Here is a 72089-nt window from a genome sequence, read left to right as displayed (position 1 = left end):
GGCTGAAGTACTCAAAAATACAACCTGCAGGAATATTTAAAAAAAAAAAGCCAAAAATGAACATGGTAACCCAGACTATTGGAAGAATGTTTTAAAAGAGAGCAGCTTATCTCTAATGACATTTCATTAGATTCTCTACAAGTGAAGGGAATAAGCACAGAACTCACTCTCGTATATCACAAGGACATAATAGGGTGGATTTACACGTATATCGATCCTTAATTCTAGTCCGTATCCATGAATGATTTACACTTAGAAGTCCATAACATTATTAGCAAATACAAATGTTCAATCAGGGTTTGAATATAATTGAATGAATTCGACAAAGAAGTTAATAATAAGTTATTAATAGTTAGTCATAATGACAACTGCTAAGGAGAGAGGGGAAATTATTCTTTGTACTGCCAGTTAATAATTAACAGCCCAGCTAAAAATCCCAACGGATTTCCATAATTGGTTATAAGTAATGATGAAAGTCCTGTCTACAAGTAGTATATTAAAAAAAGGTTATCAACATGGTAACCTTGACTGATTGAAGTATGTTTTGAATGAGAGGTAATAATAATGATCATACCGTTTCATTAGATGGGCTTGAATAAAGTGTGATGAGTGAGGAAGGAGAAAATAAAATGAACTAGGTCCTTAGCTAGATTTACTTATAACCTTGCATGAAATCCTCAGGAATTAAATAATAATGGCAACTCCATTGGAAAAGAAAATTCAGTATGCAGATTACCAATTCCAAACAAATGATTGGCCCTGATATAAAATATAAACGAGTTAGATCCCTTTTTATAACTATCAAGGAGCACATCCTCAGGTTTACTCCCGACTTTCATGAGCAGACAAGTCCAACAAGGCCTTAAACATACAAAGTAGGATTGTAAATCGTAAGCTTTTTGGTATATACAAAAAAAAAAAACTGAAAATCAACTTGGTAATCCTGATAATTTGAAAAATGTTTGAGAGGAGAGGTCCTAAGCTCTCATGACATTTTATTAGAACAGCTGGAAGCATCCGTGAGTGAAAGTAAATAGACACTCATCCCACTCCGTATATTGCAAGGAAATGTAGGCTGGAATTACTTCAATATCCATCTTCAATATATCTGCAATTTTAGAAATGGGGAAACCGAAAATGAAATTGGTAATAACGACAATCCGAATAATGTTTGGGAGAAGATCAGCTTAGCTATCATGACGTTTCATTAGATATGAGTAAGAGGAAGGAAATAAACACATGTCCCACCCCATGTATAACAAAGCCATACAGGCAAAAATTATAGCAATGTGAATTCGTAATTCTACTCCAAGTCCAATAGAGACTAATATTTAAAACTAGGGATGTAACCTGTAAGCTTTTTTAGTATTTACATCCAACAGAAACAGAAAATTGAATTGTCTATCCCGACAATTTGAAGAATATTTGGAAAGATAAGCAGCTTAGTTGGCATGAAGTTTTATTAAATCAGCTGCCAGGAGCTATGAGATGAAAGAATAATCATAGTTAGCGATGATATAGGCCGGAACTACTACGATGTATATCCTTAATTCTACTCGTTGTTAGTCCAACAACGACTAAAACTTACCAAAGTTGGCCCATTAACAATTTGAATTTTAAACAATTTCAACAAGATATAATTGAATAATTAACAGTATAATTTGAACAAAATTAATATTATAAGTAGATGTGTGTCTGAGCTCTCTGAATCATTAATGTAGCCACCCTTATCGGTAATGATGGCTTACAGGTGGCAGCGGAAGGCCTGGAAGTCGCTGCGGATGTAATCTTCTGTCATGGTGTCCCAGTAATGGCTGTCAATGGCTTTGACGGCATCGTTGTTTGGCTAAAAGACACTGGAGGCCTTTTGCTCGACATATAGCCATGAAGTATTGGCATCAAGGCTGTAGGGAACCATAATTGTCAAAAAAAGAGTGCAAAAGACTCATTCAAAATAGTCTAGCAACGGAGGAGATGGGGTTTCTTTCATTGGGTTTCAAAAGTGGACTCTCCATGCCTTACAAGGCTCTTTCTAACCACTTTTGAAATAGTTCTCAGGACATTCTGTTGTAAAATCTTGCATGGGTCATCATGAACTTCAGAGGATTTGCCTGGGCTGTTTACTTTAGCTCCTTTGGGTCCATTTTGGCCTTTTTCTAGACATGTATTACGCTAAAGAGGTTAGGTTTGTTTAGTTATGTAACTAATTGTTTATGCTTTAATATATCAACATATGAATTAGTTTTAATGTTTTGACCTTCAATAATTAGTAAGTGTTCAGATTTCATGGGCCATCCCGTATAACTCCCGAGCAACCCCTTGTTGTTACTCTTCATTTTTCATCAGCAGACGTACTTTATAATCCGATGTTTTCAACTTTTAAATTATAAAATAGGGATAACAGTTTTAGACAATAAAAAAACAACCTTCAAATTGCCGACAACAAGCTTTTTTACACGCCAGTAAGGACATACGTATTCATATCAGTTATATTGATATCTATATCTTGTACAAATTGCAATTTTGGTACAAGGTGTACCTGGTAGTGCCATTTGTATAGTTTAAAATTATTTATACGTCACATTATGCTTCAATTAATTTCCATAACATCAGTCATTTTAATTTGTGTCCGTTTATTTGAGTAACGTTCACTTCAGCAAGGCTTGTCTTAGCAATATTCATTTGAGCAATTGTTTATTTGAAACAGCTTTTTTCAGGGCCGTTCATTCATCGACATTTTTATATAGTAAACAATGAAAGACGTTATTTTTAATCGTGATCATTCATCAAACCAGTGTTTCAAATCCAATGGAAGAATTCTTGTAGGAGCAACCAGGTTGTCTGAAGGTTGTGCCCTGGAGGGGTTTAGCCCTCCCTTAAAATCGGGATCCCCCCCCTTTTTTACAGCTTTGGAAAATAAATAAGCCTGTTCCAGTTGACACAATGCTCGTCAAAATTTATGCTTTTTACAACTATGTATAGAAATGGGATATCTACTGGAGTTGTTCATTTGCTGAAAAAAATATCATTCAGCGGGGGGATCCCGGGAAATTCAGAGATCAGATTGTAAATTAAAAATTGTGTTATATTCCACTAATTGTTTTTTTTTTTTTTTTTAAATACAGAGTGTAGGACAAAAATGACCGGTCAAACAATAACATGATAAACCTTTAAATACTTTTTGAGGAATCAATTTATATCTATAAAACTTTGCACCATAATAATTTCACATTTTTAAAGTTTCTATAATAGAGCATTCTGGATCAGTTAAACATTCACGAGGGTGTCAGAAACTTTGGCAGGTCCCAAGAATGTTTTTGGCAGGATATAAGTGTCATTCTTTTGTGATGGCTGGATTAAAGGAGTCAATGCCTCATTTTTTAGCAAATATACAGAGTGGGGCATTCAAATCCAGAACAAGTTTAGAACTCAGTATCTTGCCAACCCTAAGAGCTCTGTTTATACAAGTATGGCCATAAAATTAAGCTGACAAAACTGCATAAGAAAAGATACTAAATATTTGAGATTCGGCCATTATTGTATGAAATGGTGCCGGGTGCACACCTAAGGACTCAAATAACTCCATAGAATATTGTGCTAGGGAGCTGAAATTGATGTAAACCGATCACGTGTTATATTAGAATTTTAAATTGCTGCGGTTTTTAAGACCTATATGTTTTTGGAAATGAAAATGTAGTCTCCTAGCTTCTCAAGATATCAACCCCTTGTACGAATATAACAATGTAAACTCCTTGGAAAGTTTCATTCTCAAGGCAGAGCCCAACATGAGCAAGGAGTTATTCATCTAGGCCTGCCCCTGGTTCAGGGCAAAAGGTTTTTGAATAAATTATAGTATACATTTTCTGGATTTAAAATCTCCACACTGTATGTCCCCTTACAAATAAAAACTATCCATTTTTTATTCCTCTACTGAGATTTGAAACTCAATTTTGTTTACTATAAATATAGTTTGTGGCAAATATACAGGTTAAATAAAAGTAATTTTTAAATAGAAAATGACGACAATTTATTGAAAATGAGTGATGCTAATTTTTTATTTATGATATGGATTGCATCACATTTAAGCAATGTTGCATTTTATTGAGAACACATTTTGTCCATAGATATGGCATTATGAACATTAATTTTATTTCTACTTTATGGAAGATGACGTCAATGTCCCATTAAATGTATATTTAGATCTATTTAATTAAATAGGGGTGACTGAGCAAGAGTATAACTTGGAGATATCTTGATTTTGACTACCCTAAATTTAACACAACTTATTTGTACTAACCGTGTACGGACTATTGCCATCATGGCTGCAATGATTACGTGCCACCTCTTAATCAGTTTTTGTCTATACTGGCCAAGAAAAGTAAACAAAAACTATCATTTTTTTGCCAAAATAATTTACCATACAGGGCCCTTCAAGTAAGTTCAGAATGTCCTTTGCTACATCGTGACGAATAAGGAAATCATCTAACTTGGTTATTTTAATTTTACAGTGATTCAGTTTCACAATTTTTAATTCAAAGCACAATATTAACGCCATAACCAAAAAGCGCACAAAAAGACGTACAACAGTCTCCAGGGCCATAACCCCGACTTGAGGACGAAGTCACACAACCTCCATAATAGACATACAGACAAAATAAAAGTCACCAGGACTACACATGTAAGAAAATTGCTGAACGATTTGAAGCCCCTTGGTGACCAAATCATGAGAAACAATGGACTGTCCACAGATCTCACAATATACAGAACGGCAGATGGTGACCCACAGAGGTAGTTAATACCCCCACGTCTTTCAAACCAAGTTTTTCGACCAGTATCATGACCCTTAAAGACCCCCATCATCAAGTACTAGATCAAAGTCTCCCGCAGATATGTTCAATGCCAGCAAGTACTTTAGGCTTCATATTGTGCGAATGATTGGTTAAGTTGGCAAACATATTAAATGACTTTTTTTCTTTGATATTATTAGAGATTGCAAATAAAATTTCAAAATTCTACTTGCTTTCCTTATTGATCAAGATGTAGTTGAAGGTGGTTTGGATTTACCTGAACGACTCTATACAATTGTTATCTAATTTTTGTACAAGGAGTTTATATATATGCATATTTGAGAAAAAGAGAGAACTGCAACTCTCTTGTCGTCTTCCCTTGCTAATTCTAGATGAATATAGCATAAAATTGACCTTCTCCTCTTCTTGATATCAGCCTATGTAATACCTCGGTCCATGACCTTTGACATGGCCATCATTAATTAAAACATTTTACATTCTACTATCAAAATTCAACTATTACAAGGTTGACATAACGGAATTTTAGAAAATACAGTGTGATTTTTTGGGATTCCATAAGGCACCAGAAAATTTAACAGAAGTTTTTCTTGAACTGGAATGAGTTTTTCTTAATGTGGAAGGGGGGGGGGGCTTTAATACCTTATTGACAACAATTTTCTTCAATTTGCTTGCAATGCAAAGGGGAAAAAGCCTTAAAATTCGGCAAATACATTGGATTGTGGAGAACCAATTCATGGAGAAAACTTATGAATAATAGTTTTGTCTTCTGGAACTAGATATGATGCATTTTCTTTGATAATACAAAGGATGAGTGATGATTCCTGGAATAGACGTGCAGACGTCTGTCATAAAGTGGTGCCAGTCTAATTTTTAAAATGAAAAAAAAGGGAACAAAGAAAAACACATGAAAAAAATAAAAAAAGGAGAGAACATATACAGGGTCGATGCCATATTTTTTGATATATTTCAAAAAAATAAAATAACAATGCTTAACATCTTCAATAACTTTTTAAATCAAAAATTCATAAACTATTTGAAAGGTGTTGCTTCTGGCCTTTGATTTCTACTCAAAGTAGACACCCCTGGGGCGATCACCTTCTCCAGCATTGAAGCATCCCTGGGAGAAGTATGTTAAATTACTGACGACGGACTATGCTGGAAAATAAAATTGAGGGAAAAGGTTTTCTATCTTTGTTTGGTGGGAAACTTTTCAAACCTCCCACATCAATCATCAGCAATACTTTCCGTCTTTTATGATCACACACACTCGTGACTATACGCAACATTTTGATGTCCTCTCTGAATCGTTGTAAATCGTATGCATTTTCGTTATGTAAAAAAATAAATACACACGGAAATTAACCTGGAAATTTCTGACAATTTTATGAATGTTGTAGAGGAGAGGAGGCAAGTTATCATGGCGTTTTGTTACATTGGCGTCAAAAAAACGGAAACAACTATAAATTCCTCTCCGCATCAAGTAAGAACATTGTCAGGTGTTACTCTGTCGTGGATCTTCAATTCTACTCCAAGTCTAACAAGGACTTACATTTAAAACTCCCCAACAAATCCTCATCTTTTATGAGCACACAATCGTGTTTAAAGTTTAAACTTCGATGTTCTCTCCTGAATAATGCAAGAATAAGGATTACAGCTTTAGTAAATTAAAAAAAAAAACTCCAGGTTGACAGCAACAACAACAAACTCGTCTTAAGATTTACAACACTATGCACAAAGGTGTAAATCAAGTGAGGAATGGGCATGGTAAAAAAAGAAACCGAAAATCAACATGGTAACCATGACTGGTTGAAGAATGGTTTGGAAGAGATAAAGTATAATGCTCATGACATTTAATTAGATCAGCTACAATCAGCTGTCACAAGAGAGGAAGGAGAAAAGGATATAAACAAGGACATTTGCTAGAATTACTCCAATGTCTATCCCAAAATCTACTCTGAGCCCAAAAGTACTTACAATTATATATCTCCGTAACAAACCTTCATGGTTTACTCTACGTCTATTATGAGCGTTCGTGTGTGCTCATACGAACGCTCATTCATGTTTTGAATATAATTGAATATATTTAAGGAAGGATGTTAAATAATAATGACAACTGCTAAGGAAAATAAAATTCATTCTTTATAATAACAATTACAAATTAACAGGCCAGCTAGAGAACACACCGGATTTACATGTATTCCTATTGCCTATGCATGTCCCATTTCATTTAATCAGAGCGGTCCTAAGAATTATGCTAAATTTTTTTGAGGGAAAGTAGGAGCGCGCTCATTGTTTTAAATAACGTGACAGAGGGGGAGCGTGCTCAACATTTAAGAATAGCCACAAAAGTTGTTAGAATTTTTACACATTTGTATAAGTTTTTCTATTTCTTCATCTTATGAGATAACATACAAAAAATTGAGACATACATAACAATTGTAAAGATTACAAGATAAGCTACAACCTTCTTCTTTTTTTTTTTTTTTCATACTCAAGTGTTGGTTTCCCCCCAGAAATATCTTCCTGTGTGGAAATACCAAGATACCCTAGATAAATATGTTTATTTTTGTAAACGAATTTTCCTACCGAAATACAATTATATTATATATTTTATGTAGTAAATTGACATTAGATCTCAAAGTCTCGAGCAAGCTCGAAAACTTGAGAAATCTTTATACAAGCTAATTATTTGGCTTAACAGGATAATGGTGCACGAAACATCGTAAATCAGCAGACCCCCCATCCCTTAAGAAAGGGGTTCCCAACATTTATGTGCCCAAAGCCTACCTAAAAACAAATATATCATTTCTTGACAGACCTATTTTAATTAAAATTTAATCATTTGGATTATTATCAGCTATTCCAAATAATGTATGGCTGTCATACATCGTTTGTCACATTTAAATTTTGCAAAATATTGAATTTAATTGCAATCGTAAGTAGTTGTCATATTTAAATACACCTTACGCACGAAAAAATGAGCACCGCTCATTTATATTTGAGTGGGAGCACACTCATTGTGTTGAAAGACGAGGGGAAGGCGTAGTAAGGATGTTTTGAGTGGACTAATGCGCGGTTTTTAATCATTTAATGTTTTTTTACAGCCAAGGTTGTTCATTCCCAGTTTTATTTAATTTGTATAGACCATACAACGGATTTCGAGTTCACTTTTGTTTTCATTCCTCTCCCCCCTTCGTTTTGACGATATAAAAAGCTCTTCGAAAAAATATCAAACTCTCCTTATAACTTATGAAATATTTAACTCATTTTTTACCCTTATAAACAATGTGTGAGTGGTCAGGATAAATCGTAGCAAAAAAATTACTATTTCAAATGTTGTCAATAACATTCTAGAAATATTCATTTCTTAAGTTATTGATTTTCCTGTTGTTTTTCTCTTAGTCATAGAAATAATATTAATAAATATGTGGTCCATCAACACAAAACTAATCTACAGAAATTATATTTATACTAAATAGCCATTGATAATGTAATGCTTAAAAAATGGGCCTGTGGTAGGCTTCACATTAGAATTAAATAATTTCATAAAAACTGTAATTTACTTGTTTTATCGGCCATATATTTTTTTTTTCATAAAGGTATATGTTTGACTATTTAAATCTAATGAGTACTTTTCCCCCCACAAAAATATGACAAATGGTCGAGAAATTGCCCTTTGAACTAAAGTGATGTCAATATAGTAATTTCTCAGTTATTTTACTACATTTTTAGTAGACGGGATTGAGCCTTCCCTTACAGGCTCTGAGTATTTTATGCCTGAAATACCTTTCTTTATTTAATTATGTTTAGAGATTCGAACAGGAAACCCGGTTGATACGTATGTTCTTTCTTCTTGTTTATTTATTATTTTGAATAAGTTGTGGGTGTGCTAAAATTGCACTCTAAAAGAATAATTATCACCCATCTTTGGTTTAAATGGTTTAAAAAATGCATTATAAAATAAATATTTAGGAATTTAAATATGATTTCAATATTTTTCTTTTCCACTTATGATATTTTAAATGTAAAGTACTCTCCTCTTTAGAGGCAGCTGATAACGACATACAAAGATGCAGGTTACGTAAATAAAATACAACCAACAGAATTAAAAAGATATACACCCATCTATGAGAAAAATTAAGTTGAAGTTTCGGTCACAAAACTCATGGTTCTCCCTGTATGGACTATATTTAAGTACTCAAATGAAAATTTTATAATTTTTGAAAGTGAAAAGGTATGATCTGGAAACTAAAATAGACCCATTTGACCACACGCCTCATTTGATCTCATCCTATCCTAGTAAGTTTGATTATGTTTTAGGTTACACAATCCTTTTCTAGGTGTTTGGTTTTTTTTGAATGCAAATATTTTTAACAATATTATTAAATACCTTTAACACTAGTTGAACAGTTAAGTGTGTACCTATTTTTTAAATAAGAAGAGATCATTTTGATATAAAATTAAACTTTGCAACAAATTGCAGGTCTTGAGATTCATTTTATTATATTTTTCTTTGATTAAACAAATTTTGTACGAACTGTATTCAATATAACTTAATAAAGAATTGATCTTTTTAATGTTGAAATGTTTTTATCATTTGTAATTACCTTTAAGTGTTTTTTACTTCGAAATATGGCTCTGAATCGAAGCGATACAAAAAGAAATAGATTAAAAATGGTTTCAAAAGCTAAACTGATGCAATTGAGAACTTGAATGGTCATTTTCGGATATATGGCATAAATAACAATATTAAATGGAGAGTTCAGCCAATAAGCAAATTGTAGTGGCATAATAAAATTTATCACCGTCAAATCAACTACATTATAAAACGCTTGGAAGTAAGCTTAGGTGTAAGCCGTGTCGTACATTGAAATTTGAACACTAACTCATTCAATAATTAATGAAGTTTGAGTAATGGAAATTGATTAATATTTCGATATATTAGTGCATAAACAATTAATCAAAAAAAAGAAGAAAAAAAAGACCTGAGCTCTATATCTTACGTACAAGTCGAGAAAATGACACTTGAACGTGGTATAAGAATTTCCATTCACACTCCGAGCAGTTGAGCGTCTCTGGGAGTACCGTTTACACCGTCAGCAAGTTCAAAATGTTGGAGAGGACGAAGGGCTCTGTCGAAAAGGCCTAACTAAATCTGGAGGGTTGAAGAAAAAAACCAAGATCAATTCCCCATGGTCCATGCAAGATATCTCGATGTTTCACACCAGAATTGCAGAGAGCTAGCAAAAAAGTGATTGAAAAGATCCTTCTGAGGGTGGAACGGTCGCTTTTAACATCTGCAAAACTCCTTTAAATGAGTTTTGAATGAGACTTTTGAGTTCTTTTGAACACTTTTTTGACAATTCTGGGCCCCGAGAGTCCTGATGGCAATCCCCTTGAGTACACCTTTTGGGTACATGTCAAGAGGAAGTACTTCAGTGTCATTCATCCAAAAACTAGTACCTAAAAGCCATTGTCAGCCAGCTCTGGGGCTCCATAAAAGAGGACTACATCCTAAGAGATGGCTAGGACTTCTGCCTTCTCCCGGAAGCCATCATTGCCACTAAAAGTGTCTCCTTTAATGATTCAGAGATCCCGGACACATATTTATTTATAGTAATATAATTTTGTTGAAATTATATTACTAATTAATAGATGATATCTTGTTGAAGTTTAATTCAAGGTGTTTAGATTTTTATGGACCACTCGGTAATTAAAGAAAATGACTTTACCGAGTTGATAATTTGGGATAATCCCCCAAATGATAAAAGCTAGAATTGGCCATTATCCAATCTACAATATAAACTATGCTTTTTTCAAAATACGTTCACAAATTAAAAGTGTCTAAAAGTAAAAAAAAAGAGTTATGTACAAGTCTCTTTGTAGACTATTTAATAGTATAGATAAAAGAGTTTCAGGATTTCTGTATATTTCAATTAGGCTATACAAAAAATTACTTTTTCTAAAGTGGGAGTAAAATAATTTTGGAGACAAATTGACTATTTTGCATTGCATTGCATTTTAGATATCAGCAGTCTGCGATGGGAGGTGAACATTAACTTAGAGATAGAATGGGTCTGGGTAAGGTATTATTAAAATTTATTCTCCGAAAAGTTCCAAGCTTCAGGTAACCAAACATTTAGGGATAAAAAAGAAAATCTGATGGATTTCTGGGTCGTCAAAACCTATAGTGTTACCCAATACACAAAACTAATTATAAAAAAAGATATTATCTATATCCATCTTACACTATTTTTTAATGTTTGAAATTAAAAATGTGGATTCCGAGCGTCATGTAAGCACTGTTTCGATTGCCAAAGAGATAAAAAAAACAGACATTTAAAATAATGGATTGTTTTTACTAGATACTTATGAGTCACCCTGACCCATAAGTCTTAGAACAATTCCAACAGCTAAGAAAGTATAAAATATTTATTCCTCGAAATATCTTTTTAAAACATTGCATTCAGTGTAAAATGTATTTAAAATGAGTGCCAGTATATTATTCTTGACACTGCGTTAGGAAGTCGCACAAACCTCTCTCTCCATAATGGATTTTATGGAGATGTCCATGACCTTCAGATCTAGGGAAGAAGTGACTCCATCACCTTCCTCCCAAAAGACGCACAAGGATCATGAGCTATCTTTCTCATGGAGTGCTTCTTTTTGCGGTTCATTTTCGACCTCGTTGCTTCGGTCAATCTGGAGATCTTCATAGACCTTGGGCGAACACTCATGGGCTTTCATCGACACTACCGGTCGCCTTGTACCACTTGATAGTGTCGCAGACCAATGATTGGACACATTGAGGTCTTTGAGGGCCTTGGTTATATTCCTACACTCTTTTCATCGTAATGAAGTGAAATTATTCCGTGCTATGCGGAAGTGATGTCCTCGTTAGAGAATCAAGAACACGTTTTCGAACAAAGTTTACTTAACCATAAGGAAGCTCGGAGATCGCATAAACCATATTCAACAAAGAGAAATAAAAATATTGACAAGTCTAGAAGAAATTTCCAGTTGAAATTGTTGCCTAAGGCTTTAAGGATTACCCTGTATATTATTAATAAAAGTCCAAAATACTCTGTAGAGCAAAGTTTTACACTGAAGGGAGCAAAATGTAAGGTTAAATCAACATTGATTTGCAATGGCCACCCTAATGAGGGGTTAAATAAAAGTATGAATGGATTTCTCCTCCCCTCTTCTTGCGTTGAGTTTCTTCATCTCATACATAGATTGGAATTTTTATGATGATTTTTTGAATCTATTTCTTTTTTTCTCGGCACATGGTGTTCCTCTGAATTGCCCTGATTATTTCTACGGCCTATACAGTCATTCATAACTATTAAAATGGGGGGATTGGAAGGGGGGTGATAATACCCTGTTGTGGAATGTGAGAGTATCTCGTTTTTCTTCACTAATGAATTGTAAAGGAAGGAAGTTTAAGAAAAATATAAAATAATAAAAATTGGGACAGATGCGAGGATTTCCACCGTTAGAAAATACCATCATATACAATAGGTGTACACATGTACGTATATAGGGGTAAGTGATGTGTCAGAAGATTTGCAGATTAAAAAAATGGCAAGAAGAAAAGTGACAATGAGGATAAAAATGTTCAACTCTTTAATAGCATTATTTTGTATGTAAACTTGTTAAATAAAGTTTTTTCTGACAATCAATCAAACAGACAGACAGACAGACATATAAACTTTTTTTTATATATATAAAGGTTTTAGGAAAATTGCTTTTGAGAAAATTTCCTTTGCGAAAAAAATTGCCCAACCGAAAATTTCCTATCATTTAATAGCCAAAACAAACTACCTCGGCCCAAAGATTGTTTTGTGAATGGTAGGGCCACCAATCATATTACAAATCCCACCACCACTTCATACAATATTTAGACCCATGAACCCATCAACTCCATGTCCATGGATCGTTTAACATTCCGGCAGGGACACCATAAGATTAAAGACCACCGCCGTAAGTTCACAAACAATTTAATTCCCCATCAAATACTTTAAAATAAACCCTGTTAATGTTAATTAAGGCAAAGCTACGGCAAAGACATTAAGCATGTTAAAAGCCACGACTAGTGCATCACAAGTTTTGTTGGGCCCTTTCCAACTGCTCCAAAATAAACCTTAACCCAAGAGTTGATTAAGACTACGGCAGTGCCACGCAGCAGGTTAAAAATAACAGCCAATGCTTTACAAAGTATGTATATTTGAAGCCCTCATATATTGTTCATATGTTAATTTTTATATAGTTTATAGTAGGTTGATCAGACGTTCCGATTTTATCTTGTCTGTACCATTTCAAAATAGGGTACTACATAGATTATTGTGTTTCTTTGTTAGCTGCGTCGTTAATGTATTTTTGAAGACATGGGCTCAGGGTTCATTTTGAAGCATTCAAATGGGCCTGAAATGTTTTGTGAAATGACGGCGGTGGCCTGCTTGATGGCCCTCCCATTCACAAAACAAGTTTTGAGGTGAGGTTTTCTGATTTCGCTTTTAAATGAAGGGAAAGTTACCAAATGATAACTTTTCATTCTAGCAATTATCTCCAACGACAATTTTCTTTATGGTAATTTTCCACTGTCAATTTCCTCTTGAGTAATTTTCAGGCCACGAGATATAACTGCATTTCAGATCAAACATGTATTTTAGCCAGGGCAAAGCCCTGAAGAGGATTGTGTTGATAAATTTCTGCGATCTACACTACTCATCAGTGATTCATAATGTATATCTTATTTCATCATAATCAGCTAGAATTGAATACATATAAAGTTATTAATTCAACACACAAGTTAAATGTACACGAGTATTTAAACACCAAAAAAAAAAAGTACTAAAGTAGTTAAGATCAAATTGGGGATTTTGTTATGATACAGCTGTTTGATGGCGTCTTTTTATTTTCTTTTTTTTTCCGTGAGAAAGTTTGTTAAACTTTAGTGAAATTTTGACCATTACGCCGACAGACACGTAAATATAAGAAAAAAGATTGAATTTAAAATGGATGACGATTATTTTTGTACACAACACCATGGAATTTCAAATCAGGAGTTCTCAAATGTGACTGGCGTCCTAATATGGATAGTACAATAGATTCATAAGTGTCTTTTGGAGACTGACGATCCCTGATCCATCATCATCCGTATAAAAGTCGACCATAAAAGTGGAAGGAAAATTAGGATTTTGGGATTTTAATCTGATGGATTATTTTATTCAGTACTGCGTTAAATGTAAAATAAATCGAACATATCATGTTAACTCTCTGATTGTATTCATCAAGAAGACAATGATCAACAAGTCAAATAACTACATTATCAAGACCTGACGTTCTCATAGCGGATCTGGATCTATCCTGTGATTTATGATGGAGGAAAATCATTCTAATGAGTTCTTTTTCAACACTCTTTATATAATTTCCAACTGGTTTGATCCAGGCTGTGATTGATGCCAAAGGCATTTGAGCTCTTTTTCAACACTTATATGTACATTTTCACCTGGTTTTCAAATCTTTTACTCCGAAAAAGATGAACACAATGACAGCTTAAAGATTTTTGAAAGATGCAATCATTTAATTTTCATAATTTATAACACAAATTTGCATATTTCTTTTCCTTCTGCACCATTAGGGAATTGTATTCAAATACAATTTTTAGAAAAAGTACTATCCCTATATAATTTATAATAAGTATATTTAGACAATAACGGACATAGGTATTTAATTTATAAGGAAGCGCTAGTTATTTACAGCTTTATATAGGAAAATTGCCGAAGGAATTGCACGTGAAATACAAATTAATTTAAATATTTAAAAAAGCCAAAAGATGATTAACTCAAATCAAAATATTTAGCTCAAAACATATCTAAAAAGAAGGAAGATTCATTTCTTCTTTTTTTCTTTTCATTTCTACGAACTCAGGTCTAAAGTATATGGACGTGTGTGAAGAGCAAAACTAAGTATAATGATGAGAAAAGCAAAAACGATTGTTGCGTGTACTCTATCCTATTTTCTGATCATTATTTGATAAGTAGTGGATGTCATTAATGTTTTGTGCCTTGGCAATAAGTACTCCACGATTTCCATTATTTTATCCACATTTTCGATAGTTGGCCTTTCATTTTTGACATAAAAATTACCGGAACATAATCCCAGATTGTGCATAATTTGTTGTTATAATTAGCCGCTTAACATGGATTTTGGCCTTGTTCGAAGAAAAACTGTAAATATGCCGTATTTCCGCTTTGTTAGTGTTCAGTATTATATGCTTCGTCAAACAATCACACAACTGTTTTATAAGTTATTTAAGTTCAGAATCTTATCTTTCTAACGTCATCCAGCATAGACCAATTCCATTTATACAATGCAAGAAACACATTAATGAAGCCATCCACTGGGGAAAAAATGGACTTATTTTTAAAATACCTTAGACTTGATTGTGAAATTACGTATAAATAAAATGATAGAATAATCTGGTTTATCTTTAGTAAATTCTTTATAAATGTGCTTTCTCATTTTTAAAAATGTAGGCCTGAGCTTGAATACTCTGTATTTAGAAGCGCTCTCCTTTTTTTTAGTACTCCTTGACTACTCAAATTACTTTTATACTAGCTAAAATTGATCCTCACATAAAATAATTAGAAGTTGATAGATTTTTACTATTTAAAGAATCATATCGACGTGAGTATAGGTCTCATATATCAAATAAAGGTTATATATTGAAAATATAATTCTTAAGTATTTTAGCTGATCCCAGTAATTTGAATAATAAGCCTATGATTGGCTCAAATATGTATGTCTATAAAATATTGGGATGTATATATATATGAAGTAAAAAAAAACATATATTGAGATTTTCTCCTTTTCTTGATTTTGTTTAAGATTTTTTTTTTTTTCGTCGTGCAACATTTGGATACTTTGACGAATTATCGTCAATTTCCATCAAGAAACATTTCTTATTAACCTGTTGGATGTGTCGTTGGATGTGTCGCAAATAGCACAACCTTAAGTAGTCGAAACTGGGTGTTACAATACTATAATATAAAAAAAAGTAGAAATTAAAGGATTTTATTGGGAAGGCGACATGTTTGGGCCGATATAGGTATCTTAAGTAATATTGAGTCCAAACTAATGCTAAAATTCTTAGGTATCATTCCACAATTTTGAATACAGAGCATCTGATTGACTTCAATAATCATTTTATTAAAAAGGTCGTTTGAAAAGTCCGTGCAAAGTCCGAGACGTGGCACAATTGTCTCCTATCGAAATTATGTTTAGCTAGTAGCATTTTTTGGATGAACATACACCAATTTTTAGACAGATCAATCAATTTCTTTTTATTTGGCATTCATTTGAATAGAGGAATTGGAGGGATTTTCAAAAAATGGACAAACAAGATTATCCTGTGTTGATTAAACATTATGAGTCGTTTCAGAATTTCTGGAGTGGGCATATTGGCACAAATGACGCAGAATGTTCTGAAACCCTTGTTGAAGTTACTACTCCAGAAATAATTGATGGAATCAATGACATGGTGATGGATGACATAAGAGTAAATGTGTGTGAGATTTCAAGTGGGCTTCTCGAAATGGAACACTGATTCCATTAATTTTGCAGTCACAGCTGCTGAGGTGTGACCTCGTGCATTGTCTTTTTAAAGGGAAATCACGGGTTTTTTTTCTTCCAAATCCGTTTTTAAACAGTCCAATAACGATGAAAATATACATCTGTAATAGTTTTTACTTTTTCCAGATAGTCATTTAGGATTATTCAAAGACACTTGTCATAATCTTCCCGAGAGAAACCCCTATTCAAACGAATGCCGGACAGAAAAAAATAGACAGATCTTGCTCAAAATTGGTGTGTGCTCTTCCATGATATGCTACAAACTAAACATAACCATGATACACAAGAGCAGTGCCATCTCTTGGACCTTGCACGAAATTTTCAAGCGACCCTAGTATTCTGCTATATGTAAATATATACAAATTTGGATTTTATGCGTATTAATTTTTTTGTGCAAGTTATTTTAATGTTGACGGACAGATTTGTATACTTTGGCAATTTATCGTCCCTTTCTATCAATAAAGTAATCATATGAACCCTTTGCAATCGCTGCAAAGTGCATTTAAAGTAACAAAAATTGATCGTTACAATAAAAGAATCAAATCAATTGATTTTATTTGAAAGCGGTCATATCGGGGTCAATATTTGTTTCTTAAATCATATAAAAGTTTTAAACTATGTCCACAATTATTGAGGTTCTACACTCATCCCATAAATTTGAATAATAACTCTATAACAACTCAAATATGTCTATGAATCATTGGGTTGTATGTTTATGTGAAGGCAAATAGACATAAATTGGGATTTTCTCATTTTGTTGAAGATTGTTTTTTTATGTTGACGCACCATATATGGCAGATTCCCATTACCACTAGATGTCCTATATGGTATACTAAACAACACTATTGCGTTTTAAAAAATAGATCTAGAAAAGTTACTCCGAAAGGGTGGGCGGTTATTGTCATTAGTTTTGAGTATGTATTGAATTTAAGAAAGTTGTTTGTTTCATGACTATGTTTTAATCTTTTCAATTCTTTATATATTATTATTTATCTATCTATTTGTTTGTTCAATTATGTATTTCTTTCGCCCTTCTCTCTTCACAGGAACTTTTCTGTTTCTCTTTCTTGAGAATGCAACGACATAGTTTATGGAGAGTGTAGAAAAATACAGGCTTTTATTGTATTAGTATTTTATTGTACATACCAGGTGTGACATGAAAATTGGAACACTCCAGTTAAGTTTTACAACACGAGGTTCTGGAAATAAATTACAAACCTTCAAATTGCGTCAGAAACCGCTGTTTTATGTTTCTTTTCATTCATCGTATCAAGTTCAAACTGTTCAAGAATACAATTTAGTGACTATAAAGTTAGTTTCCAGCTGGAATCCGCTCCTGCCCATACGACAAACGCCACACCAACGTTCCTATGTGTAAACAGCAAAGGATTGAACTCCTGGGCCAAGTTAATATGGTCCTTCCTATACCCCTGACTTGAGTCTGATTGACTGTGCGATCTGGCCGCACGAAGAGATAAGCAACATCCGCATCTTTTCTGGCGGTGAATAACTACCAGAAGGATTTCTAACAAGCTGGACGGCATTCCTGTGCATGAGGCTGTGCATGAGTGCATGAGGCATGAGGTGCATGTGCATGCACCGCACAGAAGCTTGTCTTTGAAAACAGCAAAAGACTGGAATTATGTCCATATTTGAGGTGGTACTTCTACAACATTGACCTTACGTTCTGGCTGTACGCAGAGTTTAAGACCTTTTCCACCCTTCACTTGTACTGGTCAAAATCTCTGTGATATTTGTTCCCCACAGGATAAGTGAAAGGTGGAAAAGGTATTAAACTCTGTGTGTGCCAGGAGATGGAGATTGTACTGGTCAAAATCTCTGTGATATTGATTCCCCACAGGATAAGGTCTCCAAGGATGTTCTGGCTGTACGCAGTGTTTAAGACCTTTTCCACCCTCCACTTATCCGGTGGAGAATAAAACTTACAGAGATTTTGACCAGTACAAGGTCTCCAAGGATCTCGCAAAGATCTGGTATACCAGTATTGAGAATGAAGATGAAGCTCTCAGGTGCGAAATCGGCACTTATAATACTTCTGACTTCAAGTCGATGTGACTCATCTATAGCCCGACTTTAACCATCTTGACTTTCCGTAATGGGCACACGTACATTCATGTGCCTACATCCTCTACCACTTCTCCGGGTGGAAATAACTCTCACAGATATTTCTGACCAGCTCAAGATTTATAACAACACAGTCTACCAGGTAGATGTTTGACAGCTCTGAAAATTAGAAAGAAACTCTCAGACACAAAACCGGTATGTACAGTACGTTTAACTGTGGTTCTAAGTCAATATGCATCTCTGACTTGAACCCAGTTCACTCTACGCTCTGTCCATACGTGGATTCGTGAATCTTGCTCCATCTGCCTTTTGAATATTACCACCCTGAAGGTATCCGTTTATGAGAACTGACAGAACAGTAGCAAGAAACTATCTCTAACAGCCAGAAGTTAGACACCACCTGAAGGTCATTTTTGCCGCTAAGGTGGTAATTGTTCTCAAGGTAATGTAAAGATAATTGGAAAAAAATGAAGTTATACCTCTACCTAATTTTTTTATAAATATATGTTCTTGAAATTATGATTGAAAAGTGCTCTAATTCCCTGGAACACATGCTACATAAATTTGTATACAAGAGAAGGCAGAGAGTTGGCAAAAATTAAAATGATTGCAAGAATCCACTGAATACAACTACTACCCGTTATTGAGAGGGAATCTTCCATATGTAGCTTACCATCCAACATACTATAGGATTGGGATTTGATGAGATTTTTGTAGAGAAAAAATACAGCTTAGTGTTTAAAAAAGCGAAAAAAATTATTTTGTTTTGTTCATACGTGAAAAGGTCGTCATTGTCTTCACATTTCTATATTTGTATTAAATATGACCTAGAATCTGTGAAAGCCTTGTGTACTTGCAATTTGAAAGGGATTTTTATTTACAAAATCCATTATTATCATTAAGCTCTTGAAAAGGAAACATCGAACTATAAAGTAATAATTGGAGCGATTGCTCATGAAAGACGGAAGGTACTTTGGGAGTTATGAGCCTTTTTTATTCGGAGCAGAATTAAAGATTGACCTACAAATAATTAAAGCCACTAGGGTGTGCACGCTATCTGTACCGAATAAATGATTTTTCTTTTCTTTTCAAGCGCAATTTTCCCTCCAACCAGTTATCAAATTTTAAAAAATCTAATTAAATTCTGAAAGCTTTATGGATTCTGATATATTTATATCCAATAGAATAACCTCCAGCCGCAATTACCTTTAGCAAATCCTGGAGTTCCTTCTTGCTCTGATGGATAAATTCGTCTTTGGTGTCACATGGGGTCCAGTTGGTATGTCATTCGATCGCACACAACACAAATAAAATAAAATGAAACGAGTTTGGAAGCCAAAAGTGTTACCAGATTAAGTCGTCGCAATTGTTTTGGAGTCAATTGTGACTGATCCCACATGGTTTTGTCTCAAAATCACCTATAGAGACCTCAAAATTCCTCCTAATCTTGCAAACGAACGTCTCACGGAGTCCTACACATTGAGCACTTGTTATATTTGAGTAACTAATTCAAAAATTAATAAAGTTTGAGTGATTGAAATTATTTCATATTTCGATCTATTAAAAGATAAATAATTATTGTCAAAACAAAATAAACCTAAGCTTTCTAGCTTACGTACAAGTTGAGAAAATGACACTTGGACGTGATCGACAAATTTTCTTTCGTACACTCTAAGGAGAGTGGCTGCTCATGGACCACGGTTGACACATTCAGCAAGTCCAAAACGTTAGACAAGGATAATTACTCAGTCAAAAAGCCAAGCTTGACTCGGAGAAGTTAAAGAATACGGCCCAGGCCAATCCCCTCAAGTCCATGCATGAAATCTAGTGAGGGGGGAGAGGCTACTTTTGACACCGGCAATGAAAGAAGCCCATGTCCTTTGTTGAAAGACTCTTTTGAATCACCGAGTCCATCAAGCTTCAGGTCAACCAGAACTGGAAAGCCATGACATAAAACTACATTCGTAGCGGATGCCAGACCTTCTACCATCGCCTGGAAGCCAACATTGCCGCTAAGGGTGACTACATTATGATTAAGAGATCTCCGGCACAATTAAATTTATTAGAATAAATTGGTTGAATTTCAATTGTTTCATTTTATTAGTTTTAATCCATTTTTTTTCTGTATTTTTTCGAATCAGTTATTCAATGTTGAAGCAGAATGATGAGAATGATCTTCTTTTACATCCCTCAAACTCAGGACAAGTGGAAGGGTTGAATAGATAGACTGTTCTTTAATATTCTTAATAAGTCTATATTTAAAAAAAATTCAAAGTATTTATATATATTTTTTTAATGAATACTTACAAAAGAAATCTACTGTGGCAATTTGCTTTTTTCTGTGGCGTAGACATTCCACCTTGGATAGCAGCCATATCCAGAGGTGGACAAACAGAAGCAAAAAAATATTTTTAGTCAAATAAAAATTTGAGAAAATATTTGAAATCTTTCATGGGTTCGAAATATCGCATCAACTGTGAGTTATTGAATAAATTGTCTTTATTCTATAAATTTCTGCTCCAGATTCCCCCAACAGTTAAGAAAAAAAAAACATTCATAATTTCAAGAACATTTATTATATTCAAAATACCAAATGTTACTTTCAATGTTTAAAAAAACAAAGAAATTAGTAGAAGGTTAAAGAAATTGTCTCATAATATTTAAATATATCATTATTGTAACAAAACAAAAAATCATACTATTAGTTAATCAATAAGTAAAATTCATTTATATAAGAATAAAATATTTTGTATTTCTTCATAGCGAGGAGTTTAAATTTATTATTTTATAATACTGACAGTACAATCCAAAGAATATTTATGTTTGAATTCTTCATAAAAAAGGATCTAGAGCAACAAAGGAAGAACATGTCATCAGCCCCCATATCACCTTTGGCAGCAAAAGATTTATAAGCAATAAATAAATAGATCCTCTACCACAAGATGTCAGCTTCCCCGGGGGAGATTGAAATGATTCCATCCGTTCTTCATAGCATGACGGTGACCTCATTAGATGATGAAGGACTCCATTCATTCTCGGAGAAGAGAGATAAAGTGAACAAAATTTGAGCCGTCCTACATAACCTGATAGCGACTACATCCGAGGATAACGAACTAGGAGTCCACCTCTCTGAGTGAAGTCATTATGTCGTGTGAAAAGAGGTGTTCACTCGGTGTCATTAGAGGGAGAGTTTAAGACAGAAAGAGGTTAGAGACGCAGAGGGTCTCCAGGAGAGTAGAGATGTAGTCACATAAATATTTGACTACCGACGAGAGTGACAAACATCTCTCCGCATCAGAAGAATTGAGTCCTCAACGACACATAAAAATATTTGACTACCGACGAGAGTGACAAACATCTCTCTGCATTCGAAAAATTGAGTCCTCAACGACACATAAAACAATTACTCTCTTCATCCTAGACATTCTATGATGATGATTGCTCAGTTATACTACCCATAACCCAGGATAATTGGGCCCCAACCATCCTATCTTTGTTGCCAGATGTTGAAACTTTGAATAAGATTCCAAAGTTTCTGGAGATCTGGTATTCGGGGGAATGAAGGAGGTGCACAACAATTATAATTCATAAAGTACATGATGAGACAAAATTATAGATATCTCCGTAATGCCCAATGTCAAAATTCAGATGACGTCACAAACCCTGCCGGCTCCAAACATGGTTGAAATAGTTGAAGAGTTAAGAAAAGCATTTCTTCGCTTCTATATATCTTCCTCCTATATTTATGTCTTGGTTCATAATGTTTTTATCTGTCCAACCATTTCCCTTGAGTCCTTTAGAAACGACCAAGTCTACCCACATCGAAATTAAAAGAATATTATCTCCAATACTACAACTGAGCTAGGTCGTTCCATGAACAGATTTTTGTTTGAGATGTTTCCAAAACGAATTAGGTTTTGGTCCATAATAATAAAAATGGTCCTAAAGGATCTTTTATTTTCAGGGAGTGACTTGTCTCCAGTAAACACTAGTTCTATCCGAATTCATAAGCTCAATAACTCAGTTCGAAAAAAAAGTTCGAAACTCATCCCTTGTAGTTTGAGTAGTTACGAGTTTTGAAGAGATACATCAATCTTAAGGATATATCGTATCTAATAAATTTGTAAGTGAATTGAATTAATATTTGTATTCTTAATATCCATGCACCACCTACAAGTAGTATAAGAGACGGATGGAGTGTGTTTCTGGGTTGGGGAGGGGGGGAAGAAGAAGTTAAAGAAGATAAATTATGTATGTTATAATCTTTATAAATTTTTTTTTTTACATCATCTTCATCAGTGCTTTTAAATGTATATGGGTACACGTCATTTTCTATGTAATAACATTACCCTTAAATATGAGAGAAAGTCAAAATATCAACTTGTCATATACGCATATGTATACTCCTTAAATAATATTAATAATTAGCATAGTAATAAGAAGTTGAATGTTGGGAGAAAAATACTTAAGTTGAAGATATATCAAATAAATAATATATGTAGTAATAAAAAATCCATTATTTTCCAATAGATGTCTTTAATAATTTGTATTTCGCGTTGTACAGGGCTGATCTTATCTGGACGTACATCTTTTATTATTTTCAATCCCAAATGACATTGGTGGCAGATCCCAGAGGAGGACAACAAGACATCGTACGTCTGAACAGAGCAAAGAGGACAGTTTACGAGAGGAAGGTGCCGCTCAATGCAGGGGCTTACATCAAACTTCTAAATAAGAAAGTGCTACTTTTGGTCAAGAGAAAAGTTCAGGGACAACTTTGTTTTCACCCAAGACGGGGTCCATGTCATCGCGCTACTAAGACCCAGGTCTTCCTGAAGGATAACTATACGGACTTTTGGGATCTCAATATTTGGCCGCTCTCCTTTTCAGATGCTAAACCCTTGGACTACTCTATGTAGGTGCGTCTGGAGGAGTAGGCGTATGCTATTTCTCACAGGAAGGTCCAGTCCCTAGTGGTTTACTTCAAGAAGGAGTAGAATAAGCTCTAATTTGACTACATTGTAAAGGTCTGCAAGAGATGTAGGCCTCGTATTTAGGCAATAATTAGATGTGAGGGCTCAAATGTTTAATATAAAGTTGTGCCAAAGACTATTTTTTGATGATTTTTCTGAAATAAATCCTCACAAAACCTCTTGTTTAAATTTTACTCTTGGAAAAATGAAATTAATTCGTTGTTAAGATATAATCAACGTTGTATTGTGATCACTGATCAACATTATATATCGAATAAACTCACTCTCACAAGTATTTTCAGATAAATATGATTGAAATAAAGCTTAAAAATGAAAAAAAATCATAAAGAAAAATGAGAAGAAAATTAAAGCACTTTTTACTAAGATTGTAATATCTCAAACTTATCATCTTACTAATAGTAACAGCCCCTACATCATAACCGAACATCCATACAATATCTCACATTCAGTGAGAATGTCATCAGAACAAAAAACCAGCGGGAAGCATGGTCTTGGGCAATGGAGTCTCCCCCTCCCGTTTTTGTGGATAGGAAGGAGTGGCTCAATCCAGATCGAATTTTGGGGACAACTTTGTTTTCACTCAAGAGCTCCGTGTCATTGTGCTGCTGAGACACAGGCCTTCCTCAGATACAACTTTCTGGACTCTGGAGACCTTAAGCGTGTGGCTGCCTTCATCTGCAGATGCAAAACCTATTGAATTAATCTATCTATGCACATCTGAAAGAGAGGTGGGTGCTACTCATCACAGGAGCTTCCAGTCTGTAGAGGCTTCCATTAAGGAATGGACGTAGATCGATTCTGGCTACATAGTCAAAGACTGCGATGGATTTAGGCCTCGTATTGAGAAAATTATTAGAGGTGAGGCCCACATATTGAAGACGTGTTGTGCGAAGCACTATTTGTAAATGACTTTGTAAATAAATGTACTAACAGAAACTTTGGTCTTAAATTTTAACCTTTAAAAGTTGAAAGTCAAAAAATGTCACCCACTGAATAAGATTTACCCTTAATTTGGTAAAAATCAATCTATTATTGTTTATTTAGACGTATTTAATATTGTGTGTATTTTGCGTTCTATATGTACAATTGGCTTTGGTTTAACACTGTCCCGGTTATCAGGAACAGTTCCAATATTTTAACTGTGTGTTAAGCATAAAGAAGGATAAAGAACACGAGGTCAGTTGCTACAAGTGTTGCAACTGACCCCTTAATATATACTTTCATTGTTACAGCCTCCTTTAACTCCTTAACCTAATTATATTATGTGATAATCCATTTTGTATCAAGGATATTCTACCTTAATAAATCAGGTGTAGTAAAAATAGATTAAATATTTTTCTAATAGATGGCTATATTAATGTGTGTCTCGCATTGTATAAGTGCGATAAGATTACACCACTAGGGGGTTGTAGAAACATAACATTGTGTACTAAAAAAACTTTCATTTATGTAATTGTTTGAACGTGATAAGATTATTTACTGCACTAGAGAGATGAACGTTTTATGTTTAAATTATCATTATTGCAGAGACAGAGAGAGAGAGCAGTCGGTACGATACATTAAATAGAGAATTCTAGCAATAGTGACGTCATAGACTATCCTCCTGACATGGTTTTGAGAATATAACTACGGAATAATTATATCTAAATTCATATATATTTATTTCATTTTGGATTTTTAATACAATTTATACACCAAACATAGGCGAGAATTTGACGTCAAAGACACACATAAAAAACCACCATGATCTATTGAATAATTGAAAAAAGAGCAGACGCATAAACCAATTATTTTTTCTTTTCTAATTGCCTCTCTACAAAAGTTATACCCCTATATTAAAAATTATATAAAGCTTGCACATGGGGTGGAGCACTTCCTGCCTTTTGTTTTTTCTTACAAAAATAAGAAAATGATGATATCTTTTTTGACAGATATAAAATACAAATTTATAATATATTGCTCAAATTTAGTAAATTGTTGCATAGTAAAATTTTCTCTCCTTCTCTTTGACGTTCTCAAATATGTGGATAAACTACGTTTTCCACATATTTATGACGTCTTATTACAAAGTTATACGTGTGTACATAAATACTTTAGATTGCGAAAGACTAGGTTAGTAAGTAACTTGGTTGTTGAAGAGTAGGTGATAGCGGTGACGACTTTCCAAGACGGAACAATCAATATGGGTTCTTTTAGGAAAATGGAAGATTGTGCTCTTTTAGAAATTACAGCCTTTTTTTTTTTTTTTTTTTTTTTAAAGCTGTTGTCATAATTATTTTTATTCATGAAGAGTTAACATGTAAATAGTAAGTTGTGGAACCTTTAGTTCAATGCAGTAATACAATCGTCCGATTAATGTCCAGTACGCCAAGTTTTGCTCAATTATTAATTGCCAAAAATAATCCAATCGATAGTATAAAGTAATCCCCCAGTTCGTGAATGACAAAGTGTAAAGTTATACGTGCAAGTCTTTGTTTGACTTAGAGTAGAATTGAGTATCGACATCGTTGTAATTTTTACTTATTTGATTGTTACAAGATACAAATAATATTTAGATTAACTTTAAGGGATATACATCTTCAGAAAGCATCGAAAGAAGATGAGAATAGTGGAAAATGTATCATGTAGATTGTATGAGTATACACCCGAGGCTCCAATTCATTTATGGGTAGAGTGCGATACCCTTGACAGTATATGGACGTAAATATGGAAAACTGGGCTGTATAAAAAATAAATATAACTCTTCTTGGATGCTGTTAAATAGACTGGCTATTTTTATTGACCATTTGGGGTATTGTTTGGGTTCAGTGGATGTAGATGTTTTAAATTAAAGGTGACAGTTATTATTCACACTTTATAGTCCGATCAACTCATCATTTTATAGATGAAAAAGTTTAAAACTTATGGCCACCGACGTCCAGATAGGGCAGCAAAACGTGGACGTAAGAGGTTGTATTAGAAACAGTTTGATATTTTTTATAAATTTTCAATAATTCTCGAGTATGAAGAGAATCCCAAATCGTCCATCAGGGCCTCCTGATGTTTTTATACGCAACAGAGAAGTCGTTGACGAGGTGATTCACCGATTCTTCCTTAATCATCTTCTCCAACCTAGAAAAAAATAATATTAATAGTCCACATTTTCTGACAACCCCTGTGTATCATATATCTCAAAACTACTATAACCTAATAATAAAAATGAGATTAATAATTTTGAATGCAAAATTAATAGTTTTTACATTGAAGATCATGCAATAGTTAAGTAATAATTCCTTGTATCTTTGATATATTAATGCTGTCATTTTTTACTACACTGATGAAAATTATTATTAGATCATAAAGTTCTTATATTATAATGTGTGACTCGTTAATCAATATTAATCAAGCAAAGTTTCTTTGTATGTCTGTCTGTTTAGGCTTCATTTACGAGTGTGCGCTTAATTTTTAAAACTCCATTAGTACTTTATCGAGAGAAAAAAACAACTACGGAGAAGCAACTGTGTATAGCTATAGCCTAGCACTAGCGTGCGAGTTTTGTTGTCGTTGTTGAGTCTTCTTTATTTTATATGGAAGTTAGCATGATACTTTCAAGCTTGAGGGGATAACTACGAGTGTGTGTGAGCTCATGAAAGACGAAGACTGGAAAGTAGCCCTAATTATTTGTTAGGAACTAATTCTTTTTTATGTCTTTGACTGATACGGAATGGGCCTTGTAATTATTTCCTTCATCTCACAGCAGCTTCCAGCTAATTTAATTAGCAAAAGCGATCAAGCAGTTAGAAGTCAACCACCATTCCATGCACCACGTTTGCAAGCACCCAGAAGATAGATCCGGCCTCAAGGATCGTGCTTAAAGAGATGGCTAGCCGTTTTTATTTGCCCATTTTAACAAAACAAGTCCATGGCAAGATCCTGGGTGAATTAGGAAACAAAGTTATTAACAATTAATTATTAATATAAATCCTAAAAACATGTTTCAGTCAATATATCCAGCCTTTGAAGTGATGGTGAACTGCAGACCCTCTGGATGTACATGGCAAGGCACAGGTTTTGTTGGCGGAGGTCTTTAGGACGCAGGTGCTATTGTGACGTCTCCTGCAGGCCTTTGACTATAAAAATACCCCAATGAAATAGTGTAAAGGGTTACGGTTTGGGATCTGCAGTGGACATGAGTGCAGTGGAACCACTCTTGGGGATTTTTTGCGGTATGGGTAAGTACTCCATCTCGTTGAGCACATCGAAGGATTTAATCTATTGGAAAATTTTAGCGCCCAGAATTTTAACATAATCATCAGCCTTCAGCCAGTATCCTAAAGGGAAGCACACTGGAGATATGTCCTTCCTGTTGGATGCAACCAGGACTACAATCATCACTAAAGCTCCCCTGCTACATACCATCTTATCATCAAAAAAGATCAAAATGAGCTCACAGACTCTCTATCTCCTCCTCTCCTTTAAAGAACCCTGGACACGGCTGAAAAGGACTTGTTTGTGGATATGTCAGCAATTGAAGAGCTCAGGTTTTTCTTGAAGGCATACTTCAAGCAATTGACAAAGAGAGGGCTTTCATCCTTTTCCTGAAGAGTGTTTGAAGTCTCCCTGACTTTCAATCGCCTACAGGGTGTCCACATTAAATTGGAACTACTTTAAACTTCATCCAGATCCATAATGTCGATATTCGGGGTTAAATTATACTAATATAAAAGGTTGCGGGAACAATATACCATAAGTTCCACCACAATTGTTTTGACAACAAACAATAGTCATCATGGAACAAGCAAGGAGAGACGCCATCCTCGAATTGGCTTGTGCGGGACACAAGCCCTCTGCTATCTACAAGCTTCTTAACTACCCCAAGAACACAGTGTACCGGATCTTCAATGCCTGGGAGGTTGAGGGGAAGGTCTGCCGCAAGGCCTACAACATGAAAAGTGACCAAATCTGCACTCTCCGCTTCCTTGAAGGCCTCCGGAAGTCCATCAAGGCTTCGCCGGGGACTTCCTTGTCCAGGTTGGCCAAGAACCGTGAAGTGAGCAAGCAGCGGATCTCCAAGGCTGTGAATGAGGACCTCAGGTACACGGTCATACCGAATGGCCAAAGAAAACATCCTCACGGCATCCATGAACGCCACCAGGCTCACCAACGGTAAGTGTCTCCTTATTGACCTGAACAGCCATGGAGGAAGAATCATCTTCTTCTCCGATGAGAAGAACTGGATTGTCGACAGAACCTACAACGTCCAGAATGACAGGGGGTTTGCCAAGGAGAGAGAAGAGGTCCCTGCAGTCTTCACCACAAAATTCCCGGTCTCCGTGATGACCTGGGGTGTCATCTGCAGCACCGGTGAGGTGATGCCTCCTTTCTTCTTCAATGCCAAGGAAAGGGTTATTGCGATAAGGTACAGCGAAGTCATGGAGGAGTTTGTCATCCCCTGGATGAAGGATACGGCCGCTGGGAGGGAGTTCATATTCCAACAAGACTCAGCGGCCGCACACATCGCCATGAGGACCTCTTTAACTCCCACGACATCACTTTCTGGGATCGCAACACCTGGCCCTCCAACTCACCCGACCTCAATCCGTGTGATTAGTACTGGTAGGGGAAGTTGGAGAGGGGGTGTGCAAGGTCAGCCACAAGAGCATTGCGGCCCTGAATGGCTCCATTACGAGGGAGTGGAATGCTGTCGATTCTGCAGAAGTCATCAGGGCATGCAAATCCTTTAGCGACAGGATGGAGAAGATGGTGGCTGCTGAGGGAGGACAGGTTGAATAAATTTATTGTTTAATATCATGTCTAACTTTTTCATATTAACAAATACACTCCAAATTCCATTTTTATCGAGCAGGTTGAATTTTAAGATAGTTCAAATTTATCGTGGACACCCTGTATAGACATTGTAAATCTTCTGTCACATGGTCCAAGTCTACTCCCAGATGGCCTTCTGCGACATAACCGCACGGAAGACCGCTGCGACCTCAATCATCTTCTCGTACTATGTACACATGGCGATGACTACAACAATATTTTCTTAGCCAACGATTATATATCTACAACATTGCTCTCTGGAACATTGTGAAAAAAATACAAAAATACTCTTAGCATCTCAAAATTTGTTTAAAAGATTCTATTAAAAATCTACAGTTGGCCTGGTAGGCAAGGGAAACTAACCCTCAAAGCAGCCAAACATTATTTTGAGGCCAAACCGAGTATATCCATGTCTGAAGTCGTCAAATATAAGTCCATAGACCGGTTTAACGTTTCAAAAAGTGGTCAAGGCTGATGGGAAGGAAGTCAAAGAGGCTTTAGGAAAGGTTATTCTTGACTCAGACCCGTTAAAAGTTTCGTTTGGAGCGTTGTTGTATGAGTCTTTTTCGATGACTTCTTGATTTACTTCTGTCTATTGGTGGCTTTTATATCCACCAATGGCCGCTAAGTTCACAAATAACCTTCCTTTAAATATATTCAACTATCTTTGATGACTACCATTACTGAACTCAATGGACTTCCTTTAGATTAAAATGTAGTAATGAACCCGGTACAATAATAATTAATTAAGAAAAAATATTATCAAAACTCATTAGCTGAGCTTATATAACATGAAACATTTAATTTTTTCATAGTAAATTAGTAAAGCTGAGTGATTAAAAGGAATGATTATTTATTATAATATCATTTTATATTAAATTTAACATATGCAATCTCATATCGATATGTTGAATATCATTTTTCGCTCAAATGTCCTACATTATCATATTTTTACAGCGTTAGTTAAATGTTTACAAAGGATGAAACTTTAAGCACTTGAGCTTTCTAGGTTAGAAAGTTAAAGATGAATTTAGTCTTCACTTGCAATACATATCCTATAATTTCTATCATTGCATTATTTTCCAAATTTTAAAATGAAATCTGTTTGTAAGAATCTCAAAATGTAGGTAAATGTTTGTGCATAGACATACCCATAAAAACATTATTTTGGACACGGAAAGTTAAGTATTATAGTATTATATTTCAGTAATTGATCCTGCAACTTTCAAGAAATTTATTTTAACTACAGGATGTACTAGAAAAAATAGTCGGTCAAGCAATGACAGATTTAAACTTTAATAATTTTTTCAGGAATCAATATATTAGCCTGTTCAGAAAGGATTGAGAAAGATTCGTTTGAAGGGATTGGATAAGATTTACCTACAAAAATCCACCAGGATAGATTTTTTCATGAAATTTATGGTGGAAAATGATTCAATAATTATTCAAAGACAAAATAACTCATTCCTCCGTACCATATTCGCACATTTTTCTTCATTCGTCTGAGATCTACAATGACCCGACTATCATTTACCCCGATGCCTGCCCTATTCGTGCAACCATCTTTCGAAAGGCTGGTGAGATCTGCAATGGTCATTTTAAGCTAGAGAATGGTAAATCATCAGGACGGCCCAGGGAGACAAGGACACCCAACAACATCGCCCAAGTCAAGGACATGGTAAAGAACTAACCCCAATTGTCAATCAAGAGGTCTCAGGGTGTGAGTACCCCATTCTTACCCTCAGGCCAACAAGGATGAGCGAGTGAAGTGATGTAGGGCTCTAATTAAGCTCTTCCAGGACGACGGAAAGCAGTTTTTGGCGTCCTAGCTGTTTGTACATCACGAATCCTGTTTTTTGTCGAATGTGAGCGAGTGGAGGGATGTCTGGATGAACCCTTAGGGAAAAGTAGACCTCAGCCACTTCTCCAATAGTGAGAAAAAGAAGGCTGATGATCCAGATGGTTTGTATCTGAAAATCCAACCGAGTTTTGATACAAGCCTGCTGGCTGCAACCACTACCAGCCAAGAGAAAATGATAGAATACTTGTTCACGACAGGAAAACGGGTTTCCAGCCTAAAGAAGAACAAAACTCACCTGAAAGGAACCTCTGCTCATGTGGGACAACGCACATCCCCAGTTAGCAAGTAAGGCAAGGCAGTTCTTAGCGTGGAAAAAAGGGGGAACGCTCAAACAGGGTTCTTATAGCCAGTTTGTCAATCTCTGTGACTGATATCTCTTCCGTAAGCTGAAACATCTGCTCGAGGACTACGATTTTTCAATCATTTTGGAACAACCTAATATATTTCAACTAAATTTTTAAGAGGTGGAATAAACAGCTTGCAGACGCTTTACATATTTAGGAAACACTTAATTTTTTGTGGAATCATGAAAAGACAACTCATAACCAATTTGACGTTTGTTTAAATGCTTTAGTCAGATATACTTTTCATTCAATAACTCCTCTTTCAAAAGTAATTAGAGCCTCCTCATACCTGCATACAGATTGGCAGCTCTATAGAGACGATAAAGGCCATGTTCATGGTGTACCATGTTGTCATTCTTCTCCAAGATGCCTTTAATTGCAAAGTTCAGGGGTTGATGTAAGGTCTGAAGTTTTTCCTTGCTTGTATAGGACTGTAATGGGCATCTTGTTGTTGTAGGTAGTTCAAAGTGAAATGCCGACGGTCACTGCTGTCTCCTTGTTAATGATACCGAGGCAGAAGATATTGCATAAGCGTGAACCTCTTTTGTTTTTGCTCCGACTTTTTTACGAATAGAGACGTGTCATAGAAACAAAACATGTTTATTTTTGTTTTAGCTGTCGTTTGTTACGTAATGAGTCCTTATAATTAAAAACAAAGGATATTAAATCGAACTAAAAGTTTTAGTTCCCGTTTCATTTATTCAAATGAAACATTGCAACATTTGGCATAGAATACTAATTGATTTCAAAATCCAATAAAAGAGTATTGGAAACCTTGACCGGTCTGGACAATTTTGTTTTCTAGCACAATTTGAGTTTTACTCGTTTTATGTGTATTTATTAAGCGAGTTGTGGTTGGAGGTCCATTTTTCTCAAGGACATCATACCAAAAATAGTCAAAAACATTTAAATGTTTATTTAATTCCAATAACTTATTTCGTCTGTCCATTCATTTTACCCTCTTGCTTCCTGTAATTAACCGGGAGCGGAGCGTTTTTCTAATGCTATTCATTGATCTTTTAATCGTTCATCTCAAGGAAGTACTGTTGAATGGAAATATTGTGATTATTGTTCAATCTTGTCAATAAATCTTCCTTAAAAACCTTGGTTCACACAAAATATATTTTGCCAAATATACTTGATGTCCATGTCAGCAAAATTTATCGATGACATAAGTTCCAAGGTACAAATTTTAACTCCAACAGATCCTGCAACTTCCTTTAGAGGAATATGGACGTCAGGAATAGCCTCAACCATATTCGTTTCTCTTTTTGTGGTGCAATTTTTGAATATTTTTTCTTCTAAACAAAAATAAAATCTATACACAAGACTTGACTTCATTTTATTACCTCAAACACTGATCAGATTAATTAAGATACATAAAATAATTATTACAAGCCACCATCGTACACCCTCCCTGTATACCGAGGTGTCCGGTAAGATCTGATCAGTTTGAAGTTAATACTTAAACAAGATATACTTTATTAATTAACAATAGAATTTCCAGAGAATTAATACAAAATAGAGTTTTGATTTCCATGCTGCTGAATGTAGTCTTATGTCATGGAGCTCAGTGCTGGCTGACAGTGGATTGAAGGCCTCGATATTTGGATTACGCCGAGATATCTTGCATGATGCCTTATGGACTTAAAGGGATTGACCTGATGTCTTTTCTTTAACTCCCCCAGGTGCAGTTTGGCCTTTTCGACAGAGCCCTTCATCCTCTCCAATGTTTCGGACTTGCTGCTGGCGTAGACAGTGGTCCTTGAGACTCCCTACTGCTTGGAGTGTGCGAATGGACATTCGTGGATCACGCTGAAGTGTCATTTCTCAACTTGTAGGTAGGCGATAGGGCTCTTTTTTTTCTTCTTGTAACTAATTGTTAATGCCTTAATACATCAAAATATGAATTAATTCACTCAACCTTCATTAATTATTGAATTAATAAGTATTCATAATTCATTGACTAACCGGCATCATGTTACTAACCTATGTTATTTGTGTGTAGACTGGACAATTCCTTAGACGACAATTATCACCTTATAGTTATGAATATTTACGAGTATAGATTACAAACAAGTTCAGTGACCTCTCTTACTTCTTAGATTATTTGTTTAACGCGAACAAACTATAATGCAAATAAAAGATTCCATTGAATAATATTTGCAATATATATATATATATCATTTGTTTACATATTATAATATTGTTGACAGGTGAGATAAGGATACAGGATTTTCTATCACTTTAATGTTAGGCAGTATTTGATTGTTGTTCATTCATGAAATAGGGTACAGGTCATGACTATTAATTACAAATACCAAAGGAAGCATGAACAAGCCCCACAATCACTTTGTTTTATAGTTTTGCTTCAAAAATTTAGTAGATAAGAGCCCCACAGATCTTTAGTGTTACGAGCCCAATTGTGACCTTTGAATAAATGTATATTTTCTCATCACCAAGGAAAGGTTTGTTGATTATTGTTTGAAATTATTTTTCCCCTGTCTTCTATACATAATCAAACTCCAGTAATTATTTAGTCATTTCATCATCATGAGCGAATAGACAGAAAAAAGTGACGCCATAGACTATGAGAGTTTGTGTGGTTTGTCACAAATCTCCCTATCTTTCCCAGCAGTCGGTACAGTACATCAGATTAAAAATTCTAGCAAGCCTGATTACATGATGGTCTATCCTTGTATTCCTTATAACCTAGATACTAACTTATAAAAACTATTATCAAGTTTCTTAATAAATCGATCCTCCGAATCAAAAAGTAAAAATAATAAGAAAAATTTGGATCTTTCATTTATCAAATTTGGATTATCAAATCGTCCTTTACTTTTTTCTCCGTTTTGTTCCATAGAAGAATTTTAGATAAAAACTTGTTAAATACGGCTTATAGGTTAAAGAAGTTTCTATCCACATTATTTCTTGCAAAACAGCTAAAAATGTATTTTTAGTATCTATTTTCACTATGTAAAGAGTTATTATCTTCTTTTTTTTTCCTAATTTGATCGAGATGTGCAACCTCAAAGATGACCTCGAAGAACAATTAAATTTTGCATTGGTCATTTTCCTATCATATCAGAATTTTTCAGACATAGTGGTAATCGTAATTAGTAGAAAAGTTGAAAAACAACCCGACCTACATAACAAGTCACATAATTCACCGTCTAATTTATTCCGGATTTACCTCGTCCACCCTTTATACCAAGCTTTATATTAAATCTGACGTCTACCTCCTAATGCCAAACTACCATCAAAAATAACTTGTCATTTCTATATACGAGGATCGTTTAAAAAGTCCTTGCAAAGCCCAAGAGACTACTGGCGAGTATCGAGGTTATGTTTAGTTAGTAGCATCTCTTGGAAGAACACACACCTACGTTCATTCAGATCAGTCTATTTCTGTCTGTTTGGCGTTTGTTTGAATATGAGGAATCTGCCAGAAAGATTAAGGCTACTTTTTTTTTATTCACAGGGAATAATCCTGATCGACTATCTGTAAAAGTTAAAAAACTATTGCAGGTTCATATTTATCAACGTTATTGGACCGTTTGAAAACCAAGATGCAAGAAAAACGTCCACGATTGGTCAATCACAACAATGTACCAGCTCAGACCTCCCTCAGCAGTTGTGGTTTCAAAAATTAATGGAAATAGGGTTTCAACTCTAGATATTCTCAGCAATTGCAATATCCTACACCTTCACTCTTCTGTCATTCATTACCATATCATGGATTACATAAATTATTTCTGGAGTAGTAAGCTCAACTAGGTGTTGTTATTTTGCCCATATTTTCACTCTGAAAATATTGAAACTATTCTATGGAGGGTGGGGAGTTCCTATAATATTTATCAAGCTTATTTTTAGTTTCTTGAGGCGGTTTTTTTTTTTTATAAATCTATAAGTGGGTAACACGTTAAAACCTCTTAAATTAAGTCATGTCAAATAGGTATGTAATTGGGCGTTGTTAATAGGGGCGAAAATATAAAAGAAAAAAAAAATTATGAAGGTGCCTTGCGGATCATGTCTTTTAATATTTTCTTTTATATATATTTTTTTTTTTTGTGGTCAAGGTTGAGTGATTCCCGATTTTCACGAACCTTGTCCTTTTCACATTTGTTATTTATTAAATTACGAATTATAACACTGTTATTTTACATATAGACTTAAAATACTCAGCAAATGCAAGGGATTTTTTTTTGAAGCCGAAAGTTAGTTGACCAAAACAAGGAAAAATATAGTTATTTTTACATCCTTCACTCGAAATTCTGTTTGACATTATATTTCACTTCTATAAAAACTAAAGAGGTCAATGAATAAAAATATATTCAAATATAAAAGTACAGTAAGGACTGAGGGCCTGACATGAAAATATTTGAATTAATTAACAGTTGCCTATTTATTACAACTAAAATTAGAATGTTTGGGTCAACTTTGACTGTGTTAACTTCTTCTTAAGTACTCTTTGACTACACCATGTCGTTACATTTATTATACCCACCAACATTTCATAGATTCTCTTTTGTAATGCTAAATCTTATCTAGGAATATTCCTTCATAAATTTGCTAACAAGTAAATGAAATAGAGCATTGCGACTCAGTCATATTATAAGTATGATGGACATGGGAAAATATAGAATTTTAATTTTTTATAAAATTTTTAATTTAAATTTATATCAATTTTTTTTCTAAACAACTGTGGAATTTGGATGTTAATGGAAATGTTACTTTTAATGAATTTGAAATAGTGCACAAATTTGACTTTTTTACAAAAAAACCATATAACAAAATTGCCAGTTATATTTTTTTGGAAGCAGTTTGGCCAAAAAAAAGATATATATATATATAAATGACCAATAAGAAGTATGTAGAGCACGTCAGGTATTCGTTAATAAAGTCATTGATATATATCAGTGGTTCTCAAACTTTTTACAGAGTAATATTAGCTTAAGTCCTTTAAATTGTTGGTCTTATTTAGACATCCAATAGTTTGCTATTCCCTTAAATATTTTATTTTAAGCAAAGGGTTTCATTGTTATAAAGCTGTGCTGGGGTGTTTCTCAAAATGGCTGATATTATCAATGCTGACGTCACATAAAAACACTGTATATAGGAATATACTTGGAGCTCAAACATGAGTATATAGATGATTATTCGATGAAAAATCATTCTAGATGAGTGGGTCCCAGCTTTACAAATATAACGACCCTTTTTAGAGTAAGCAATCTTGAAACGATCCCAATTCTTAAAATACCTTATACAGGGCATGATAGAGGACGTTAATTAATGTTAATTTTGTCATTATTATGAAAGATTTATTGATTATTTTTTGACATTCTGTTTTCACTGTCCTTTTTACATCGTGAGCTAAAAAGTTTGCATCTCAGCTGTCCTATATGCTGGAGTTGATGTGATGAATATTACGGACATTGTTAAGTTTTCTAGGAGCCTGGTTTTTAAGTTGACCAAGATGAAAAAAAAGAAACAATGTAGAAGACCTCTGTAGGATGTCAGGAAGTGGAGGGCATAATTTAAAGAGGGAAACAAAGTTCTTGTTAAGTTTGGAGAAGATTATAAATGAGGATCTAACTAAGTCGATGAATCCCCTCGCTCCTAGGACCATCAGGAGGGCTATAAAGCACAGATTTAAACTAGTTTATTTTACAAGGATCCCACATCACCTTCTCACAGAGGTTGTGAAAGCCAGGAGGCTCGAGAGGTGACAGAAACTCCTCATATGGATCAAGGTAAACGGGTCAATTGTGAAAATTTTTGTGTATATGAAGATTTTCACAGTTGATTAATTCCACAGCCTCCTGAACGACTGCTGGCTTGTGAAAACAAAAGAACAGGTGCAAAGGATTGATCACACCAAATATCCAGGCCAAAGAATGATCGTCTGCATATTAGCCTTTGATAGAAAGAAGATACCTCCGTTCTTTTTCAAGGATTAGCAGGAAATCAGCCTACAGGAGTCCTACTATAAGGTGCTTAGGTACACCATCTTGCCATGGCTGAAGACCAGCTATCCGGATGGTAATTATAAGGGGACTCAGGGCGACGATCCCTCTCAAACGTCTGCCAAGTGCCAAAAATTCTGCGCAGATAACATGGCTCGATTCTGGTTCAAAGATATATGGTCCCTTCTTATATACCACACCCAAATGTAGAATCAATGAATACTCCATAGTGGCTGCAAGCCACAATTAGTGAGAAGAGTAGTTTGTCATCAACTCCTGCATGACCTTCAGGCGACGTCTAAAGACTGTGATTGATAATGAAGATGATGCCCATATTGAGTAGAAAAAGTTTTACAAAAACTTTTTCTTTATGTTTTGTAAACATTATTTATTTATTTTTGTTTTATTTTTTAATATATCAAATTATTGATGTATTTCTAAATCCATCACTAAAGTCCAGGTTTTGCCACCCTACCCTGTATATAAAATAAAAAAGATAGCCATGTCCCTGGGTGGTGATGGGCACATACACTACTCACTCAACACTTAGAAATTCTTTCCTCAGGAATAAAAAAAAGAATAAAATATTTGAAAAAAAAAAAAAATTATTTGATGAGTATTTTTGCTCGTTGCTTAACCTCATCTCAAATCACCTTTCTTTTTGTCAAATTTAAAAATACTATATTTTTCACCGTAGACACTAACAGTAACAGGAGGAACGATAAGGGGATCGCCAAGAGCAAGGCAAAAGTCGTTTGGAAGTAGAGGATTAAGTACATGCCTCCACCGCCTCCACGGCCTCCACCATGGTCTTCGGTATCATCCCCAATGATAGCAGCTTCGCACTGTTTTTCTTCTCAGAGGAGTACGCAGGGGTAGGGGGGAGGGTAGTGGCTGTAGCACCACCACCAAATTAAGGAATTTTCCTTATCATTAGAAAACTTTATACTATATTTTTTTTTTTTTCAAAAAATTTTGCATTTCACATTTGAAATTTTGTATAAACAGCTATGGATTTCTTTTCCTAAAATTTCATATTTGGAATTATTTTCAAAAATTTTAATTTTTTTGTGAATAACTGTGGATTATCGACAACATTTTCCCAAAAATGTATTACATGAAATTTAATTTATGAATTGTTTTTCCTAAAAATTTAATTTTTGACCGAATTTTTCCAAAAAACTTAATTTTTCATATTATTTTTAAAACAAAAAATTGAAAACCCAATCCCCTCTCCCCCAAAAAAGTATATATCATATATAATCATGCGGATACCCATGCTTCTTTCTGCCGAAGCAAAGGCTCACCTATTCATCAACAATAGCTCAAGATTGGCAAATGCAACCTTCCTCTGTCAAATTTGTTCAAAAAATAAATTTCAAAGCACTTCATGAGCAATGATGAAATTCCTATTAAATTGGAAATCCCTCCCCATTAGGTTATCCATTTTGAGATCCTTATGAGCTAATTGGTCAGACTATTAAGTTAAACATATTTGCTGTGTGAATAAAAACACTAAATTTAACTTGAATCATATTTACCCATTCAGTCGAGTCAACTTTGTAAAAGAGAGATAGAAAATCTTGTTTTTATTCTCTCGTTTTCACATCTTAACTAATATCAAAATGCAAAAAAAAACATTTAAAAAATATTTAGAGCATAATTTATGAAGTGCAATAATACTGCAAAGGGTTTGTCCAGGTTCAGACTAATAGAGTATTTATAAAAATAAAGACAATAATGACTATTAATACTTCTATACAGACAAACCTTCGATTACAATCAATATCGAGATGAGGTAGGAAGTGTTTTACAGCATAGTATCTTCATAAATCAAAGCCAAAGATTTCTACTTGCCTCTTTGCCTTAGTTAGGCAGATAATATATAAAACATTATGACGTTGAGAAGAGTACAACAGCTGTTCTGTTTGGTCCATGTTTGCAAGAGAAAGTATTTTGTGCATGGTGCCCAGTAATTATGCCTGAGGGCAGTTGACATTTTGAAAATAACCATTTAATTTATTTATTCCATTAAATATGACAGATTTTGATTTAAAAAATTCAAAAGGAAAATCAATTTCAAAGAAAAATAAATAATAAGGACGCATAAGCCTTATATATTAAATTTTGTGTGAACTCTTTTTCTCCTCAGTCTTCCCAATGAAGGTCCAGGAGCTGCCACGCAAAGTGATCTACGCTTTGTTTTGTCCGGAAACAGCGCAAAGGATATTCTCCGCGTCGTAGGAGACACTTCATGACGGTTTAATACGTTGTGAAATGGCTGCAAGGTGGTGGGGTATGAAGCGTGCTCCATGCAGTTCCCACAAGGACAAAAACCGCATTTTCCTTCGTTACTTGGACTTGTTATTAAAGCTAGTTGCTAATATCACGTAGAAAGTGTTCAAAAGATGTCCCAGTAAATTTTTTTGTTAAAAAGCTCTGTCCAATTATGAAAAAAAAAATATGTAACATTAAATTTTTGAATAAACACCTACTTCGGCCTAGCTATCTAACCATCCTGAGATTTAGCTACAAACGTATGTTGCTACATTGTATTTTTTAAATCCATCAGTTCTAAAATGTTAAGCACATTCCCAAAAATGAGTCCTGAAAGACCAACAGACTTTCAAACATGGCTTCCTCAACTGTTATTGAGGATTTAAGATACTTATATATTCCCGGATACGTCATTACCCTCAATTGAACTTTTTTGGCGGTCAGGAATGTTATGGTCCTTTTTTGTCATTTGATATCTTTTGGAGCCTCTTGGTGACGTCATCCACCTCATTTAGGTGGGTTAAAATGTCATAGACGGTCGTTTTAACCCTCCATTAGTGAACATCCTTTTTTTGATGTAGTTAATGAACTTGGATTAAATGTTAACCCAAATAGTACGGAAATTTGGTTTGCACATTTGACAAAATATAAAATTACACTAATTAATCACAACACCATTAGATTTGGGCATCAATAAGATATAATTTCATTTATAACTACTACGCGTATACCTTAAATTACAAAAAATAAATAAACACTGGAAAAAAAAACTTGAAATGAACCAATTATGTACTCAAATTCACCAATTCTTGATTCAAATTACAAAAATTGCGAATAGTTCCAGGAAAATATAAGTTGCATTTATTCTTAAAGATATTTCAGTTGCATACTAATGCTATTTCTAGTATTAAAATCTATTTTAGACAAATGTATAACTATTTTATCAAACTGGGGTGTAGAAAATCCCAGTTCACTCAGGAAGGGTTAAGAATCTGCAAAAAAAAAAAATCCTTCTCTTAATTAAACATACTAAAGGAAGAAAATTGAGAACAAGGGACACATTAAAGAATATGCCCATTATTTCATTTTTGTTTTTCGTTCGATTTAATGAAACACAGTACAACTTAGATAGTTTTGATTTTTTTAGTTTGTTTGAGTGAATTTTACTATCGGAATCCGACACAAAGTTTTTGACAAGCATATTGAAAAAACGGATTCATATATTTTTAAAATTTGAGCTCAAAAAATGGCCTTGATCACATGAATCACTAAACCAAGTCAACTCAAAAGAAAAAAAAAACAACGTTGAAATTCTTCATTGAAGGTATTCACTACTCAAAACGTCAATTCTTCAATTAACATTGACGGCCTTTGAAAGTTTCTTTAAATAATTGAACGAAGGCAAAATTATTACTCTTGACTCACAGATATGTGTTGCCACAAAAAAGCTATAGCCTGAAGTCTTGACAAATTTATTTGTTCCTTTATTGGGTGTAAGTGTGTTCAGTGTTGTTCGATAATTAAGCCTATGTGGTCGTTATACTCGGATCCATCATCTTCAGTGATAAACTCCAATAGTTCCTTTGCCATTAATATGTTTGACTGGTCGGATAAGATGAAATTTTTTTTTCAGGAAAGTAAGGATATTGCTGACGACAACCACAAATAGGACACATTTCACTCTGTAAAACTCACTTCCCGTCGAAAAACATAATAAACCTTCCTTTTGGTCTCCATAAAGCTGTTATTTTTTTCAAAAAACAAACCCAACACAAGTTCATGCTCATTTGCTTCCTCATAGGAACGTACTTACTTAGGATGTACTGTTTTAAACCATTTACCTCTTCTAACTAACAAAAGTAGAAATATTCCTTGCGTATTCATACTGTTTGAAACCCTATCTTTATATATCTTTTCCGTAATTATTTAAGAAGAAAAAGACAAGGGGGAAAAAATCCATTCAACTCTTTCGAATCTCCTTCATATGCATGTTGTAGGGCTCCTAATGGGCATACAGACCTACTACGGGTATGATGAAATCTACATATCTGTAATAACGAGATGTATGTAGGTACATAATAAATGAATAAGCATTGGATTTACAAATGATAATTCGAGGCATTTCCCCGAATTCCTTTTAAGCATGAATAACGACATGAGTTTGGAACATGAATGTAAAAGATGCACAGTTATTGAAATAAGATTTGGGCTTGACACCAATTTTGCGAGGTTGGAATCTCAATTCATCAAATGATTTCATTCTCAAGAAAAGGAGCAAATCAATTATATTAAAGTGTATTTACTTTATCTAAATAAACACCAGAGCAAAAATTTATATTCCGATAAAAGGAGCAGATCATTTTCTTTTTTTTTTTTGCTCTTAAATCCCTAGTTGTCTTATTCTTTTCTTGGTCTCAGTCTTACAAAGCCTTACTATAGATCCCTGAAATTCTTTGTATATTCCCTTTAAAGTACTGGCCTCGGTCTTCAGACCAAATCTAAAGGAATTACAGGAAAAGGCTAATTAATTATTTTCTTTTCGATCCTCCAAAATTTTACACATTTACCTTTTCTTTAAAGTAGCTAATGAGGTTTGATCTCGGAGAAGCTGGTAACTTTGATTATTATGCCGCCGTTGGCTCATGGAATAGAGTTGCCAAGGCATTCACTTGGAGCCTTGGAATTCTAAAATATGTGCAATATTTTTTACTACATCGAAAAAATCAGTTTTCAATAATAAATTAATAATAATTGTCTTGAATCAATTTTCAGTTTTCAGAGAGTGGTTTTCTTGATTGTGTGAAAAGTTTTTGTTATTATTTATTTTTATTAGTCAACAAAAATAGTAACCCATTCGACAGAAAAAAATTATATTTTTATTCCTTTTGGAGTTCGATGTATACCTATAATGGAAACGGATTTCTTGTCAAGTAGTATCCCTTATTTTAAAGAACTGAGTAGCAGTATAGTGTGACCCTTGTTATCTATTCGGTCTAGTTCAGTTTTGGGGATTGATCATATCAGTGCTTTGGACCAGAATATTCGGAGGTCTGTACTAGAACCGATTTAATCAGGAAGGACCAAACTTTATAAGTGTTATGATTGAAGTGGACCAGACAGATACGAAACGGGATGAGACTGTGGTATTCAGTCAAAAATAAGCAGCAACGCAATAATAAAGTCAATAATAGCTTTCTTGCCGGTTCCTGCTCGAGATAACACAGCATTCTAGCCAGTGCAAGGCCTAAGTCAATTGCCCCTTCTAAACATGGCACTGCCTATGAAGTAAAACAAATGGACATTAAAGGCAATATTTAACAATTCGGAATATATTTCTCAAACGAAAAAGCTTTCATATTTTACCCCTCAGCTAAAAGTGTCTGAATATGGATCAAAGGCGGCCAGAGATTTTTTCGGAAAGGGATCAGGGCCTTTACTAGGATGGTAGTGGGGGGGGTTGACAATTTTGACATATATATATACAAATGACAAATTTGTCAAATAACTAAATTTGTAGAAGAGCTTATAATAATTAAAAATTAACATTTTTAGATTCCCAATTTTTTTATGACAATACAAAAGTTAAATATCGGGCCGTCGATTTTTTATATATATAGAATTCTGCCATTTTTTCAACTTTTCTTTTTATTTTCCTTTATTTTTTCTACAATCAAATGGCATCATGGCTCAAGTGTTTTTGATGAAACTCTACCAGTCCCCCCTATGTACATAAAATAATTGATAAATATGATATTTTTGGGGGTATATTGGAACCAAATGGTTGTTAGACTCTTAGCCTTTCATATATGGTCGCTAACTTGACTACAATGCCCTCATTATTCATCCTAATAAAGTCAAACTTTGTCAAGATTTATGTGTGTATAAGCCTTAAAATAATGCAGCAATGTTTATTATTTTTCCTTCATTTTCCTTATTTTTTTCCTACTATCACTGGCGTTTGTGATTTTCAAAGCTAACGAAATGTTGAAACAGTCCCCGTCCCCCCTATATTTATATTCCTATTTGTGAATGAAATTTCAAATTCCTTAATCCAGAAAGAAAACGTTTGAATAAAAAAAGAAATACTTAAAAGACTCTACAATCCATGAGTCATCCAAGCAGTAGTTTCATATCTATCTATAAAGTGAATGATGTCAGAGGACTCATTTATATTACTATTGTGTGTTTTTTGCCTTTTTTTTTCTAGACTTATTTTCGAGATACATTATACAGATAACGCAAATATTACGAATGTTTATTTGTGCATAAAAAAATACATAGTACATTTTATGTTCATCTTTTTTCCTATTGTTTCTCTCAAGAGCATATATTACAATTTAAGTTCATATTTAGATATGTTAATCCTTTCTCATAGTTTTGCACAATGACTGAGCATGATGTCATTCCTAGGATTGAAAGTATGTTCTAGAGGAAAAGATTTTTGGGGTCATGACGTGTTATTAGATCAGCTTCAAGCAGCTTTGAGAGATAGACAAATAGCTCAAATTCCACTCCCTATAAAGCTGTTGTGTTCCAAAAGTAAAGCCACTTTCAAATTTTGTATTTCATATGATGGATTTTTAAAGCTATACAAATGTATAATATATTTATTTTGTTTGTAAGAGGCATGATAGTTCGATGTATTTTGTCTGTTGAGCATTTTTTTGGGTGAGCAGAGGCATTATCATGATTCAAAAGCCATGAATTGTTTTGTGTACAATTCCAGACGTTTTTTCCCTATTGCTAATCGCAAGTGGCGCAAACTTGCCGTGTTTTTCTGGGTATTGGCTCATTTTTATGGGGACGATTGGGATTTGGGTTCGTTATCATAATCATATATACGTGATTTATCACAATTTATGACCCTCTTGGGCAAATTAAGATCATCATTGACATCTATTTATAGCTCATGAACAATGTTCATGCAATGATACTTTTGGTCAAAATTAAGTAGTTTCCGAACAAACTTCCTGACTCTCCTCTCATTCCAAAAACATTCGTAAAAATTTCATGGCATGAACACGCAACTCCTGTGATAGTCATTCGACTCTTTTTAAAAACAGTTTTCTTCACTGATTCAACGTGCTTGGCCATCCAGAGCGAGATTCGTTATTGGCATCTCTTTCTTAATACAGGTTTACCATTTATCTTGCTCCTGCCTTTTCCTCGCGCTTTTTTTATTTCTACTCAGCTCTATTTATAACCTTTTGAATTTTTAACTCACTGTTTTTCGGAATTACTAACCTGAAGATTGAACATTTAGGTAAATAAATATATTTCTAATAATCATCAAAGTTTCAAAAATTAATAACAGAAATGTCATCTCAAGCTACTCAAACTCCGATGAAAAATGGATGTCAATCCTAAATTCTACTCCTCCTCCAACGAGGAAGAGCTTTCACTTATAATTCCAACAACAAATCCCAGGCGTCATTCTTTGAACTTCATGCCCATTACCAAAGCATTAGTAAGTGCCGCTCTTTAGAGCACCCCTCAAAATTCTTGGGCAAGAGCGGGAGCACGCTCATTGTTTTGAATAACAAGCAAGAGCGGTAGCGCGCTCGCCATTTTAGGAGAGCGAAAAAATCGCTAGAAATATTCGCTTATTTATATAAATTTGTATTACTTTTTCAATTTTTCTGCATCTTATGAGATAACATCGAAAAATTTGAAAGATAAAGAATAATTTTAAAGATTACATGAAAAGACGGTTAAAATTATGTCTTAAGAAAAGCTAGAATATTTTATACAGTACTGTATTCTGCAATTCAGGAAAGTTCATTCAATTCCCTTGATGTTTAGGAAAGTTGTGTTGCTTTATTGAAATATCATATTTTATTATATCACATATTTTGATGTAGGGTAAAACATTAACATATTTAACACTACGAAAAAATGGTATGAAGCTAGAGACATGATTTTAGCTATTTTTTACAATTACCTATTTGATAAAATAGTTTAAAAGGGAAAAAACGTAAGTGGATTTTTTTGTAACATGCATACATAGAGAGTTTAAAGTTAAAATACGAGCCAAAAAATGAGTGCCCCTCATTTTTCATTGAGCGGGAGCGCGCTCATTGCTTTACAAAACGAGCGCGCTCACAAAAATGAGTGACTGAGCGGTAGCGGGAGCGCAGTCAGGATTTCTTGAGTGGACTAATGCTTTTGCCCATTACTCTTGACTTTTAGTTTCTCTTTATTAATTATAAAACAACTGATGAGGTTGCAATTACATTTGAAGAATTTTTGGGAGGAGATTAGCGAAGCTGCCATTAGATTTAATTGGATGAGCTTCAAGCAGTCGTCAGATGAAATAAATAAATACAAATCCCCCTCTTTATATAGCAAGAACATATTGGCAGGAATTACTTTTATATTTATCCTCAATTCTGCTCAATGTCCAGTAAGAACTTACTATAATAACTCCTCCACAAATCCTTAGTGTTACTCTCTGTCATTCATGAGCACACGTTCTAGTATTTACTTTATACTTAGACGTTCACTCTTCTAGAGTTAAAGAATAATCAACGCAGCATTGGAAAATGAAATACTGTTTATTTTGGTACCAACAAAAAAAAAAGTGAGCACTCTTAGAATACTTTTTGCCCACCCAGTTTGTGTTAAAAAGTGAGGAATAATGAACACATAGCCAAGGACCCATCCCTTTGGTATTGGAAAATCCTCATGTGTGATCTAAGTAATTAGTCATGGAGCTCTTGAGTGTTTAGCTAAAATATTCTTTGGAAAATTTCATTTTATTTAACGTGAAACTTGCAAGAGTGCTACAAACGCCATTATCAATTATGATTCAATTTGGTTTGGTGAAAGAGAGAGCCAATTTATATATATTAGGTTGATTTCAAATCTAACTTATAGTAGCATAGATTCCTTATTTAGAGTTGTATATGAGATCCAAATAGCTAAGGGCTTCTTATGGATCTGGAAAAGCTTTTTTATGTGCCAAACGGAGTAAATAATTGAGGGAAGGGATGGGGTTGGGTATAGGTTTTTAGCTGAGGGTCCCTTTTTACGAAACATGTGGACTATGTATGTGTAGACTGTATTATCAACCCTCCATCTCCATACGGTTTAGATAACAATTTATTTGGACTTCAAGGTCATGGGGGTCTTAAAATAGCATTTTTTTTTACCACTTCATCTATACAACCTTAAGGTTAGGGGGTATTTTGGATATACGAAGGGTTCTTTGTTGCGCAAGGAAGTGAAGCTGAAATAATTTAACCTACCTCAGGGACCAGCAGTTCAACTGCACAACCTTTGGGCTTGGGGTTATTATAGAATATGGTAAGGGTTTCCTGGGGCCTAGAAACACGGCGGAGGTAGAGTTGAAATAGTATTCTTGGGCTAGCATTTCACCACCTATACAATCTTAGGGTCAGGGTGTATTTTGGATATTGGAAGGGTTTCTTGGTTCCTAGAAATTATATTTAATATTGAATTTAGTATTATAGAATGATAGAAAGGTTCTTTGGTGAATAGAAACACAGTTTAAACTGTATTTTGGAACCGTACTTTACTTGTACGTACAACCTGAGAACCGGAGTGTATTTTTGAATATTTGGAGGGTTCCATGATGCTCAGGAAAGCGACTTTGAGTTTGAATTTAGACCAAATTAAGCAACTACTTCCTCATCGCGTACCAAAAGAGTGCCTTTATATTGACCTAGTAGAGAAAATTCTTAAAATTTTACGGTCATTATTTTTTTTGTTTTATATCAGGCAAAAGAGTTATGAATTAATTATGATGTCCCGGGCAACGGCGGGAAAACTTACTCTAGTACACATTATAAAATGAATTTGAATCATCTTCAATTGCAATATTTTTTGATCTAAAACATGGATATCTGCCACATCAATTTAACAATAATTCCTCCAAGAATACATATATAATCCACACTCAATTTTGAGAAAAATCATTCTAGCTTGCTTTTGTGTAGACAAAACGCTTATATTCCCTTCTCCATGGTTAATTCATTAGTTTAAAAATCATTATGTGTGATGATTCATGCAGATTTTTTATTTATTTATTTAACAATGAGTGACGTCATTTTGAATGAAGAATGGGAGCTTTTACTTTCCATCTTCCCTTTATCTCACTACTTATATATACAAGTTGTATACACTGACCGATTATATAAGCAGAGTGTAATATAAATATTTAAACTCCCATAAGGTAAAAAAACAAAACATCTACAAAAATGAGACGTAAAATATGCAGAAATCTTATATAGTTGTATATATAATTCAATTTGTGTGTGTTTCTTTCATAGGTGCCCACACATATGGGTTTAGGAGGCTGAAGGTTTGCATGAGTGCCGCTTTTAGATGGGGTTCTATTGTTTTTTTAGCGGGGGTCTAGGGGCCCTTATTCTATACGCAATAAACACAAAAATTGTTGCTTCTAAGTCAAACAGACTAACGAGGGAGTAGAGTCATAATCAAAAATGACTCAGGTCTAAAAAAAACAAATATTTTGCACATGAAATTATATACGTCAACTTTAAAATATAGTATTTTCAATTTTAACAACATTTTATTAAATAACTTTTTGCCATATTTGCAAGAATGAACCAGGTATCGAGCTTTATTTTTGAGTCGACATTATTCTAAATGACTTCCTAGTATTTGCAAGTAAGAAAAAAATCTGTTTTAATTTGTGTTCCTTTTTCAATGCCGATAAACAATTTTTTTTTTTTTTGCTAAATATTTGCAGAACATTTTTTTTCCAAATTTTCTACGTTAAGTTTGATTGGGCTATTTGAAGGGTATTACACAATAAGCAAAGTTTGTTTGGATATTTCTATGTTTGGTGTAAAATGACACCCACACAACTATTGATTATTAACGTCGGAAAAATTTGGATTGTTTTTTTTTTAATTTCTAAATGTCAATCCATTTATATAAGTATTTGAATTGTAATAAATTGAGAATGTTTGTAGCTTCAAAATCGTAGTTCGGTCTATATTAATAATGAAAACTTTATTGACAAAGACTGAGAAAGGGACACACGTTTTGAACATAAGCAAAATGACTAAAGTGTCAAAACCAAAATGGATTTCGTTAAAGAAATATATAACATACACTAAAGAGTATTTTTTCTCATGATTGTGAAGTCAGAGTTGGAAGAACTAAAGAAAGGTACTATCTACTAATTTAATTTGAACAAATTTTGACCTAATCCAGATCCTGAACAAAAGCATTGTCACGATTTATTCAGTTTTACTCTAAGTAGAAATGGTAATAGCAGTTTTATGGATCGCAATCTCTGTCTTAATTATCCATCGAATGCTTGGCATGCCTTTTCCATATCCGCAAAGGGTAGCATTGAACAAAGTGTTTAAAGATAGCCTTGAATTACTTCACGCTGTTGTGTGAGATAGTGCAGGCGTGAGTCTGCAACTCCCCCTAACATAGAAGGCCAAAGGGAGTCACTGGAGTTGCAGAGCTACGTCTGGTGTCCGAAACGGCTGACATATTGTCCTTCCAAAGCTTGCAATTTCTTGGCCTTGTGATCGGGTGTAAAATCCTGCTGGAAGAGGTAGGACTTTAACAAGGGCCCCACTCCACCTTCTGTCGGAGGCCATGTTAGCCAGGAGGCTCGAAAGTTACAAGAAAATCTTTACATGGATCAAGGCAAAGGGGTCAATTGTGAAAAATTTCTCGGATATGAAGATTTTCACGTTTGATTAATTCTACAGCCCACAAAACGACCGCTGGCTTGCAGAAACAAAATAAGAGGTCCGAGGAGGTTACCACACCTAATATACCAAGATACATTGGATGGCAATCTATCCATTACCATCAAAGCCTTGTCAGTATAGTAGACGTTTCAGTTGCAGAAGAGACAACCACTGCCTCTTCGAGTGCTGATTCAAAAACAGCACATGTACAGAATGTTACGGAACGAACCATATTACTTCGTATTTTGTGGATGGTCATAATTATGATTCAGGGTCTAAATCCTACTCAAGGACAACGACAAAATTGTAGGCTTGTAAAAACGGCCTCAACCACCATTGTTAATAGTTAATACTCTATTAATCACTCCACCCCCATCTTACAACACAAGTCAAATCCTTCTATATAAGAGCACTCCCGAAAACAATGACCCTTCTGTCGATCCTCCCTTTTACTCTAACATCAACAAGTCCTTAAACTTATAACTCCTGAGCTTTACTCATTGGGATTCATCAGCAACCATATTTGTGGTTAGTGTTGAGTCAGTTCTTATTTATTTAGTCCAGTCTAGTCTTAGGGCTGGATCCTTGAGACTGATTAAAAAAAGAAGGAATACATTTGAGTGACATCATCAAGGACCAAACCTTTAAAGACTTAGGACTGGACTGGACCAGCCCGAGGTTAAAGTGTACGGGACTGCAGTCTCCTGTCCTAAATAAGGACTAACACAACACTATTTGTGCGTGCACTTAATAGTTTATACATATATAATTGTTCTTTCCTTAAGAATAATGAGAAGAGATTAAAGCCGGCCCTCTTGATTATAGTATTATTTTCATTAATGGTTATTTTCTATATTTTATTTAGCAAGATTTGTCTGTTCTTGTACACCCAATAACTCATAGAATTGCCGGTTTTTCATCATAATATGTTATTATATTAATAAATGAATCGTAACATGTGTTTAAATAAATATGTTCATAGTCCTATGAATGAAATATTTGTGTAGTATAATGAGGAAATTTAAAGACAGCAGTTTTAATCACCTGAAAAATATTATCAGACATGAGCTGGAGAAGAAAACATGAATGAATAAAAATGGCCTTGAAAAAATCAATTATCAAATAGAAAGATTTTTTTTTTTTTTTTTGCAAAACACAATTTAGGATGTGATAATAATGAAACTAAACTTAAACAACAAACATAGAAGGGAGTTGAAGGAAAAATAATATACTGGGTGTGCAAGCTATCTAAGCAGCCACTTTGGCGTGTACTCTTGGGCAAACACAGGCACTTAGAGAGCGGATTTCTTATTGTTAGACAGCTTGTTCAAGCCTGCACTAGTTGGTGAAAAATTGAATCAAGGACAAATGCGCTTTCCCAATTATTTGGAAATTGCACAAACCCCTACCTTGGAATCTACTTAGCTTAGTGCGACGTTCGTCCAATACCAATGGGAGACCTTACCTGTGGCAGCGGGACTACTCGGTTCCCTACCCATTGATAAAAAATTTCAATATTAAGTTTTCTTGTAAAAAATTTCAAATATTAAATTTTCCAATAAAAAGCAAACATTCCTTAATTTGGAGGGGCCACAGTTCTGCTAGCCTAACCCCTACTACCACACCTCAAAAAAAAAAGATCAAATGGTTCCATGAATATTTTGACGACTTCATCTTGTTGCATCTAACTCCGATTGATTTTTTTGTGTTGAGCAAATAGAAAGCAAAATACCCTACAACCGAACCCCTAATACACCAAATATGAACTTATTAGTGAGATCAAGAAAGAATTCCAGGATTTGCATGAGAACCAAGTTGCAAAGGCCTGTTCACTTTTGGTCTCGTATAGTAACTTTAATTGCGGCTGAAGATGATTTGATTAAATAAAGTAAGCACAATCTATTCAGCTTTCAGGATGTGGTTCCATGCACATAATTTGATAATGATGTGCTGAGAAAATGGTGTATTAAAAAAATATCATTTTTGTGGCACACCCTGTATGTACAAACTTAATAAATATATATGTTACGCTCTAGTTTCTGAGTATTTGCTATTTACTTCATTTTTTGGCAAATGTGAAAGTAAAATTAAATAAAAAATGTGGGAATAGCAATTAGACAAGTAGAGAAGAAGGAAAAAATATTTAGCTCTTGCTGTAGGGGAGACCATTTTGCAATAGTTGCAATATGGGACAGTTGCAAAATGCTCTTTTTCTCTGATAAAAGTTAACGTCACAAAATTATCATAACAACAATCAAACTGAATGCAGAGTATTATGGCAAAAAAATTAAAGTTGTGTTTTATCCTTTCTTTGAGATATTGGATATAAACAGGTTTCGAGAAAAATACCCATAAGGAGCCCAAAACTTGCAGTAGCATTTAGTTACTAGATTTTAATAGGAATTAAGACGACGGATAGGTCAAGTTTTGTTTTAACCCCATGTCTCGATCCGGTGAGACCAAAAATTTATATTTATACTTCGTTTTTGCTACATTGTTCAAGGTTTGGTGAATGCAATAAAATTAATCTGGTCAAATACTAAAAATAAACAACAACAAAAAAGGAACTTTGTAAGTGTCTTAGAAGCCGAGAAAATGTCATCTGAACATAACCAACGAATCTCGCTCTGTGCACTTTTGGACGTTGAAACGTGGAAACCCGTCGTCAGAACGGCAGGTAACCATTGGGGAGGTTGATAAATCTATCTGAACTCTCACTACCAGAAAGCACCCTGCATCTGTCATGTCCCAAGGCTTTGTGACCTCAGATGACAAGGTCATTCCCATCATCTGGTTCCCGGTAGAGGTACAGGCTCACAGGGGCGAATACAGGCCTTGTTATTACAGGCCTTGGTGTTCCAGCAGGATGGTGCACCTATATACATGTCCAGAAAGGGTCAAAAGGGGTCGGAGAACAACTTGCTTCTCTGGCCAAAGAAAATGTGACCCCCTTACCTGCCAGATACTAACGCATTGGACTTCACTTTTTAAGTGCATGTTGAGTCCAAGGCCTGCATTGTACGAGCCCCAAATATCAACAATCTCATGGACAGTGCAACCAACACAGTAAAGTTTTATCGCCGCACGCAGTATGTGTAGAAATTTGTGAGTACCAAGAAATTTGCTGAGATAGTTTGTATCTCCATCCAGACTGCCTAAGACATCCAGAATTACATTTAGGAGAGAATGATGTTGAAAGGGCTTTTGACTATGGTGCTCACAACTTAAAACGTTCCATGGGCTTCATAGATAATGTGGAGGGCAAGAAAATAGAAGACCCCCCGACTTAAATACGCCAGATGTCCAAGAAATTGGAAGTGGACCAAACGACTTTCGATACCAACACGGGGCTGAAATGATATGTACAGACCGACTGCATAAAACAGTGGAGGTTTTGACAGGTGCAAAATGGCAACAAATCCAAAACAAAGACGACAGAGTCAAGATTTATTCTGACAGGAAGATTTTACGCTGGATGTTATTGCAAATACGCAAAATGATCGGTTCTTTTTTAAAACAATAGAAGAGGTTCAAGTCACTTTCTGTATATAGCACCCACACCAAGTGATGGAAAATCCCAGATACCGGAAGAAGCTGTACTTTTTTAAAGAGGGAGTTACAGATTAGTAGAAGACTGTGCTGAAGTACACAGTCTTCCAGGACTTGAAAAATGCCTACTGGACACAAGACGGCATTCCTCTGATACAGTCAAGAAGAACCAAAAATTATCCAGCAAAAATATGGCTAACTTCTGGCTTGTCACCATTTGGGCCACCTCGAGCCCTACCTTCCATCTCCAGAATATCACTGTTTGATTAGTCTAATAGACAAATGGTTCCCACACCTCTCATGCAATTTTGGATTCGCTCCGAACTGCATTAATTACATCGTGGTACATCATTTACACGGCCTTCAGCATCAAGAGCTATCAATCTTTTTACTGGCGTATAAAGCTGTTGTTGCTTGTGAAAGTTAAACATAAAAAATATAGCTGTTGTATAGTCTTATTTGCATAAAAATCTTGTTTTTCGTAATTTATTAATGTTACTGAAATTTTTGGGTATCCAGTGAGTAATTTTTGTGAGCAGTAATTGTATTTTTTTCTTATGGTTTTGCAGTAACTTATATCAGTCAAAGTATAGTAGACTTATTTATGTAAATAAAGCAAAGTTTGTCTGTCTGTTCGTAATATGCCATTTATGATCTAAATAATAACAATGTTGTCATATTAATGAAATTGCACAGACGTTTTGCATATAGCATCGAGCGTACGCTTCATATTAAAGAAGAAACGACAAGTATTCAAGTTCATAATTCTATCAGGGATTCAATAAGTCTTGAAATGGTATTATAATGAAAACTTCAGAGGTTTCGTTCGAAGTTTTTTAAAGCACCTGGTTTAAATTTAAGGCCAAATAGTTGTACAAGTGAGGTCAGTTGTTTATAGAAGGATTAAATAATCTGATTGGGAAATTGGAAACTATAAAAAAAGAGGTTGCCGTTCTGGTCCACACCAGTCACATCAATACTAATATCATAAAAATACTGTCAGTCAGCAACTAGACGGTCTGAAGGGTCAGGAAACAATTTTCACTCTCAGTATTCCTTTTTCTTGACATTTATTACGATTCTAATATCTATAATTTGGCCTGTTAATACCAGGATAAACAGGGAAGGTTTTTTCATCACTAAAGAATATAATATGTAAGTGTTGAATACGGATAAAGTAGTTGTGAGGAAGATGGTTATTTAATTAATACACTCTTATTTGTAGACACACGTTTTTATATAGAGAAACATTATAGGATTTATAAATATTTATATATTACTGTAGAGAAGTTTGTCTGTTTATCGACGCCTAATAACTCCAGCCTATGACGGATACTCCAAATAGTAAGATGATAAGTTTGAGATATTACAATCTTACTAAAAAGTGCTGCAATTTTCCTCTTAGTTTTCTTCTTTTTTTTCAAATTTAAGCTTCACTTCAATCATGTTTGTCTGAAACGGCTTGTGAAAGTGAGTTTATTGGATATATAATGCTTATCAGTGATCAATAATGACGGTTGATCTTATCTATTGCTACAAAATTAAGTAATTTCATTTTTCCAAGGGTCAAATTTCAAAAGGGATTTGCAAGAGGTTCGGTGAGGACATTTATATGAAGAAGTCATTAAAAATAGTTTATGGCACAACTTTTATTCAATAGTTAAGCCCTCAGCTCTAATAATTGCTTCAATACGGGGCCTACATCTCTAGCAGAGCTTTACTATGTAGTCAGATTAGAGATGGTGCACTCCTTGGGGATGAAAGCATCTAGAGACTGAGCCTTCCTATGAGGAGTAGCATACGCCTACTTCTCCAGACGTACCTAAATAGAGTAGTCCAAAGGATTAGCATCTGAAGAGGAGGACGATCAAATATTGAGATCCCAAAAGTCCAGAGAATTGTCCTTTAGGATGGTTTGGGTTTTAGTTTTGCGATAACACGGAGCTCTGTCTTGAGTGAAAAGAAAGTTGTCCACGAACTTTTCTCTTGCCCAACGTAGTATTTTCTTATTCAGAAGTTTGATGGAAGCATCTGCATTGAACTGCACCTTTCTCTCCATAAAAATGGGATGGAAGACTCCACATCGCCCTAGACTATGGTGCTGGGAGGATTATTTGTCCTGAAGAAATTTCTCATTGAAGCTGAAAAACAATGTCTGGATGTTTGGCTGAGATGTAGCGAGTGTTTGGCTTATTCATAGTGGCATCAACGGTAAAAAAAATTTCAATCGAAAAAGAGCAAAACTTTGCTCAAATTTTTGTTGACCTTGAGAAAATCTAAGATCTTCCTTTTCTTTCTCAAACCTTCTCAACTTGCTCTCTTCAGAGATAAGATGTCCGTGATTTTACACCAATTGAAATCAATCATAATTTGAACCATTTCTGTCCAACTTCAGTCTGTACCAGTCATAAGTATAATTTAGTCGCATTTTTTTTTTCTGAAAAAAAAAAATCCGTGCTAAAAAAATTACGATCCATATGCCTTACACCCTGGGCCTCACCTCCAATTACGGAAGATATATTCCTTGTAGAGATGAAATATTGCATCAAGGTCTGTAACATAATGACTTCTAACTTTGTTGAGCATCGCTCAGTGCTCAAAAACAATTATAAATAACATCAGTTGGAGTCCATCCTCCACGCACAGTTCTTTAATTAAATCTCAGAGGGAAATCTCCTACAGTCAATTTCACTTCGTCTCCTACTATAAGGAATATCTTATTCAATTTTGTCACCTCCAGCACACTCAACTGATTGCAATTCCATTATTTTAACTCAGTAAAAAAAGAGCATTCCTTTATACGAAAATAAAAAGAAAAAAAGAGTACAAGGTACTATGATGAATAATTAATATCAGCTAAACAAGTCGAACTCCTACATGATCAATTCGTGCTGTACACTCCGTACGGACTATTAATTAGTAATGACTATACATCCGCGACTCTTCAAGCTTTAATGTCGAGTTCCTTACTACTAGTTAGTCATTTAGACCATTGGACAATATGAATGCCATTCAAATTTCAAAACTTATTGAGTCTGGATTAGTCAATTGTTTATCTGTTTATAAAAATGTTACTGTTCGTAAAACCATTGATCTTCACATACATAAATTGATTACAGACTTGAATAAATTGTCCTTATATTTTTTTCTTTAAATTTATTATTGTTCTAGTATTTCTTGACAAAAAAAATGATGAATTAAGAAAATTCAAGGTATTATGCCCTTTGAACATAAATTGTTTAGTTTTAATTTATTCCCCAGTTAATTTTTTAATTATATTTCCTTCCTTTAGTTGAATTTTGCTGGTGCATTCTTTTGATCATTATGCATACTATCCTTAACCTCTGGAACACAATTTTTGTTCATGCAATTCATTATTTTACTTCTAATAAGAGCCATGTATTAGTGAAAGCGATGATCATTATCACATTTCGATTCCAAAATGTCAAAAACATTAGGGGCATGTGATAACATTTCCCTAAAAAAATTTATAATATTTCTGATTGAATTTCAATTTGATTAACATGAGTCTGCCAATCTTCATCATTTTCATTCGTAGACAAATTTACATACATATTATTTTTTCCTTTGATTTGTAAGGATATTATTATATGATCAATATTTTCAATTAAATTTGAATCATTCAATATAATACCTAAAATTAAGAAATATCAAATTTTTAAGGGGAAAAGTACTCTAAATTGTTCAATCTCTTACCCAATTTGAATCCACAGTTTCAAATCGACTTTGATACTCAATCCTACAGTTACAATCACAAATGTAAGATTGTGGAATATTCATTTATTTCTTTGGTTAAACGAGGTCGATCAAGTTTCCTGCGAAGTTATTTTAAGAAAGAGACTATGCTATTAAGAGGAAGATTTCGAAATTGGGATGGAATTAAGGATTCAAGTTTATAATCAGAGGAGATAAAATGAACTTCAAAAAGGGGAGGATAATTTGAAGGTTCCGAATTTTGGCCAGATACAGCTTGAGTCCAAAGTTGTCTTTGTGACTACTCCTCAGGAAACAAATACGAATGGGGTTTTATTATGTTTCCAGTTTCGATACTTTCGGACTTAATTACTCTGTATTTACTACGACAACTGGGTGCAATATATATCTTTCCCATGATTATATACTAAAATAAACCATACACTGTATTTTAAGTTAAAATATCACACGTCCTACTTAATTATGTTTTACTTATTACCGTTTAATATTTATATATTGTACCTTGTATTTTGAATCTCTTTGAGACATTGAGGGAGGAGAGGTAGCGAAAGCCTTTCTATTCTTAGTTTACACTTGTGGGTATCCTTCGGTAAACTTTTTCGTGTTTGAGTCTAACTAGCGACATATATTTGGTATAGAAACGAAAGTGTCACAACTTACCAAGTCTTCCCTACCATGTTATGTATTTATGTACATATGTAATTGTAAAAGCTATCTTTTTCTCTCTCTTTCTGTCCGTTCGTGACCTGAGTAAGAATAAGGGTCTAACGAAAGCTTGCAAAATACATTCCTTTATTTTTTTTATTTTTGCAATATGTTTCTTTAACTATATGATATGCATTCATGTATATATGTGCTGCGTAAACACTGACAAAATCTTGAATAGACATCAAAAAAGGAGAAAAGCCTAATTTATTGCTTCAGTTAATACTGGGTGGTCCATCGAAATCTGAAAAATTATAGATCAATACTTAATTAAGGTTGAGTAATTGCAATTAATTCATATTTTGATATATTTAAGCTTTTTTTTAAATGTTTAGGTTACGATCAAGAAGACCAAACTGGACTTGGAGGAGCTTAAGGAAACAGCCTATTCAAATCCCCTCAAGTCCTTGAGGTTCAATGCCAGAGAAGAGGCCAAAAGTGTTAAAAAAGAGTTTTAAAAAAAAAAACAACAACTAAAAGACTCATTCAAAAGAGTCTTGCAAAGCAAGAGATGGGTTTCTTTCATTACTGGTGTCAAAAGTGGCCTTTCTACCATTGTTTTGGACTATTTATATGTTAACTCACGATATAGGATAAATTTTCTGTTTTCTTTTGATGCACATACAAGGTTATATAGACGAGTAAAAGCTGCTCTATGAAAATAAATTTCGAGTCATTATATTCCTGTATTTTGTAACGAGTAAATCAATTCCTAGTCAAATTCCATCAGGAGACATTGTATTCACATTTTTAACTGTCGTTTGATTTTTTTCAAAAATCAATGTATATTTTAAAAGCACACACCAAATGATTTGACAACAAATTCCTCCTAAACATGATGCTGAAAATCGCTGGGAGTTCATTGTTTATAGGGAGATCCAATGTTCTGTGCTTAGGGGATTACCGAGAGGCAAATTGTTCAAAATTATAGTACATTCATAGTTATTCATCAACCAAACTATTTCGTATACAGATGGGGTTGACACATCCAACAATCTAGTGATAATTAAAAAAGTTAATAATAAATTTCCCATTCTCTTAAATTGCAACCCAGACATACATGATTTATGTAGGGGTACTGTGGGACCTGGAAACAAGTTATATACCACCAATCTCACATCAAAGAACCCCCTATGCCACGAAGCAGATTAAAAACCAACAGTCTGCTTCTAGAATCATAAATGACCCTTACTATCGATGTACCAATACTTTTTTACGTGGATGCCTGGATGGTTTCTGCTCTCTATTCTATACGGTTTTTCTGCAGATGTGGAAAACTATTTAACAATATGTCAGTGGGTCAGTATAATCTGTGAATGGGACAAATTGGTAGTTAGGTATATATTTTCGGAAAATGGCAATTTTCCAACTACAATATTCCTAAGGGGAATCAAAAATTAGGGAAAACTCTAATATTCATAAATAAAGCTGAGGGAAAAGTACCTTCGTTTTTTTCGCTTTATTACAATGTTTTATAAGAATTGTTACAATCATCCGATTTGAGCCAAATATGCCCCCTTCTGTGCCATCAGTTGTTGCCAACTATAGTAAACAGTATTATTCCTTTTTTTTATTTATCCCTTAATTGCATCAATGCAACAAAAGGAAAAATTATGACATTAGGTTACTCTGTGCACCAATGACGAAAATGATTTTCAACACTTTTTAAATGCACATTATTTATTCATTTTATCACTTTAATCAAGTAACATGCAAAAACAGCAGCGTATCTCAGATCTCCAAGATGATAGAATTGATGTGTTAAACATTACAAACATCGATAACTCTTGCCTGGTTTTTAAGTTTACCAAGAGGGGGAAAATGGAGAAGACATCTCCAGGATATCAAAATTTGGATGGGATAATTTATAGAGGAAAACAAAGTTCTTGATAAGTTTGAAGAAGATTATAAAGGAGGATCCCACTAAGTCGATAAATCGCCTCACCAAAGACCTCACTGTGGCTCCTAGGATCAACAGAAGGGATATAAAGCACAACTTGGTATTAGTTTCTTTCACAAGGAAAAGAACAAAGGAAGAGGTGCAAGGGGTTTACAATACCAAACATTCGGGTCAAACAATAGTCCTCGGCGTTGGGACCTCTGATGAAAAGAAGATGCTTCCGTTCTTTTTCAAGAGTGGACAGAAAATCGGGAAGGAGGCCTACTATAAGGTACTTAAGTAAAGGTGCTTAAGTATACCATCTTGCAATTCACCACAAAGAGGTGCCCAAATAGTTTAAAATCTATGGAGGTTAGATTGTATTCTTCCTATACAAAAAGTTTAAAAAAATTTGATGTGAGCCAATGCTGCATAATCTTGACAGTGTGTGATGACTCATCACTGATGAGGCAAGGACTCCTGTAAGCAGGAACGGTCACGCGCAAGCATGAATTTAAATATGCGTGCAACATGAGGTCTATTGAAAAAAAACAATGCAACGTGTTTGGTAAGACGTGAAGATGGTGGACGCCATCTTTATTGTGTTTTGTAATTCCAATCATGCCCAATAAGTGTTGTGCTCCAGGGGTAGAATGATAGCGAGCCACTGACCTGTTGATACCACCTGGCTGAAATCAATTCCAAGAGAAACAGATCTGAAGAAGACAGATTAGGGACCATCCTAAAGTACAAAGCTGTGTTCTCTGCATTTCAACGACTCTGATTTCATCTCTGAGTCTAAAAGAAGTCAGACCCTTAGCAAGGCTCTAAAGAAGAGGTAAGACAGCTGCTCACTTTTCATGCGCATGCTTATAACTGTCCTTCTTTTACAGGTACCTCAAAGCAAACGTAGTACCATCCCTATGGCCACACTGCCCCAACTACCTCTCAACTCCTATAGCGCCATCTAGGCCAACTCAAGCTGCGACCACGTCACGTAGGGATCAAACGTTCAATGTCCTTCAACAGCAACTGGAATTTTAACTCTTGATTGAGGAGTCAGTCCTCTTTGTGGAAGAAGTTACTGACAAATTGGCCAGGAGACACTCCCATCAGACTTCATACTCATAACAAAACCAAGCACTGCCCTTTTGAAGCTATCCCATGATGAGAAATTTGGCCCCAAAGTAGTAGCCAGCATCCAGTTTGAGACAGATATGACTTTCAAATATACCACTCTTGTGTGTTGATACACAAAAAGGCAGTGTCACACATCACCTCAGAAGGCAAGGACAACACTGTGATTCAAGCCATCAATTTGACTTCCTTTCTGGGAGGAAAAGAAGAATTGAATCAAACAGAGACCAAGGAAGACATTCTCAACGAGTTAGTGAAGTTTCTCAACTCCTCAGACACCTGGAGTTGGCTACGAAAAGAGAGATGAGCTTCGGGAACCAATCTCTGAGAAGAACAAACTTTGCCTCTCTTTCTTGAGAGATTTTGTCGACTTTCTCATCGAGTGGTAAGACAGTAAAGCACCTGGCCTCACAGCAGAAACCTTCCTATCAACAAAGCAGACGTGCCTTGCTGCAGCAGATCTGGCAAAGTATCTTCTCCTCGATGAAGACTTCTCCTATGTACTCCTCGGCATTTTCCAGTCTGATCCGATCGAAAAAAGGTTCGGCTGGTACAGACAACTAAGTAGAGATATCTACTACGTCAGCGTGAGATAGATCCTGGAAGCAGAGAAAAAGATTCGTATTCTGAGTCTTGTCAGATTCTCAGGTAAATAAGATATTTGTTAATAGTAAGCTTCGTTATTTAGGTATTATTTATTGTTACAATATGATAATATCATTACAATATTTTACTTTTTTAAATTTTCAGGTATGACTACTTCAGAAATTAAAGCTCTGCGGGATGAAGACTTGGTAAAAGCTGAGCTCATTTTGACTAACTGGCAACCAGATGACCTCCAGGAATTGGCTTCCAAAATTCCAAAATATATTTGTTTTTCTTTGAAGAAGAAGATCAGCTGTACATTATGCCAAGAGTTAACGGTCATCAGAGACACACCTCCGGACTCAATAACCTTCGACAGACCAACTAATCAGCATGTAGACCTGAAGGAGTTCATCAACATAATGAGCAGAACGGGCTTGTCCACTCCATCCGATCTTCTCTACCTGTCCTGTGTTTATGCTCACTCCATGTTCTCTTACATCACAGCTACTGCTGAAGAGAAAGACAGTCTATATGGCACCCCAAATCCTAGAGCTTCATTTGTTGGCACATTCATTGACAGGATGCAAGACAGTTTAAACTCTGACATTATCGCCGTTGTGGAAGTAAAGTGCGAGGAAGGACACTCCTGGTTAGCTTTTCTGCAAAGAATTTCATACGCTTTGTTTCATGTCATGAGAAAAAATTAAAGTGCTAAAATGAATGATGACATCCGATTTTAAACAAAAAATAGAAGGGCAGCTAAGAATTCAGAAGCTAATAGGAAAAAAGGCTAAATTTCAATCAAAATCTTCCGACTCATAGGCTTGGACCAACTTTGTACTTGTTCATAGTGTCTGATATTTCTTGTCACAGGATACAAAATGATGGTTTTTCCCCCTCCCACATTCCTGCAGAGATCATCAAAGACGTTAGTTTTCATGATCTTTACACACATCCAACATCACTGTTCCAGTCATTGTTCCATACACCTTCATTATGGACATTGAAGGGTATTTCCACTGCGAAATTCTTTCTTTGATTATTTTTCTAGTAAGAAAAAAAAGAATAGATTGGTAGTGTGCTCGCCTTATCTTTTTTTAACTACTTGCGAGCTCAATCTAACCTTTTTTTCATTGTGGCGTGAAAAAGCATTTGGTATGCTTGTAAGAAATCCCATCAGGTCAAAAGCTCCTGCATGGTGGTTTGTCATGCTATGGTCCTTGACTAAGGTTCAGAAGGACCTTTGCTATTCCTTCGGATCTTCTTCCTCACAGCCTTAATGACATTTGGTATCCGTTTTGATATCGACCGACCCTTTTTAAGGGACATTTTGAATCCTCTTGCTTTCTAAAACGTTGTTGAGATTCGATACATAGTGACTTTACTAATTTGAACAAGCTTAGAAATGGCACCATGGGATTTTTTTGCATATAATTAATAGATGGATCACATTCCACGGGGTACTCCGACAGATCCATATAGATGAAATGATGTTTTGATTACTTAAAGAGATCTATTGATGAACCTGATTTCACGAAACCTCGATTGGCAGCACTGGTACTTTAAAAACCATCAAGTTTTTTTTTCAAAATTACTTTATCCGTATTTTCATAGTGAGATTCAACGGGTGCTATCCATGTTCAACTGTTTTTCTGCAAATGGGTATATAGCTATCTACAGATCCTTAGGTGGGTCAGTCCCATCTGTAGGTGATACAAATTGGTAAACAGTGGCGACCGCAAGGTAAAAAACTGAAGGAGGTATTGCCCGTCCCCCCTCCCAAATCAAGGATTTTTAGCATTTTACCAGAAAATCTATTATTTCATGTAAAACAATGTAAATAATATTTTCTGTGAATAGCTATAGATTTTTGATTTTTTTCCCCAAAAAATTTTATATTTGAAATTAATTTTCTAATAAATTATTTTTAAATTTCATTTTTTGTGAAAAACTTAACTTTTTTGAAATTTTTTCGTAAAATTAATTTTTTTGAGAATAATTATTGATTTTTGACATTATTTTTCAAAAAAAATCCAAAAATTAAATTTTTAATTAATAACTGTGGATTTTGAAATTTTTTAATAAATTTAATATTAAAACTCATTTTTTGATTTTTTTTTTCCTAAAAGTTTAATTTTTGAGAACTAATTTGGATATTTGAAGTTTTTTCAAAAAATTAAATATTCAAAATATTTTTCAAAAACACTCTAAATATTAAATTTTTTATGAATCGTAGTAGATTTTGTAATTTTTTTGTAAAAATTCTGGATTTAGGATTATTTTCCAAAAAATGTAATACTTGAACTTTTGTTTTGAAATTTTGTTCCAGGAAATTTTATTTTGAAATTTCCTTTAAAAGAAATTTAAAAAAGCAACCCCCATAAATAAAATATAATCCTCTGGATACCCCTGATAAATGAAATATATTTTCTTTAGATGCAAATTTTGCTAAGGGCAGTATTTCCGAGGTGAATATCCCTGTCTGCAATCCTACTAAAACCCCAATATTCAAATTATATTATAAATATTATTAATCCTTCGTATGACTTAAAATGTAAATTATGCTGTATTTAATATAGCATGTAATTTTTGACATTCTCACTTAGCAAACTTACATAAATATTAAGTGCAGGTCATTGAAGGAATTTTCTAACTTTATAATTTACTGTCGCAAATAAAACATTCCTTTCTTTTGAGGCGGGTTCCTTTAGCCGTAGATACAACCTTTCACTGTTTTTCTTTTAAAGTATGATGATCTTCTTTTTTTTTTTTAGTTTTTGCATATCTCTAAGAAAAGAAACCCAAAAAAACAGTTCATTATCCTTTAAATATCATTTTCTAAATCTATTTTAAATATTATAAAGTTCTTATTCATTTTTTGTCTATATTGTAATGCCAAATTTTTGATTTAAGTCTTTTCCATAACATTGTTATTTTACTAGAAAGTTTTTCCAAGAGTCTCATAGAAGACTAGACCCCAAAAAAAAGTAAGTTCTAGAGCAACTCAGGAAAAAAAAGTGCATTATTTGAGACAATTTGAATTGCATTCAAGTCCGACTGTCATCACATTTTATATATCCATATAATAATTACTCAGTGTTTGTCATCAATAGACTCATGGGCGTCAAGAGAGACAAAGATAGGAACTCATACCCTAAGTCATGTTTAAGTATATTAATTTATTTATGTGCCTATATGGAGAACATTGTATCTAAAGATTTGAAAATTGGTCAAATCCACGCTAGCTGCACGAGTAAAACTGTTAAGGTGTGCTTTTAAAAATGCGACGTAAGAAGAGGTGTCGCACTGCGAAGCTTCATCAAGTGAAGTTTGAATACGCGTTCTGGATTGAGACACGTAAACAAAGTGAAGACATAACTCATTTTTTTTATTTCACATAAACTAACAAACAAGCCTTTCAGAGAAATAGATAGAAATATTCACATCTATTGAGTCCTATATATTGAATTAATGTATCTATGAGAGAAGAGAGTCAAAAATATTTTTTTTTTTACATCCTAAGATACTGAAAATGAAGCAAATATATCTTTGAAAGAATTCTCGTCAAGCTCTACGAATACATCAAAGTCCATAAATGATTTTTTTCGGGGACAAATAGCATGCCCACCCTATCTCAATCCGTGTTCCTTGAGAAGATAGTTGATATAAGCGTAAAACTATTTATTAATTAATAATTTTATAATTGATGTAAAAAAAAAACAAAGTAAAGTATTCAAATTTGAGAAAATGACTACCAATTTGTGATATTTGTACATAACATCGACTACAGTACCGCTGCACTCGCAAATATTGGCAGAGTAGATCATATTATGTACAAATGTAAGCTAACAAAAAATAAAACGAAAGAGCATTACTGCGGTGGTCACTTAGCTTCGAGAGTCAAGTTGACGTGAGTATGGGTTTTACGCAAAATAATGAGACTCTTGACGCCTGATGAAGCTACGTTATGCCAAACCTATTCTGGTGTCCTATTGCAAATCCACTCTTACCCTGCAAAAAGTATATGTAATCTGACAACCCAGATGTTTTAAGCAAAAACTTGTGTCGGGATTTCATGCAGAGACTCTCTAAACCTCTTAAAGCAATTTGTTGAAAATCAGAATGAAACAATAATGGAGGAGGCCAAAAGGCAAAGGATAGTGTATCTTGCCACGTCATGACTCCCATCTTGAAGCCTTAGATTGATGCCAATTATGCCCGGATATCTTATGTGTAGTAACCGGATGGTAGCCATAAGAGTAAGGAGGTCAAACTCTTGGGGAGGCAGAGAATCCCTAGGATTTTGGGTCATAATCAATGTGACCCCCATCCTCATCAGATTTATCATCAATTGACTATGGAATATGGGGCTTCGTGGATGGCAAGAAGGACTGTGCTACTCCACACAGGACGACCTCAAATATGATGTGGAGAGTCTGTGGACCAACATCCCAGAAGACTATGTTTTGAATGTCTGCAAGACTTTCAGGCCTCATGTGGATGCTATGGTTGTTTCTGGTAGATATCAGTTTGAATAGTTTGGTTAATAAACTTAAAATCCCACAAGAGTTGTGAGGCTTATTTTTCTCAAATTATGTGCTTGCATAGTTTACATGGGTCAAGTGTAACAGTTTTGTTACGGCACACTGTATGGTCATAAATAGAGTGTTCCATGCTCCTTATTACTTATTGTTGTAAGTCTTTGGTTTTTGTGTATAAAAAAGAAACAAAAACCCCTATCTGGATCAATCTAGGAAATACATAAGAACTATTCTGTTATCGATCCTCAAATTCTACTTTGAGTACAAATTGACCACTACACTTATAACTTCCTCACAAATCTTCAACCTAGCTCTCCATCCATCACTCATGAGCACACACACCGATGTGATGCCGAGTGCTCCATCAAAATTTGAACACTTAAACAAAATAATTATTAGCAATAAATGTGTATCTGAGCTCCCTTAATCATTAATATAGCCGCTCCTAGCCAGTGGAAGGCCTGGAACCCACTCAGGATGAATTCTTCTTTCTTAGAGTTGAGATCCTTAGTGTTTGGAATTCCCCACAACATGCAACCAAAATGTGCAGTTGAAGGGTTGGCATTCGGGATGTAGGGGCCCCATAAGTAGCAAAGAGTCTTACAACGGAGAAGATAGGTTTCTTTTATTGCTAGTGTTGAAAGAGGGTTAACCACCCACTTTTTGATAGCTCTCCGTACAGTCAGGTGTGAAACCCCGAGATCTCTGGCATGGGCTCTCATGGATTTAAGAGAATGACCTGGGCTGTTTTCTTTAACTCCTGCACGTCCAGTTAGTATTTTTGCCCGAGCCCTTCTTCCTCTCCAACATTAGGACCTGTATGTAGACGGTGAATGCAGTGGTCTTGGAGACGCCCAACTGCTTGGAGTGCTCAAAATGGAAATTCGTCGATCACGTTCAAAAGTAATTTCTGATATTGTACATAGTTTAGAGAGCTCAGGTTTGTTTTTGTTTTTTAGCTAACTGTTTATGATTGAATATATCGAAATATGAATTAATTTCAATCACTCAAACTTTATTAATTATTAAATTTTGAAGTCTTCAACTTTCCATATGGAACGCCCGGTATTTTATATGGAAATCAATCAACCCTAAAACATGCAATTAGAAGATTAAAAAATTACAATTTATTTGTAAAAATTTTTTTTTTTTAGACTTTATTTGTGTTTTTAATAGACCACCCTTGAAAATATAAGCATACATAAGATAAAAATTTTCAAAGACCCCACTAATGTTTATGTGGATTATTAATTTTTTTCACTCTCAAAAGTTGACTCAAACTTTGAAAAAGGGTAAAATACTCAAAGTATTATAATGTAATTTATCACAAAAAACCGAGTGTAATTATTATGTAATGACTTGATTTTTTTAAAGAAAAGGTAATAAGGAGAAAGCAGATACTTATGATTTTATTGAATTGGGACTTTTATTAATATCAACTGCCCGTTATATGATTTTGGGGGTGTAAATGAATTACTGCTATCAAGAAAAAAACCTTCTACATTTAAAATAACATTCATGCAGGAAAAATTGTAATTATGTTTTAACTCATAAATATTTATTTTATTATAAATTTCTAAGTCTAACAAAGGCGAGAATGCTTACTTCAGATAGAGAATTTACCATCGAAAGGATCTTTTACATTATGAAAAAAAAGAAAGAACAGTCTACACCGCAAAAGTTTTTCCTTTTCTAATTGATAAAATTAGCTATTTTCATACCAAATAAATATCCTCATTTTATTTTTAGATATATTTGAGTCAAATAGTCTTATTATTCAAATTTGTGGGTTGCATCATGATTTTCAATAATTTTAGTAATAGTTTAAAACCTATATTTGATTTCAGAAACTTATATTGGGGCCAATATGGCCCCTTTCAAATAAAATATTGATTTTTTTATAATTGAAAATTAAAGTGCAATTAGACGTACCCCCAAAGGGATTGATAAGAATAATTTGTAGATCGAAATTAACGATTATTCGTCCAAGAATTCAATTGTTGTCCAGACTCAATGAAAATCTTTCTAGGTTGATTATGTGTTGATGGTCCATATATACTTTATTAAATGTATGCTCAGGAGGATTTGAACAATTTTTGCATCTGTAGATAGGATAATGAAAATTACTCCCCCCCCCAGTGAATTTCCCCTCTGGTGAATTCCCACCTATATTTTTAGACCAATTTCAAATAAAATGACAAAAAGATCAAGTTTACTGATCTTTTTGCATATGTATTTTCTGTTAACTTTTCATCATTCTCATAATTATTTAAATAGTCACGATACGTTGGTTACAATCACGATATCGTCTTATTTGAACTGGCGGAGGATCACCTTTAACCTCTTGAATTATCTCTATGCGATGAATATCCTTATAATTCGAAGGATGGTAATGTATTTTTCCTTGCAAGTAGCAACACGTCATCCCCTTCTCTGGAAGTTTCTCAAACTTTTAAAGGATAAAAAAAACTTGATGCACATCGCTCAACAGATCGCAGGTCATCCTCCGCCTGTTCAAAGAACACGATATCGTGATTGTTATCAACATATCCTGACTATTTTAAATGATTATGAAAATCGCCAAAATTTTGATTATTTATGAGGTATTGCCAGTAAATATTGTATTTTGAATATTTATTTCTTTTAAAATTAATATATGCTTCTCTTTTTGATGATGTAATGTTTATATTTCCTGCTAATTTAGAAAATATATATAAATACAAAATTAAAGAAGAATAGATATGCAAAAAAAATCGACTTACTTTATTTTTTGTCTTTTAATTTGAAATTGGTTTATTAATATAGGTGTGAATTCACGAGGGGGGAATTTTTCAGGAATCACCTTCATTTGGTATTGCGACCATTTTCACCATTTGATTTTTGCTTAATGAAAATTGAGACTAGAATGGTATCCCTAGAGTATTTTTTTTCATTATTCTTGAAGAAAGAACATCTAAGTATAAAGTAAACACTTGTGCGTTTATTCAGGAAAACGAAGTTTAACAATAAGGGTTTACTCGGGATTTTTAATTGTTAATCCTTGTTGAACTTTGAGCGAATTGAGGATCATCGTTGTAGTAATTCCTACTTATGTCATGGCCAAAAGTGTATAAAATATGTCCTAAAGAGCGGGAGTGTCTTTTTCTAGTTTGCCATTTGAGCAGGCTTTTTTATTTTCTAAATATGTTTTCATTCTTGAAGACAAAGCATCTTCACTAATATGAATAACTAATACATGTACTCATAAAAGACGTAGAGTAACCCTGATAATTTGTTGGGAGTTATAATTATAAGTAGTTTTTGTTAGATATGGAGCTGTAATTGTGTTTATTACCTTCCTTCATTGATACTTCAAACTAATATTATAAAAACTTCATGGCATTGAAGATGTTAACCTCAAAAAAATATTCAAATCGTTGAGGTTACCAATTTAATTTTCGAGTTCTTTTATTTTTATATACTGGGTGGATATATTTTACGCATCACAAGGAATAGAAAAGATACAACTTTTCCTATGTCAACTCTGAAGAAGCGGGCGAGTCGTATAAATTATGGCATGCCCGCATGTCATATTACATACATATCATACTTTATTTTTTGACTCGTGTTATTGTCAAGAATGGGATTTGAGTAATTAAATACCATTTTTTTCTGTTTACATTCTACAAATACCTCCAATTTATAATCATTTTTTGATCGAGGGTGACTGAATTAGATCACATAATTGAGATAGATGTTTTTAAACATTATGTCACCCCTTGGGGGGGAGGGGTAGGGGCCCTTGTAAAGAGACTTTACAAGGGCGTCCACAGGATTATATTATGGGAGGATCCCAAAATAAAACTTTTTAGAAGAAAAAGTGAAAAATTAAATTAAAAATATTAAAAAAATCTACCGTTCTTCAAAAAATGTATAAATTTTTGGAAAAATTCCCAAAAAGTAAATTTCAAACATTAAATTTTTCGGAGAAAAATTTCAAAAATCCATGGCTGTTCATAAAAGATTACATTTTTTGGAAAAAACTTAAAAAATTAATTTTTTTTTTAATTTAATTGAATTTCTAATATCAAATTATTGGAAAAAAATTCAAATATTAAATTTTCTAGTAAAGAGGAAAAATTCCTTATTTTTTGAGGGGAGCACCCCTCCAGCCCTGCTTAAGGTCAAACCAGCTCCGAGTAATTGACCCCATAAACAAAAAATGTTCAATCTTTTCCCAGTTATTCCAAATATTGATTATTTTACATCAATATTTGATAATTTTATATTTGTATATGAATTATGTGCCTATCTTTCTCAAAATATTTACCAATGTCTTTTTGAGTTACCTCATTAGTTAAAACTTGATTGATCATATGTTACGCTGTCATAGACGCATGTATAGATGACGTAGCTTCATCCATGAAACAAGAGATATGCTATAGGGGAGACATGGAACACTTTCCCTCAATAACTCTAGGCTGATTTGATAAAGAGAGTTCGTCAAATTTGAACACACTATATCATATTTTTTTAAAGGTTAGGGCAGCAAAATGTGGACTTGAAAGGTGGATTTAGACATTCGTCCACAATTTTATAAATTCAATAATAGACCAAAAACTAATGTAGACAAATTTTTTGATACACTTTTTTCACTCAATAGGGCCACCGTCATTCTCAAGCAGAGCCTTTACACGTCGCCAGAAGGCCATGCCTGAGTTGAAGAATAAAACATCTTACAAGTTACCCCATGCAGCCACTATGGAGGGGTTTAGTGAGTCCATATTTGGATTCTGAGGTCTTGTTGGTTTCCTTATCCAAAGTGCCTCATTGTAAAAAGTCTACTTGGTTCAAATCCGGTGAGGAAAGGGGCCATATCTCTTTGGACCAGAATCGATGCAATGTTATCTGCGAAGAACAATTGGCACATGGCGAACGTGAGGTCCTGAGTCCACATCTAGTTACTGTCGAGATACTTGGTCTTCAGCCATGGCAAGCTGGTGTACATAAGCTCGTTATACTAACCCTCCTGGCCGATTTCATGTCAAGTAATGAAAAAGAACGAGGCATCTTCCAAAAAGCCAGTGGTCGTTCCAGCGGTTGTAGAATTTACCAATTAGGAAAATCTTCTTGTCTGAGAAAATTTTCACTATTAACCCATTTGCTTTGATCAATGTAAGGATTTTCTTGCACCTCTAGAGCCTACTGGCTTTCATGCCCTCTGTCAGAAGGTGGCGTGAGGTCCTTTTGAACGACGCTAATCCCATGTTGTGCTTTATGGCCCTGCCTATGGTCCTAGGAGCCATAAAGGATTGTTGGCGAGGCCAATCTTAAACTTAGTAGGACCCCCTTTATATTCTTCTCCAAACTTAACCAGAACTTCGCGTTCCTCTTTAACTGATGCCCTCCACTTCTTTACATACTGGAAAGGTCTTCTTTAATTATTTATTTTTTCAAATTGGCCAACTTAAAAAGCAGGGTCCTACCTTACTTAATAATATCCGTAATCTTTATCTCATCAACTCCAGATTCTAAGAGATCTCAGATGTGTTGCCTTTTTGTTTGTTGCTCGCTCATGATGATGAAATAAATGAATGATCAGTGGAGTTGGTTTTAATGAAAAAAGGACGGTGGAAACAGAATATCAAAAAGAACCACTAAACTTTTTCATGGTAATGTGGAAATTTAAATTTTGCTAGCCCACCCTGTATATTTTTATGAAGTAGACTGGTTCCTGGTAATTTTGTTGCCCACATTTTTGCCCTCATGAGATTTTGCCGCATAACCTTTTTATATTATCGGTTCGAACTTATTGTTGTATCTCCACCAGACATCATTTATCAACCATTGATTAATTAATTTTATAGTCAGTCCTGTTCTGTTGATCTAGAATTGTATACATTTGGTCGATCCAAATGCTGCACAGTCGGTGCCTGCTTTTGGTAGGGCCGACTCCGGCTACAAAAATTATTACAATTTATGTAAAAAAAAAACTTATTTAACTCAAAAGTAGTTTTACAACAAACATTCAGACAAACTTTGTTTTTTTCATAACGTGGTAGGGTTTTAAATCCGGAAATGTAAGGATAATGTCTATAGCAATTTTTTGACCAAAATGAATTGAGGCATTCACTAATCTTTGCTCTTATATGTCATAGTGAAGTCAACCACTCAAGCAAACCATCATCAGCTTAAATCACAGCCTCGAGCCTGAGACTGAACTTGCTACAGTCCTTGATGAGTAAATCCTTATACATATTACCCACTGTTTAGTGAATTGAAGACTAAAAGGAGACAGCAAAGTACATTTATTGGAATCTCTCTGTAAGACTTCCCAAACATAGAGTTAAGATCCTGGTAGCTAGGAGCCCACATTTCACAAAGCATAAAGGTATTAAAAAATTTGGTTTTTCGGGAATAAAACCAGTTCCAATTGCCAGATTTGGGCAAACTGCACTAATTTAATATTCTAACATAAACATCCTCCGATAACAT

The 72089-nt window shown here is 34.4% G+C and overlaps 2 long non-coding RNA genes across 2 annotated transcripts; both read left to right on the top strand.

Moving 5' to 3' along the window:
- Positions 1–25895: 25895 nt before the first annotated feature.
- LOC139906431 (uncharacterized) lies at positions 25896–29456 on the top strand. Its single transcript, XR_011781931.1, has 4 exons — positions 25896–26033; positions 26092–27440; positions 27505–27735; positions 27793–29456. It is a non-coding gene; the product is annotated as an uncharacterized lncRNA (long non-coding RNA).
- A 30403-nt stretch (positions 29457–59859) lies between these two features.
- On the top strand, positions 59860–61777 carry LOC121124514 (uncharacterized). The gene is made up of 3 exons (XR_005866322.2): positions 59860–60187; positions 60243–61134; positions 61237–61777. It is a non-coding gene; the product is annotated as an uncharacterized lncRNA (long non-coding RNA).
- Positions 61778–72089: the final 10312 nt, after the last annotated feature.

The sequence above is a fragment of the Lepeophtheirus salmonis genome, chromosome 9 (assembly GCF_016086655.4).
Source record: "Lepeophtheirus salmonis chromosome 9, UVic_Lsal_1.4, whole genome shotgun sequence".
Lineage (NCBI taxonomy): Eukaryota > Metazoa > Arthropoda > Copepoda > Siphonostomatoida > Caligidae > Lepeophtheirus > Lepeophtheirus salmonis.
The sequence above is the reverse complement of the archived record's forward strand: the minus strand, read 5'-3'. Positions and strand labels throughout refer to the sequence as shown.